This window comes from Ambystoma mexicanum, chromosome 1p, assembly GCF_040938575.1.
Source record: "Ambystoma mexicanum isolate Mex_15411 chromosome 1p, UKY_AmexF1_1, whole genome shotgun sequence".
Taxonomy (NCBI): domain Eukaryota; kingdom Metazoa; phylum Chordata; class Amphibia; order Caudata; family Ambystomatidae; genus Ambystoma; species Ambystoma mexicanum.
The window spans coordinates 172,150,143-172,222,231 of NC_090921.1; positions in this window are offsets into that span (position 1 = coordinate 172,150,143).

The following is a 72,089-nucleotide window of genomic DNA, read 5'->3' on the forward strand; positions in this document are numbered from 1 at the left end:
CCGGCCATATCGCGTGTGCAACTTCCCGCGCACTCCTGCAATCCACGTACCCGGCCATTTCGCGTGTGCAACTTCCCGCGCACCCCTCGAATCCACGTTCCCTGCCATATCGCGTGTGGGACTTCCCGCGCGCCCCTGAAAGCCACGTACCCGGCCATTTCGCGTGTGCAACTTCCCGCGCGCCCCTGAAAACCACGTACCCGGCCATTTCGCGTGTGCAACTTCCAGCGCACTCCTGCAATCCACGTACCCGGCCATATCGCGTGTGCAACTTCCCGCGCACTCCTGCAATCCACGTACCCGGCCATTTCGCGTGTGCAACTTCCCGCGCACCCCTCGAATCCACGTTCCCTGCCATATCGCGTGTGGGACTTCCCGCGCGCCCCTGAAAGCCACGTACCCGGCCATTTCGCGTGTGCAACTTCCCGCGCACCCCTCGAATCCACGTTCCCTGCCATTTCGCGTGTGCAACTTCCCGCGCACCCCTCGAATCCACGTTCCCTGCCATATCGCGTGTGGAACTTCCCGCGCGCCCCTGATAACCACGTACCCGGCCATTTCGCGTGTGCAACTTCCCGCGCACCCCTCAAATCCACGTTCCCTGCCATATCGCGTGTGGAACTTCCCGCGCGCCCCAGTAATCCACGTACCCGGCCATTTCGCGTGTGCAACTTCCAGCGCACTCCTGCAATCCACGTTCCCTGCCATATCGCGTGTGCAACTTCCCGCGCACCCCTCGAATCCACGTTCCCTGCCATATCGCGTGTGGGACTTCCCGCGCGCCCCTGAAATCCACGTACCCGCCCATTTCGCGTGTGCAACTTCCCGCGCACCCCTCGAATCCACGTTCCCTGCCATATCGCGTGTGGGACTTCCAGCGCGCCCCTGAAATCCACGTACCCGCCCATTTCGCGTGTGCAACTTCCCGCGCACCCCTCGAATCCACGTTCCCTGCCATATCGCGTGTGGAACTTCCCGCGCACCCCTGCAATCCACGTACCCGCCCAGCCCATATCGCGTGTGGAACTTACCGCGCACCCCGGTATGCACGCACACGTTTATTTTTTCTCTCTGCGCGTGTCTGTGTTTGTGGGTACCCCTTTGTACGTCATTTGTCCAGGAGGGCAACAGTATTGTACATTGGTCATGTCTGTATATAGGTGCTATTTGTTGGCGCGCCTTTTAGCGCACATTTCTTGCAGGCGCAGACACGCTACCGCCTGCTTTCTTGTGGCGGTCGTGTTTGTGCCTGTTTGTGCCTGTGCGCTGCTTTGAGCGTGCGCTTTTTTGCCCTATTCTATTCCATGAATACGTGTTGTATGCGAGCGTGTGGGCGTTCCGCGCACTTGCCTCCTGAACTTTCCCCGTGCCGCCCACATTCTTCCCCATTCCGAGTGTTGTGCCCCATTTTATTCCCCATTCCGAGTGTCCCGCCCTGTGTTCCGCCTACTTTAGAGCTGTGCGCTGCGCTCGGAGTGATGGCGCAGTGGCCGTGGCGCACGACGTTGGTTGACCTGTGCGCCGGCCTGCGCCGCGCGCTTTTTCGGCGCACGTCCTCTGCTTTTCTTGCGCACGGACTTCCATGAATCGACGTGCGCTGGTTTCCCTGCGCTTTGCGCTGATTTTCGGCGCAGCGCACGTATTGGCCCCTCTGCGCCGGGATTTTCGGCGCACATTTATTCCATGAATCGGCCTGTAAATCTTCATAAAACTGAAAAACATCTTCTCTCCATTGCTTAAGTGCAACGTCCCCGCTATCTTTCTGTAGTATATTTTTATAATTGGAATATATACGGTTCTGATCAACAATTCTGTTCATCATACGAATATAGGATATGCCCATCAGTATCTTATTCTGTGTATTTAATGATAACAATCCCAATTCGCAGTCTAGACCTTCTACAGGCGTATTAATCGGTGAACTAAAAGCTTTCTTCCATATTTTCCCTTCTACTTTTTTTAAGTAACGGGATTCTCCTACACTGAATACTTTGAGGCCATACCTCACACATGGAATTAAACAAGATTTTTGTAATTTAATTTATCCTTCAATGGAGTAACCACTTTTAGTTCTCATAAATCTTAGTACTGCCATAAATCGTTGTTCTATTTTCTGTCGTATATAGCTTGCCAAAGATCTCACATTCAAAGTATCTGACATAAATATTCCATGATATATATATACAAATGTACAGTATCCATTTTATGGGAATCTAATAAACACGTGAAGTTGTCATACTTTTTCTTTCTGTGTCCAAACGCCATAATTTTATTTTTATGGAAGTTAACTTGAAGGTTATTCTTTTTAGAATATTCCAATAGCCCATCCATACTTTGCTGTAGTCCAGTTGGGGTTTTCTCCATTAATATGGTATGATCCGTGTGTATGCAAGCCATGCAAGATGTTCAGTCCCAATTTTCGGCTGGAACTTCCTACAACTATCTATTTTTTACCCATATCTGACACATGTAGATTATAGAGAGTGGGGGCCAGAGAACAGCCTTGTTTTAGACCCACATTAGTCTTAATTCCCTTACTCAGCACTCCCTCCTGGTTCAAACATATGTGGGCCCCATTATCAGTGTAGAATTCCCGTATGAAATAAAGTACAATGGGATTTAAGTTCAATTTTTGCAGATTAGTCCATAAACATTCTCGATCCACCGTACTGAAAGCTCCATTGAAATCAATATAACAAATAAAAAGTGATCCATCTTTCCCCAAGTTTTTTCTTATTAGATACAATAATGTCCACCCATTATGCATGGATGACATTCCCTGATGGAAGCCCGACTGTTGCTTGGATAATATATTATATTTTTGTATCCATTTGTTTGTCTCTTTTAGAAGTATTTGTGCAAACATTTTCGAGCAGGCATCTGTTAGGGCCAGCTGTCTGCAATTCAATGGATCATCATGTACACCATTCTTATATATCGGAATTAAAATAGTAACCTTCCAGCTCAAGTGTAAATTGTTTGGAACACTTGTGAGAAAATATGTGCCCAATATCCTGGATTATTTTTAAATATGAGATTTGGGATACCATCAGGTCCGGGAGCCCTAGATGATTTTGTTTTATTAGGTATACATTCTGGACCAGATTTACAGAGCATTTTCCTATGGGATTGCTGCATTATAAAAGACTTCTGTGAATCAGACTCCAAATATCTTCTGTATTGAAAATGATATCTTTAGTTCTATCTATATCACCAAATTGATTTCCTGATTGTATTTTTTGCATGCCGTTGTAATACACCTCTTTAATGTGTTTCACCCAGTCAGCTTCACTTATACCATTAATTTCTTGCTTAATAATACCATTTGTGTGTTATAGGAATTATACATGTACCAAAAATTCAGACCATCAGTTTTTCTTAGCATATTCCTGATTAACACCCAATTCTTTGAATATTCAGAAACCTTGTGTCAACGGACACAATCTATTTTGCAGGTTTTTAATTAGTTATTTTATTCCTCTTCGCAAAGTCAATTATATAGGATTTGACACTTTTTATCTCTTTGTAGAGTTTACGTTTCTCAGTTCTAAATCCAATATCGTAATACTTATGCAAAATTTTTATTATTACTGTTTTTGTATCTCCCCTGTATAAATTGCATAGAGAACGCCTTAAGTACTTCATAATCTCTGACATCTATTTTACCGCCGAGACAAGAACTCTGTAACATTCCCTCAAAATATTCCACGTATCTTTGCATATGGTTCTGGGACCAATATATTCTGTTACCCTTGTGAATTTAGGTTGCACTGTCCCACTATGTTCTCTTTCATTGGATTATGTAGAGGCATAAATGAGTTTCCAAACTTGATAAGCAGAGTTTGCTAATGAACATTTTCTTGATTAGCAAACAAACCCATTTGATTAGCAATGTTATACTAATATTTTTAGTGTCAGCTGAAGGTATTTGTACTCATCATTCAAAATGCGTATCAATACAGCATTTTATGTTAACCGCTGAAGTAAAACATTAGTGAGAACAGTCAGGCCTTGCACATTCTTTAAAATTCCCCAAGATTAGTAGGTTGAGTTACTTAGTTTACCTACTCGGCCTAATAGAAATGCACATGACACACAGCGACAGATGACAAAAATGTAAATGCGCTTTCTGTAAAATAGTGCATGCCACCACAAACCCACTTTATATTTGGCACACTGTTGCCGCCCAGAGGCCAACTATGCGCGGGGAATCTTTTATTTGACATATACTGCAAAAGTAAATGTTACAAAAAAGTTTCAAACATCTCCTGCAAATGGTACTCGCCCATCATAAAATCTACTCGACTATGCGAGTGGGCAGGTAGTCTCTGCGAGTCCTCTAATACCGTCTGTAAAATGTAAAAGTTTAGCTGCATGAATTAACACAAATATGATAAAAAAGCTCTGAAAACAATTTGGCTCTCTCTCTCTCTCTCTCTCTCTCGCACAGGCTAATATATAATACAAGCATAATCCTTTAGCAAAGCAAGCTCTGGAGGCTAACTACAGTGTATGGTATTGCAGTGTATCTGTAGATGTACGGACTGGATGGAACTATTGATTACTACTTTGCGTAAACACCTACTTAGCTTTGTGTATTCATTATGTAAGAGGAAAGAGCGTAAGAGACTAAGAGCCTCATCACGAGTTGGGCGCTAATACCACCGGGGCTATTAGTCCTAACGCCAAACCCCCGGCGCTATTAGTGCCGGATCACGGTTTTGGCGGAAAGGTAAGTCCCCATTCCCCATTAGGCCCATTCAGGAATTTCCCATTCCCCATTGGGCACAATGGGAAATGTTCGGCGCTATTACAGCTGGTGGTAATATCGCCGAAAATCTGCAAAATCGCAGCATTTTTGCCCCAGCTCAGAGCTGGGGGTAAATCCGCCAAGCCCGTGATTTGGCGGACCCTTAAATGCGGCAGTAATAGTGTTACCGCCGCATTTAAGGGTTACCGCCAAACTCGTGATGAGGCTGTAAGAGTGGATGGCGTAGCATGCAGAGAACTGGGCAAACTAGATAGAATATTGTCATATGCTGCCATCTCACTTTCAGGGTAGCTGGTATAAAGCAATATGCTGATAAGATAGAATGTCGAAGAGTATGGAACCAGTTTATGGGTTGAGCACCAGTTGCACAGATGTATTCAACCAGCAGGTCACATACTTAGGTTTGCCATCAAAAGCATTTGGCTGTTTTATCATGTACATTTTGAAAGGTGTTCACTGATCAATTTGCAGCTTCACCAGCAAAATGAAATATAGTTTACACTATGAGATTTAAATACACTAACCTGAACTTTACTGTAAAGTATTGAGACAATGCAGTGTTTTACAATAATGTAATTATGTATTATGTAACAACTTACATGTTTACAAATGGAATTGCATAACTGTCTTTAAAAAAAAAACTTAACACATACTGGTCTTTGCCAGATAAAATAAAATTATCTTAACAAAAGTATAATCCAGATTACCTCTGGTTTTCAATTATTTGAAAATTAAAAATAAAATCTGGCTTTGCACTCAAGCCAAGGCATTTGGCACTTATGAGTGGAGGAGATGATTACTGCTTCACTCTCGCTCTCTCTCTCTCTCTCTCTCTCTCTCTCTCTCTCTCTCTCTCTCTCTCTCTCCATTAGCCCCTAAAAAGAGGGAGGAGGGAGCACTGAGAGCAAGAGAGGAATGCAGGGTGACCTGTGCTTTCATTGAACTAGGTAACTTAAATATCTATTTTTGCTGCCCAAATATCATTTTAATTAGCAAACCTACAGAATTGCACAGCAAGTTGATATGCAACACTGCTTATTGTATGCCTTGATATATTTTAACTCCAACTTTTTGGTCACTAATATCTGTCGCTATAAAGCTCATTTGACCCGTGTTTTCTGTCATTCCCTCCGAGAACAATATATAATCTATCCAGGTACGTTTCTTCCTGAATGACCATGTACAAGGAAGTCGACCTTCAGTGGAAGTTTTACAAAAAGTTGGGACAGACTATTGGTATTGATGAATGTTAACCAGGGGTCACATATACAGGAATGTTCCTCACCAGTTTGTACAATCACTGCAACCAATTTGTTCATACCCAGTTTAGCATCTAGCCATTCATTCTTCTTCTTAGACTTACAACGTTGATAGTTTAGATCCCCAACAATCAGATAAAGTGGTGAGATATATCAAGTGCCACACTTCCACTATCTTCTTTATTTCTTCAATCGTTGCAATTGTAAGCTCGTTGTTTGGAGGATTATAGACGTTAGTAATAAGAATACTCGAATTTAGTTGATCACCACGCCACCCATAATGTCAACAATTAAATTGCTGACTCTCATTATGGTGCGGCGCAGTGATCACATCGATCACTGAGCCCTGATTCCCATAAACGCCTCTCCCTACCCACTTACTTTTTCGACAGCACACCGTGAAGTGTGCCACCGTCTCTGATCTGATCCTGCAGCATCAGTTCCCGCCCACTAACATGGGTCTGAATTGTCGTTGCAGGGTCCTTTTTTCTAAAAAAATGATTTTTTCCCTTTATTGTCTGCCGCTACCCGCAACCCCTGACCCCCACTGCACCGACAAAGGTGAACGGGGGACTCCCTCACAACCCACGCTCCCATTAGTCGGTGTAGTGGGGGTTCTGCATTTTATTACTGAGCAAAGGCGCAGTAATGAAGAGGGTGCAATTTCCGGGGCATCATTTTAGTATTATTCTGGAATATTCTTAGCTTCCAAACCCTGACCAACAAGCAATTTTACAGCCAGTACATAGGAACATTAACTATTTGGGCAGAATTTACTTATATCAAAATGGTTTCGAGCTCCATCCAGTAAACCACCATAGGGTCTCCCACATTTCTTTCTCTTTGCATTGCTGTGCACTACCATAAATCCATCCATCAGCGAGCATACAAGTTTCCTGACCCTCAAAAACATCGGCACTTAATGATATATTTCTACCTGTGTGATTCAAAATAAATTAGTGTAAACCTCTTGAGTTCCATGCTATGATATTCAAATTAGCGATTCCATGCTGACTGTGTCAATCTACATCTTCACAGTTGGGGTGCATGTTCATTTTTATTTCTGAGACAATTTTCCTTACCAGGTTGTCAACATCAAGGGGCATTTTTTATATCATTATTCTTGTCATCATAGGCTTTTTTCTTTAGCACTGATTCTCATGTCATGTATTCCACTCTTGTAGACTCATATCCCATTTCTTTAAATGCATTCACATATATTATATGAAGATGAGCTCAGAGATTATGGGAGACACAAGGTGAATTGCCGCCCAATTTGCCTCTGTGGATGTAAAATGAATCTCCACCAATTTAATATCATTAGTCGTAATTGCTTTTAGTTCTGGTGCTTGATATATCAATTCTAACACATTATTCCTATTGAGGAAGCGGCTGTTGACAGTAGGAAATATATCTTTTTTTTTTAAATTAGTAAAATTGATTTAGTTGACATGTCAACTTTTTCAGTTAGCACAGTACACAACCTGCTCAATATACACTAACCTATCATATCATAAACAATCATCTTAAAACAGTACTTGTGTTTATCATATGGTACACTAGCACCAAATGTGTCACAATATTTCTGAATAGTTTAAAATCAGTAATAAGAGAAACATGGAGAATAAATGCTTTTAGCATACATAATCATACATACAATTATTCTTTGCAATGTTCAAATTAAATCCATAAATACAATATTTACAAGTAACAATTTTTTAAAAAAAGAATAAAAGAGTTGAATTAAAAATAACTATGTTAAATGACGTCTTATTGAGGCAACTCATTTATCTATTTTGTTGGTGGAAATATATTCAATTCTGTTAAAAATTGTATTATATCGATAATGATGGAGGTTTTAGTAGCATTAAATAGTTCTGCCCAGAGTTGATCTTGAGTTAGTAGAATTAGATGCTGAAAGTGTTTGTCCAGATATCGAGTCCTCATATCAGTTAATGAGGGGCATTCAATCATGAGATGTCTTGTAGTCTCGACACGACACTGCATGTATTATTTAATTTATTAGCCTTATTATACATTGCAATCTTATCGTTTGTTTAAAGTATATTCAGCCGGTAGCGTGAGAAGGAATCAGCATAGCGACAGTCTGGGAATTTAGCAAGGTACTGAGGAACTTCATTTAGGGCTCTAATTTGAAAAGCCCCCTCCTAGCAAATATATCACTAATTTGAATTTGAGTGGTCTTGGACATAGAAGAGCAAAGTATATTTTGTATATCAATCACGTTGGTCTGGGTATTTCCACAATCCCTCAAAACAACTTCCCTGTTCTCAATATAAGATATTTCTATATCATCTTCCATCGATACATTATCACTAGCAAATATCACCTCCTCTAACTCTGGAGATATCGTACTCTTATGAATGATTCTATCTTCTTTGCTCTTGGTCAACCATTTTTTAAAATTCCCTTGTTTATTAATTTTGTTTTTATTTTTTCTCTTTATTACATCAACCTTTCTTTTTTTCTTAATTTGTTCAACAATAGAATGCCGCTCTTCAGACTCCACACAGGACACACTTTCAGATGTTGTTTCTGCTGAAGATAAAGATCTTCTAGATACTCACTTTTTCAATCTACTTTTTTTTAGCCCTCGTAAGGGCTTTACCGTGATTGTCTTTAACCTTAGCTAACTCATTCCCTTTGTACCTCTCTTTCTGCAGGCCGTTCAACCTCTGTATCAACCGCCCTTTCCCCATCTTCATGGAGCGTCAATATAGAGTCCACTGCATTCACCATTGCTGCTTCTTGATTCATCTCATAAGATAATACTTTGACACCCCGTTAACTTCCACATTTCCATTTAATACCTTTCCCGATGTCATTTGTGAAATGGCTTCTTCTAATTTACCAACATACACTTTTAAAGCTTTCTGTTCCCCATATATGGAGCTACATAGTGTAAAAAGAGCTTTTAATATTTTCATTTGCTCTGTTTCTGATGTAATTTCAATTGCGGAATAATCCGTCGATGTAAATGAATCCTCATCTATTGGGGACGAGGCATAAGTGTTTTCAGTAATATTCCCAAGATCAGGAGATCTTCCCAAAAGAAGGAAGCTGAGACCCTATGATTTTATTAACTTGTTCAGTTCTTTCCGTCAGATTATTTACAGAGGTAACTTGTTTCAAATTTAAAACCATATTAAGTAGCAAATTGTTAGCTATGAGATTGGATTCAGGCAATTCCGTTATTTCGTCTGACACCTCTATTAAATGTAATCCATCACTTAATATGGCTTGCGATGAGGCTGAAGGTACTGCATTCATTGGTTTAAGATCATTTGTGATTGTTTGTATCTTAGCGTTGGTATCACAATTGGCGGGTTTCTGGAATTAGTAATTTAAATGTGGTACAATATATTTTGCCCATATGACAACTTACTCTTTAGTACGGCCAGCCACAAACTGCTAACCTAGTGTCCACCACAGAACCGCTGAACAGCCAAACAGCACTCAGCAGTGCACTCTGTTGGTGCGCGCACTCTGGTGCACATGCCCGGCAGGTTTTAAAGGTTTTCTAGAGGTTAGGGGAGTGGCCAACAAATGATACAGCCATTTAACAGCAAAAACAATCCAAACACAGTCCAGGTTATCTAAAAAGGGGTACAAAGAATATATCTTTAATGCCCCCCTGTAGATGAGCTTATAAATCCACCCGATATAGCAATGCCTTCATGTACTTTATTTTCATCAGCTGATCTACAATTCTCCAGGAAGACCCCACAGCCAAACAGCATTCAGCTGTGCACTCCATTGGTGCGCGTGCCCGGCAGGTTTTAAAGGTTTTCTGGTGGTTAGGGGCATGGCCAACTAATTATACAGCTGTTTAATGGCAAAAACTGTCAAGGGTATTTTGTTGTCATCAGCCGATCCACAATTCTTCAGCAAGACCCCACTGCCAAACCACATTAAGCGGTGCAAATTACCATGGACATCTTTGAGGAGTAACGAAGACATGGCTGCCAAGAGCAATGGTGAATAGGTTTGGAGATGTGGTTGACAGGTCGACCAGAGGGGGGACTGAAGAGAAGGTCCCTGGAATGCCCCTCATGACCCCTATACGCATTACAGCACGAAGACTAAGAAACGAGAGATGTCAGTCACTGTTTGGCAAGCCCCCAGGAGGTACAGTAACTTCCACATATGTGAGCAGATATTCTTAGACAACCGTTCTAAACTTATCCAGCTGACGTCTTCGCGGATACAGGTGTCTCAACACTGGACCTAGTTGACTATTGATAAATATCCAGCTATACTGACATCATTAGAGACACCATGACATAGTAACGCTAGCCACAATGCAAACTCGCATCCATGCACAAAGTTACACAGACACACGTGTACACACAAAGAACATGCATACACAGTTCTATAGATCGAGGACAGATGCATATTTCTTATTTTCTTTCATTAGCCGAAATACAAGAAAGCAAGAGATGCAGAGCAAGATTGCAGCCGCTTATTGCAACTAACCATATGGAACTACAGGATCATATAAGGAACCTGAAAGAGCCAAGTACCACTAACCCATAAGGGAAATAGTACAATATAGACATATAGAAGTCATAGCATAACTATAGTAGAGTTATATGGAGCCACAGGCCTCATACTAAAGGATGAAGGAAAACAGATTTTACAGCACGATGATCAGAACTGGCGCTTGCAGCCAAGGATGGAGGCGAACAGAACATTCCTGGCTCCAGGGAAAGGGAGCACCTGCAAAATAGCAGAATAAATCCTCACTAATTGCAGACCAAAAAGCTTGGTGTTGCGGTCCTCACCTATGTGGTGCGGCCGAGCTGAACAAGAGGAGCAGTTCCCAGCGAAGAAAACAAGAACTGATACATGTGTTGTATAACAAAATTGCAACCTGCAAGCACTCTCTCAGGCTAGGTGGATATACTGATGGCAACAATGGAGACACATAGGGCCTCATTCCGAGATTGGTGGTAGTCAATGCACTATTTGCGCCATGACTGCCACCAATAACGGATCCGGCACCGGTGTAGTTCAATGGAGACTTACCGGTGTAGTCCGACCCAGGCAGGACCGGTAAGTCCCCATTGAACATGTCATTCCCCATTCCCATTTGAGCCCCCATAGGGCTCAATGGGAATGGGGAGGGCGCTAAAAACAGCCTCGCGACTTGCAAGCCCGTTATTAGCGCCCTGGTCCCTTAACAGGGCCCAAAAGGGACACGTTCCTTACGGTCCCCGCCAAGGGACCTTGGAATAGGTCGGTAATGGATTACCGGCACCGGTCTCCTTACCGGTGCTAGTAATCCCTTACCGCCCAGGTCGTAATGACCCCCATGGTCTTTCCCATCATTTTAAGAAGGTACACATAGCGCTGAGAACAGAGCTGGGCCCCAGGCCTGAGGAGACCTGCTCCAGCCAATCAGGAAACACACATTCAGGGGTGGATGGCAAAGGATAAGGGCCAATGGTAGTCCTGAGACCCTGCAACAATGTAATAGATCGTTTTTGGGGAAGTCTCAGGCGAGACCACCTGACATGCAAGGACCAGTCAGCTAACCTCTATAGGTGACATCTATAGGCACTACCACCCCAGCCACCCAATAGTGTGAGCTCTTAGGTTTTTGGGGAAGAGTTCTCAGTCATGACATTTGCTAACAAAAACCCCTGACACGGGTTTGTTTCCTGTATGATCCCTGTCTGTTATTGAAAATAAAAGACAGTACTAACTTGCCCTTGGCTGAGTCTTCCATCATTTACTGGAAGAGGGTTTGTTGGGCCCTGGGTTCTCTGCTGAATGGTGATTGTGTAGCACGAACCTCGGTCCGCTGGCATACCATAGTTTGCAATTTTTAGGATGGAGGGAAGTTATTTTTCCAGTCATGTTGCAGCATTAAAGCCTTAAATGCCCTTGGGGATTCCAAACAGTCTGATATGACTTCTCCTGTTGCTGTCTTGCAGTTCCTTTGCATTCTATTTGAGCTCAAAGACTCTACCCTGCTGGTGTTAAGGGCCCTCCATCCTGTTTCCAAGCACAGAGATCATTTCTTCTGCCTCAGTCAGCTGTTGGGTGAAATTGTACATCTCTGCTCACATTGATTTCATCACAGCCTGCATCTCCTGAGTGGAGTGCATGTATCAACAGAGGTCATGGTCAGCTGAATGGCTGACAATTCAGACAGAATCACTGCTAAGTCGCTGTGCCGTGGGGTTGCCGCTATGCCCCTGACAGCTGATGTTTGTAGAGGCTTCTCGCCGTTTAAGTGTAGGGATTTCTTTGATGCCATGTTTCCCTATCGGCCGAGCTTCAGTTATAGTATCTGTAGTTTCTGCAGAACGTCGCGGCGTCACCTCCCTGTGTGAATACGCATGGAGGCACTTGCCTATGGCACGATCACAGCAAGGAGAGCACACAGCTGTTCTGTCCCTGCCCTTGAGGTCGGGCCGCTGTTCTTCAGTTTTTTGTGGGTACTGCGCTCAGAAGCCCCTCAGCACAGGGCCTTTCTGTCCACACTGCGCTACAAGAAGCCGTCCACATAAACCGTCAACCGCTTGCGTCCCAGTGTTCTATGGCAGTTCTGCTGCATTTACCTGCAGGCTCTAGGATCTACAAAAGGGAAATATCGCAATCTAAATCAAGAAAGCTGTGCAGGTCTGCACGGTATTAATGACCTGCAGCCATTTTTTGGACTGTTGGCCACACCCCCCCCCCAACACATGGCTTTTAACAACACCTGTCTAAGGACATATCCCTGTGGGCGCACAGACTGCAGCTTATAGTACTGCACTAGACATCAGCCCAAACGCTGGATACCCGCACCCTGTATAGCGCTGTGCTGCTCTGGACCTCGGTCCATACTTTAAACAATAAAATAAACCATAAATATGCCGCAGGTGTTGGTTTCTGAAAATAAGTATATACTTCCTGGGTGTCCTTCTGCAAAAGTGTGGCATTTCCATCATCAGTGGTAAATGTAAAAGAATGTTGGAGGTAAGGTACCTGCAGTTAGATTACCCTGATGCTAAATGTATTTGTGCCAAGGATGGCCACCCCAATCATACAAAATTACAATGGGCCTCATTACGAGGTTGGAGGTAGCCATGCCGTCATTACTGGCATGGCTACCTCCAAACTCAGGTCCGGGTGCGGGTCCTGCAATAGGGGATTTACCGGGCCATTCCGACCTTGGAGGGCCCGGTAATTCCCTTTCACAGGACCCGGACCCGGTACATCCCCATTCCCATTTGAGCCCCCATAGGGCTCAATGGGAATGGGGAGGATGCTAACAACGGGCCCGTTGATGACGGGCCCCATAGGGCTCAATGGGAATGGGGAGGATGCTAACAACGGGCCCGTTGATGACGGGCCCCATAGGGCTCAATGGGAATGGGGAGGATGCTAACAACGGGCCCGTTGATGACGGGCCCCATAGGGCTCAATGGGAATGGGGAGGATGCTAACAACGGGGCCGTTGTTAGCATCCTGGTCTGCTAGCGGGTCCCGCTCTGCACGTCTGGTCTGGCCAGGCGTCCAGAGCGGAACACGTTGCAGAACTCGTAATGTGGCGGTCCGGAATGAACGGTGCCAGTCCTTTACCGGCACTGTTCATTCCGTGGCCGCCACAGTCGGAATGAGGCCCAATGTTACAAGGTGGTAGTATTTACATCGAAAAGAATCAGTGTTAAGCCAGTCTTGGAAAATGTTTTAACCATATGCGGCTGCCTCCATGTGAGGTATGTGATACATGTCGCCACATAACATGCAAGTAATATGTGGTTTTCGCTTAGACTTCGGTTTTTTGACACAGACGCACACACACACACACATATGTTTATATAGTGTTTGTAAAAGAAGGGATTACATTGCAGAGGCAGAAAAGGTGTGCAAGTGTCCATACCTAATTTTGGGTCATGTTGGAAAGCACCTTTTAGAGAGGATTCATAGCTTTGGTTTATAGGTGGCGCATTACTGACGCCATTCGTGTTGGCTCCTAGGTTGATACAGCCAGTGAGACGTCCTAGCTTGTTTGGGCTCTTTACCCCACCTATCATGGATACATAGTTTTGGCTCAGAGGTGATGTTTATGCTCCCCGATTCATTTTGTTTCCTTGTGGATGGTTTATCACGCATACTGTTATGTCACGGATTTAAAAAGTAACCCTGTTGCGGAAGAGTGAGTGTCTGGCTGGCCTGCTATGCTGATGCCATATGTTGCATGTAACAGGTAGCACACACGCGTCGTCTATAACTGTGCTTATTTATACACTTGATTGTGTGAATCATGTAATGCCGTGGGCTAGTACAGTCAGCATTCAATTATCAAATGTCCATTTTACGAGTATTCCATAAATACACTTGCAAAGTATATTTCATCAAAGGCTTTGTCCTATTTAGTTCTATAAATAACATTAAGATAGTAAGTGAACAGTTGACTCCAATCGATCGTTTAATTATGAAGGTCTTTGAAACAAAACCATGAATGGTGTACCATTCATCATGTTAATGAAGGTTTGCTGCCAAAAACACTTACTGAAACTAAAGGCTGTGCCTTTACTGTGGTGTGGGATCCTCCCAAGTGTGTTGCCCCTTTAAGGGGATGTGGCCCTCCCCCGTGTATTGCCCTTTGAACATGAGCCATGACAGTGTCATGGCCCCAGTCAATAAAAGGAGCCTCTGTATTTCATTTGTTTGCATTTTTAAAGCGCTCACGCAGCCCTGGGGTCATCGAGGCGCTGTTACAGGAATATGTCTTAGTTGCGTATATATAATGCGCTTAATACCCAGAGGTTTCCAAGTGTGGAGTCGAGGATCAAACCTGTCTTGCTTCCAAGTGTGGAGTCTTGTTTCCAAGACGATCACTTTGCCACTGAGCTATCCTTCCGGACACGTGGACCAGAATGGCTGCAGACTCCCAAGAGGAACGACTGAGTCTCTGTGTCATTTATGTAGGCCTGGAGGCCTACACGTGGGAGCACAAACCTGCATGCCGTGATGCCGTGGGACCCTCGTGCCAGTACGGTGGCAGAGGTCTGCATGATCATAGCATGGCCGGCTGTGCCCCCCACTCCAGATGGTGCTGGTGTCCCATAGCACCATGGGGCCTGCTGGATGTTCACAGCAGGCCCCAACCCCCAGAGGCACTGGGCCTCCAGAGTGCTGATGTCATAGCAGACCCCCTGTAACATTTACTGGTGCTTTTTAAAACTCCACATTGAAATGAATGGGACAATTAAAGCCTATTGGTTGCAATGGTTTCATGCTGCTGTTTAATCCCACACCCCTCACTGAAATGAATGGGGCCATAGAGATTAATGAAGGTGAATATTTTTCCTGGTGGGTGGATTTGATAAGAACTGTGACACTTGAGTGAGAAAGTAAGGACAGGCTGGTAGAAATAATCTGATTAGAGGAAAACTGCTCCAAGCCAATAAGGTAGAATAGTTTTGGGGAGGAGTAAAACAGATGACCCGGGGCGCTGAGTGAGCAGGAATGCACCCATGCCAGAGCTGCAATGGATGGGGTCAGAGGATCAGCTGGCCAGATGACTAGCAGCTAACCAGAAGACCCGATGGCCAATAGCTTTGTATTTGTGTGATTTTGTTATTTTTTTATTTATCTTCTGGATTCTAGTGTTTTGAAGCTTGGATTGGACTTTCAAAACCATAGTTTACGTGTTTACAGTTTTCCATGATGTTTTCTTCTGTTCATTGGGGTTTGAGGCATACTGTGCCACGTTGTGGTACCCGTTTGGGCCTAGTGGCTATCAATGTTTTTGTTCCACTTTCTACTTCTTCTAGCCAGGACAGTAGCCTCCAATATACATCTCGTAAGGTGGACAGGAGGGAGGGTCCAAGCAGGGGCATGGCTACCTTTTTATTTTCCGTGGCCTTTGATTGTTCTTTGTGTTTTACTTTTTAGTAGCCATGGGGTTTTCGCTACCTACACCATTTTGATAGGTTTGCAGTTGCTGCAGTGGCATCAAATAACGACTGGCTTATATTTTCAAACAGCTCTGGGGTGAAGCTCTGAGGTGAGCATGGTTTTAGTTTTACAGTGGCATCATATTTGAGATGGCTATGCACTTTGATGACTGCCTGAGAGGCTTTTGAATTTTAGAAAAGAATAGGAAATTAGGATTGTATTCAAGTATACTTCTGTGTATATTGGGAATTTCTTATTGTTGCCTTATATTTAAGATGAAATGTATGAGCGATTGGATTTGCAAACATTCTGTGGCTAGTAACATCTGCATACAATAAAGAATTGTTTGGCAGGGGCTCCCCATAACAATAACATGTTGTGCAAATCAATCCAACGATTTAAATTGTGCAAAGTGTGAAAAAATAGGTTATCTTTTTTAATTGATTTTCCTGTAGCGAAAATTCAGTTATTAATTAGCCAGCCGCACAGCATGGACCACTGTATGGGTTTTTTCAAAGGTGGCAGGAAGCATACAAGCAGAGGAGTTGCTAGGGGGGGCTGAAGGGGCTATAGCCCCAGGTCTTTTGGTTGTAGCCCCAGATAGAAGCTCAGGGGTTACAACCAAAAAGGCTAACTAGTCCCCAGTCTTGACAGTCCCAAAATTAGCGTAGCCCCGGATCTTTTCCAGACCTAGCAACACCCCATGCACACAAGTGCATTTTATGGGTTGTATACGAATTGTTGATCGTTTTACAACTGCTCGAATGACAATTGACCTTTTCACAATTGACCGAATTGTGAAGGTCAATTGTACCATATATGTGGGGGGAAACCCCCCACAACCCCCTGCCCAACGCCAAACCCCCCAAAACCCATATATATATATATATTCGGTCAATTGTGAAAAGGTCAATTGTGACCCTTTAAATTCGGTCAATTGTTCATTCGAACAATTGTAAACGACCAATTTGGGTAATACCCATCTTATGTGGGTTTGATGACTGTCCACTTAGTCCAATTAGTTTTCTTATAATTCGGTGAAGAGTGGGATGACTCTGGTACCCAAACCATAGCTATATCTCCCATGATTCTGGAGGGAAAGCTTTTCAGTTTTGAAAACCCTGCCATTTCATATCGCAGGCAGGTTTTCAAAACTGAAAAGCTTTCCCTAGCTCAGTGTTTTGTGAGCGAAAAAAAGGCTTAAAATGGAGGGTTCCTGAGATGTGTTTGAAACCTGGATGGCTCCCAATTCTTGTTAATGTAGTCTTCCTCGTTATTAGGATTGCCCGAGAACGTTCTTGAGCCCCTCACTACCCAACACTCCTTCGCTTATTATCACATACAATCGAATATTTCCTCTTGGAAACCTAGCCCTTGGCATATCACAACTCTTATTTTTCTCTGGTCTCTCACTAGAACCTAATCCAAAATGCGTCCACACTAACACAAAACACTCTACGCCTCTGAGTCGCCCACCTTTGCCTATATCTCTACCCGTCTTTCGTCATCTCCTACCTTGATCCTTTTTCGCCTCTCCTACCAGCAGACTACGGTCTGGTTATAATCTGGTGGGGGTACAATACACCACTTACAGACAGGACAGGCGGTTAAATACTACTACGGTGGTGCGTTAGCGCAATACAAGAGCACACTAAAATAACATACATACACAAGACATCTGGGAACATTTTGTTATGGTTCCTATTTGAGGGGTATACGAGGCACTATAATGCAAGTGTAAATGCTTATGTTTTCTGGTGGGCGGTCAGTGACATAACTGCTGACTAGTAATAAGCCTGCAGGTGCTATATCTTAAGTGTAGGGACCCTCTCTCGGAAGCCCTGAATCAGCTGTAGCTCTAGTCTCTGATGCTAAGATGGCAAGCACGACCGGATCCGAATCATGCACTGTACAATGGATGTGGCATGTGACAACCAGTGCACATTGAAAGGGACCGAACACAGGAGGAGGGTAGGTATGTAAGAGTGCAGGGGCCTCTCTTCCATGGAAATGCACTTTCAAATATCCATCCTGCCTCCATGGTCTCTCTGCCAGTGCAGTGGATTACCAAAGCCAAAATGCTTGGCTTTGCCAGTGCTTGTTTTATGTTCGTCTCTCTGTGTCCTTGAAATTTCATGCATCATGGTTGGCAGTATTGCCGTTGAAGGAACTACAGAAATAGGTGTTCACTCAGTTCTTTCTACCTCATGCAATAATCACCAGCAAGACCTCTGGTAATAATGCCACACCACTCGCAGTAATATGGAAATGAATAAGATTGCCATTAACACTTGGCAGAGCTGTAATGCTGGTAATGCTGGTCGTAATGATTTGTTAAGGTAACACCGGCAAGACTCCTTCAATCTAAGACTATGCCAGCCTCTTCCTTAAATGTTGGCCTCCGTTGTTACTGGAGATAGAAGAGGCCCAATTGGTTGCCTGCATTATTGTCAGTAGTTCTGGCAGCAGGCCAATGAGAAGGAGGGTGTCATGCTTCACATTTGCCACTTCTAAAGTGCTTAACAATTTCTCATCACTGTTTTGAGTCAAATCATAGAAACCTGGATGGCTCCCAATTCTTGCTAATCTTCCGACAGGACAAATAAGTCACAGGCAGTGTGTAGTCCACCGTCAAGGCACACCTGCCCTTTCCAGGAGGGCTTGTATTGCAATCTATCCTTGGAATTATGGTTATTGCTGCAATTTCAACCTATTTTATTTTTTCCTCAAGGTTGTAGAGCAAAGGGAAGAGAGCTGTGCCTGTTCATTGGTAATCACTCCCTTTCTATCTATTTAGCCATGGCAAATATTGCAGCAAGTACAGTACGCCAGGCCTATTAGTGGCCAGAGTGCTCAGACGAACATGGCAAACATTGATGTTTTTTCTCTTGATTAGCAGCAAATTCCTACCCTTCCCCCCCACCCCCAATGTGCAAGAATAAGGTAGCAGATGACGCGGGGATTATTGCCGTTTGCTGATGGCCCGATTAGTACTTTCCCAGAGTTTGGGACAAGAGGACCAATTCTACACTTTTCACTAAGGCGAGGTTGGATAATTTGCTTATTATAGTGCCTCAGTGGTGTTCGTCGTCTCAGAGGCAAAGGCCCATTTTGACATTTTAGCACACAAGGACAACCACCCTAGCTGTCTTGGAAACCAGACGTTGGTGGCCAACGGTGAGATTAAGAGGATACTTACTCATCTTTACCCTCTGCCTCGGTTCCACTCCTCCACACCCGCTCTGTTATGCGCACCCAGTGTTGTGACGCAAAAAGCCAGCGTAGCAGCCATCGCGTGTCTCTACCAGTGTCAATGTCAGGTAATAAATGACTGCCCAGTTTGGGCGCGGTCAGTAAGATACTATGCAAAGCTATGTGTGGTTATTCAGACCTTCATGTCCGCTACACTGGATGTTACGGGTGGACGGCTAACCCCTTACAGTCCCAATAACTGGTGAAAGGGGCGGATAAGCCGCAAGCAATAGACAAATTCTCCCATAAGCCCTTATTCTGCCCTTACCATCATGTTTTCGATGGCCCCTGATACAGCCCAGGGCTAGCGGCATACCTGTTCCTCAGCATCCTTCTCACAGTAGGGTGGTGTTTGCCACCCTCTCATCCTCATGCTTGTGTGGGCCACACCCGATGATGTAGACAGCCTGGTCTCCCGTCCAGAGAGAACATCTATGGTGGCCAATATCGTAGAGGGTGCACAGTGCCACGCTTTGCTCCACACGTTTTTGCAGGTGTTGCTCTCCCCTCTACACTCTACTACAACACAATACACTTGCACCTCCACCCGCAGTCGCACCCTCCTTTTACTCTCCCAGTCACCTTCTCATTCACTCTCTTTCACCCATACTCTGCTAGTCTCACTGTCACTCCTTGCACGCACACTCACAACTAAGTACCACTTTCTCTTGCCAACCAATACCTCATATTCACCAATGCTTCTCCACTCTCCTCTGCATTGCCCTTCCTCCACTTCGTCTCTTGGTTCTTCTTTTCATCCCCTGACCTCATCTGGGCAATCCACACCTTCTTGTTCCCCGTGCCTCTCTTATCCACCTTTTTATCCCTCCATTGGCTCACTCCCTCAGCTGGTTCCTCGGGCCAACCATTGCCTTTCTTCTCCTCGGGGGTTGGATTGCAGATATGGAAAGACATATAATGGTCTTCAAGCCCCACCCGCTTTTCAGAATAGTGTCCCTGGACGCTGTTAAAGCATTTGACTCCGTGAATTGGGAGTGGCTGCTGGAGGTCCTCGCCCACTTCGGCATTGGAGAAGGGTTCCTTAGATGGATTAGGTTGTTGTATAGAGACCCCAGAGCTAGGGTGAAAACAGGATGACACACCTCGAGAGATTGGAGAATACACAGGGGAGCCAAACAGGGATGCCCACTGTCACCAATGTTATATATCTTGGCTCTCGAACCACGGGCAGTTTTTCTAAGAGCAGAATACGGAGACACAGGGATAGATATAGATGGAGTGCTCCACCAAATCTCGTTATACGCAGATGACATGCTGCTTTTTGTGGGGAACCCGCACACTAATCTGCCCTGCCTCCTGGAAGCAATTGGGGCATACACCAGACTTTCCGGCATAGCAATCAACAAAGAGAAATCCTTGATCTTTACCCTGGCGGGTCTAAAGCGGGTCCCCCCGGCAGGCCTCCCAGACCTGGGCCTAACGTGGGCGCCACACTCCTTCCAATATCTGGGAATAGAGATACACCATGACATCGCAGACTCTCACCAATTCAATACACAGGCAGCCCTCGAAAAAGCACAAAAGGCTATGGCTTTCTGGGGAACACTTCCACTGGGGATGATGGGTAGGGTGGCCCTCCTGAAAATGGTGGTACTCCCACACCTGCTATACTATTTTACAAACATCCCACACAGTATTCCCAGGGCCTTCTTTACCAAACTAAGCACAATAGCAAGGAATTTTCTATGGGGATGGGGGAGAAGCAAGATCGCAATGAAGACTCTACAGAGAGAGTATGAAGAAGGAGGCATTAGGCTACCGGATTTTGAAAAGTACTACTTAGCGGGGCAGCTGTAATTTGTAGTCAAGTGGCTGGGAGAGGAAGAGACAATCGACACAACCATTTTTCAGCCAGCACTAAAAACATACTGCCTAAGAGAAATGCCATGGCTGGACAAACCCCTGCTCAGGACCCTACCGTACTTGCTTGACCTCGCAATGGGGCTATGGAACAGGGTGTGGAAATTACAAGGGACACAAGACCCCTGTTCGGCACAAATCCCCCTTGTGGGCCTTGTAGGCATGGACACAAACACGCTAGCAATATATCGAGCCCAGTGGGAAGCCAAAGGCGTAGCACAAATTGGGGACTTGAGGAGAGAGGAGAGGGCAGACTTCCAAGAGATGGTGGAGGAACATGACATACACAAAGGCCAATTCATCCTCTATAACAGCATAATATTGAAAATCAAGAAGAGATGGTCGGAATGGGAAAACCAAGAGGACGCAACAGGAACACTAGATGCATGGTACGATATATCAGAGGGAACACTCACAACCTCCAGGTTATACGAACAGTTTCTAAGAGCCAACAATTTGCAAGGGCTACACATAAGACAGCGCTCGGAAGAAGAACTTGATAGGCAGTTTACCAACCAAGAATGGAGCAGGGTGCTAAGATATCCAAAAAAGTGTCCAGGAATGCAAGGTTCAGACAAGCACAGATGTACGTAACACATAGGGCATACCTCACACCCAAGAGGATGAACATGATGTACGAGGGAGACATTAATAAGTGCCCCCGCTGCTCAGCTGACGAAGCAGACATGGTGCACATGTTTTGGGCCTGCCCAGTTATGTAGATCTTCTGGGAGAAAATCAGAGTCAAAATAACAGAGAGCGGACTCCAGATACAGGCTGAGCACCCAGAGAGGTACTTGCTGGGCCTCTTCCCGAGAGGAGGTAGACATAAGGCGCACCTAGCGAAGATGAAGGACGTAATATCTATATTAGCAAAAAGGAGGATAGCCATGACATGGAAATCAAGGGAAGGCCCGACCATAGAATCATGGTGGTCAGATCTCCAGAATTGGGCACTGGCAGAAACCGCAGTGTGGATAAGAGCAGTGCAAAGGGGGGAAGGGGAAACAGCACAGAAAATAACTGCGTGGAACTCCCTGTTACAGAACTTATTCGGACATGAGGGGGAAGAAAAAGGAGAAGTCCCCGGGGAGGCACAGGAATAATGACGGAATGAAGACGACTACGCGCAAGCCCCTAAAAAAAAGACAGTATAAGCGGGAATGCCAAAACTGCCCATATAAGCAGTAACAGACAGCGACGGCACGGTCGTTAGAGAGCTACAGGATAATGGACCCATAGCAGACATCTGTGGAAAATGCCAATATGCCGGTTATGTTATGTATATTTGTATGTTATATTTGTTGTTTATTAAAAAAAAATAATAAAGAAATAAAAAGAAATACTCTGTGCCAAACGTACACACCCTTTCACAGATGTAAAGAGAAAGGTCTAGGTGTCCTGTCAAGATATCCGTTCTACATCTTTACATCTTTACAGAAGCTGCCTAGTGCTAAGCAGGCAAATGGCATCCCTGATTTGATGGCATCCAGCTGCACACTGCGTACCGCCCTACCCAAAAATTAAAATAAATACATAAATAATAAATCAGCTGCACACTGCGTGCTACCAAGAGAAAACATGCAAAATATGCCACACAATGCATAACAGTTACGTTTATAAGTAACCTTTACATGAATGAGATTTTAAATATAGGGCTGGACTTTTGCTGTGAACCAGTACTTCAAAGGACAGCAGGAAATCTACATCTATAACCCAGAAATGTCAATATGTTCCTATGTATTGTGCAGTCCAACCAATTCTAAGGAGTCTGCAAATATTAAGGCAATTTATAAAGGCAAGCTGGCATGAACCATAGCCTAAACGACACCCACATAGGTAATGTCGTGCTGGAACACCCAACCTATTACACAGTTTTACTCTTGGAGTGTTCAGTATTTTGGACAATGGCACAAACAGCAATGATGCAAACAGACTCGGTATGGGCCACTTAAAATGTTGTAAAAGCTGCCTGCACTGTGCGGCTATGAGGAATGATGTTGCTTCCCGCCCATGAATGTTTAGAGTCGCCCTTATCCATTGCTCCACCCTGAGCGTGCACAGCCAAAGGTTCCAAGAATCGTCTCCAATTGCTTTTATCCTACCAAGGTGTTTATGCCCAGGCAGAGTTTACAAATTTCATTTGTGATTTTAACATCTTATATTGGCTATCCAGCCCAAGCGATTGGAGGTATATGGGCTGCAGCAGGTGGTAACTTGCCTTATTTGCATTGTGCCCCTGCTAACACCAGAGATGTAACCATGAGCAGGGGGTTGTGTTCTTTTGATTCAACATTTCTGGAAGGTGCACCTGTATCACTTGCTTATATGCCATTTCACACGACTGCATGTACAAATGTAGTTATATTGCTTGTATCATTCCTCATTCCTAATACATACCAATATAGGTGCTTCTCATGGGGTGACAGTAGGCATCCCGCTAGAAACCAGATATTAGCATTGAAACCAAAATTCCTTGTTCAAACCCTCCCTCGCTTGCGCCCTTGCAGACTGCTTATTTTCTGTATCATAATTACAGTTATAAATAGACATTTCTGTAGGGCAAATTTCTCAAAAACTAATTAATTTAAGCTTCTCGACTGTGCATTGGTGTAAGGCAGGAAAAAAGTGCTACTTTATTTAACCCATCAGACCATATATCTTGGGAGTTACACGTTACGTTGTATATTGTGGACACTTTGATATAAATATATTCTATACTTAAGTGTCACAGAGTTCTGCAATTTGCGAAATGTATGCGAAAAAAGGTGGAGCATGCATATTGGCTGTGGGACTATTGATTGTATCTATTGCCCGCCCATAAAGTGTTAAATGGGATCGGGAGCCGCTTGCTAAATGACAGATGATTAAATTAGACATGGGTGACTAACAGATGTAAAATGGTCAGGGTCTTTTTCTTTGTTATTTAAAGAAAGGCACTCCATTCGACAGCTATGTTTAGCCCATTTTGGACTGTTCTCAAGTTGTAGATCCATTTTTGTTCCGCTTGAGTTAAGATTTTATCTTTGTCCCCATTGCGACGGGAGATTTGGATCACCTGTATGACACACCATAGAAAGTCTGTACATTTATGTTGTTTTTTGGAGAAATGAGCCACTAATGGTTTATTTTCTACTGCATTACGAATACAAGATTTGTGCTCGTTTATCCGTTGACGGACAGGCCGTTTTGTTTTGCCTATATATACCAAGTCGCATGGGCATATGATGGCATATAGTATCCACGATGTTAAGCAGTTAGTGAACTCTTTCAGTTCGATGGTTTGGTGACACAAAGTGATTTTTTTGAAAGTGGTTGTTTGTGCACACACTGAACAATGTCCACAACGATGGTGACCAATTACAGGCGGTAGGCCCCAAAGAGATGTTTGTGCGAATTTCTTGGATTTAGAAGGATGATAGGAATGTACCAGATTGTCTTTTATATTTGATTGTCTTTTGAACGCAAACCTTGGAACCGGGGGATTGAAGTCTTCCGTATAAATCATCTTCCAGTGTTTTCATATAATCTTTCTATAGATATTGCTAATCGGACTATATGTGCTTACACAGGTTATCTTGTCCTCTTGGTGTTGTTGTGCTGGTTCTAACGTACTAGTGCAATTCGTATGCAACACTCGTTTGTATGCTCTGTGTATCGTTCTTTGGGGGTATCCTCTCTCTTTGAGTCTTAGCTTCAGGTTTTTGGCGTGTACTTTGTGCTGTTCTAAATCTGTACAGTTTCTGCGGATACGTAGGAACTGGCCATATGGTAAACCCTCTTTGAGGCAAAGGGGATGAAAACTTGTGTAGTTCAGCAGAGCGTTTCTGTCAGTGGGTTTTCTGTAAAGGACTGTTTTGATAGAGCCTTCTGTGGTTTTTTGGATTTCCAAATCTAGAAACAGTATTTTATTAAGGTCAATGTGAATCGTGAATTGGATGTGAGAATTCTGAAGATTCAACCACTGATGAAATGAGGCTAGTTGCTCTGAGGTGCCGCTCCATATCAGACAAATATTGTCGATATATCGTAGCCAATTTTTAATATAAATTTGAAAAGGGTTGTTAGGACTGTATATGGATTGTTGTTCTAAATTATCCATATACAGGTTTGCCAGGTCTGGGGCAAAAGTAGCTCCCATACTTGTCCCTTTAAGTTGATTGTAAAAACGATCTTTATATAGAAAAAAATTCTCTGTCAGAGCTAGCCTGATGCATTCTAAAATGAATGCTGTTGGAACCTGATTAAGGGTCTCGGTGCATCTCTGTATGTATTCAGCCATCACCTTGAGACAGTCATCTTGTGGGATGCGGGTGTATAAGATCACCACATCTAAGGTCACTAGAATATCTGTTGAGTCTAGATGGATGTTTTCTAGCATTTTAATCATACTGGTCGTATCTTTCACATATGATTTCATTTTGGGGACAAATGGTCTCAAGAACCAATCGGAGTACATTGACAAAGGTTCTAGGATGGAGTTTATGGCTGCTACAATTGGTCTGCCAGGGGGTTGTTTCTCATCCTTATGAATTTTTGAGATTAAATAGAAGGCCGGAATGGTGGGATGTTGATTCACCAAAAATTCTTGTTCTTCAGGATCTATCCAGTTTTCTTCAAGAGCATACTTCATGAGACTGTTGATTTCTTCTTGTAACCGAGGGGTTGGGTCAGCTGGAAGTTCCCTATATGAAGATGTATCATTTAGATGTTTCATTATTTCAGTCTCATAGAGTTCTTTAGTCCACAGCACTATGCCTCCACCTTTGTCCGCTGGTTTCATTATTAGGTTATCGTTGGTTTGTAGGGCTCTTAATGCTTCTCTTTCTGCCTTTGATAGATTGTTTTTTGAGTTATTTTTATTTTTTATCACTTTTTGAATTTCCCAAGAGATCTTTTGCTCGAAGGCTACTATTGCTGGGCTGACCATAGCATTAGTGGGTACAAATTTCGAAGGTGTTCGGAGTCCCGTGGTGGTAGGTTCTTTAGGGGTCAAATTTTTGTTTCTGAAGAAGTATTTCAGACGTATAAGTCTGTAAAATTTCTGCAATTCGACTTCTATTTCAAAAGGTTTGGGTTGTGTTGTTGGAACAAACGACAATCCTTTTGATAAGACACTTATTTCGGTAGAGGAGAAGACATGTGAAGATAAGTTATAGATAGGGATTACCAAGTTGGTGCTGGTCCCGGCCAGTTCCTGTTGTTCATCCGGGGTTGCCCTTGTTGTATTTTTGCAGGCGCGTTGCCCTTTTCCCGAAAAAATTGTTGTGGGGGAGGTCCTAAGGAGCCTTGTTGGCCGGAATCTGATCCACTACTTGTGGATGCGTTTGACGAGTTCGAAAAATTCACAAATGGTCTTCTTCTATTGCCCCTATTATAGGGTCTTGCTTGGCTAGCTTTCTGAATGTCGTCATAATAGGACTCTATAAGATATGGATAAGTTTTGGTCTCTTTATATTGTTCCACATCTTTTCTTAGTTTCCAGATCTTTTTGTCAAGGGTTGTTTTCTTGAAATTAACCATCTCTTCTTCGATTTTTGCTAAAGTTTCTTTCAGATCTTTCATGGTGTTCTCTTGTTTGATTTTAGCCTCTAGAGTGTCTATTTCTGTTTTCTGTATTGCTGCTTCTTCTTCTGAAGTTTCTATAATCAGAATTAATAGATCTCTTGAACATTTATTACTGACACCACTAAATCTGCCCTTGAATTTAGTGTTGTTGGTAAACACACGGGGGACATTTTTGATTTGTAGACCCTCTGGAATTGTTCCAGCTTTTAGGTATGCCAGCATGAGTTTGCCATGGGATTCGGTTCGAATCAATTTTTTCTTTTATTGAGTTAAAAGTTCTGCGTCGTTTGACTGCAGAGCGGTTACTACTTCATTAGGGGTATCTCCTAACAATGTAGGTTGATTGATGAGTTTTTTATAATACTCATCAGAGAACGACACTAAATTTTCAATGTCCATTCTCTCACTTCTTGACACAAAACGATTATTTGTGATAACAGAAATGGAACCCAACAACCAGAGTCCAGAGGTAGGTATAACAATGGGTTCTCCCAAATTTTTTGTTTTCGAGGGGTCAGGTCTGTGAACAGGGAGAATTAAAGGAGAAGAAGAGTCAAGACAGACTGACTACCCCTCTCTCTAAGGTCTTTCGACACTACAGATACAGATGCTAAGGTGCTGTTACATGAATCTACAGCGACTACCTTTTAGGAGAACAGATTATTGAACAGAAACCGTTGAGTTATAAAGATATAAATCACTTTAATAGTTGGTTTAAAACCACATTTAAAAAAAAATATATACATTAATAGGCTTTTTCATACACCACTCATACCTTTCATACCAATTCATTCATTCTGTAACATAAGGGTTCGGCAATTTACATTTTCTTGAAGCATATTGGTTGTTGGTAGTATGCATGACATTAGAAAAAACACAATTGGTTTTTCTGTAGGTCGACATATGTTTCGGCCCCTTTCAATAGTCCCATCGTTGTCTACGGTGGTCTAAATAGTTATTATTGGGCCATCTTCAGGACAGTGATGATTTTGTGAAAGCTTACAGTCTTCACCCTTTTTCCATATGAAAAGCCAAATCTAAAAACATGAATTAAACATATATTACATTGTGGAACGGTCTGATTTCTACTAGTTATTATCAAGGTGATGGCTTGATTACTATGCCAAAAAGTCTGCACCAACCTGTGGTCGAAAAATTATTGTAGACCACGGAGATAAGGTTATAGGGTATCTTCTATATTACCCTTTTCTAGGACCCTGTAGAGAAGGGACACAAAGAGGGAAAGTACTACCTTGCGTGTTTGTTGTATCAGCACACAAGTGAAAAACTTAGTTTTGACATCTCAAAGGTAACTTACAATTGACACCTGGATATGGATGAATCTTCAGGTTTCTGTACTCCAATGTCACGTTGTTAGTTATCTACAAGTTGGAGCTGTTTGCGTCGGCAACTTAAAAAGTTGTGCCTGCAAAAGAAAAGCACGTTCGATGAACTAACCTTCTATGATCATGTCATTTTTCTTACCAGAAGCACTAATTTAAATGCTTTTGCACCAGTTGTGACTTTAAGACTGTCTTGAAAGCATGTGTATGTTATGTTCTTTTTAGCTACTCTTACTCCCGTGAGTTTGTTTATGCTACGCATAGAAAATCGAAAATCTTTCCATTAGATTTCGTGTGCTTGATGTAAAACTCCTATTCTAAAAATGGAGATACCGCTTATTTGCGTGTATTGTATTTTTTGAGTTATTTTTATTTTTTATCACTTTTTGAATTTCCCAAGAGATCTTTTGCTCGAAGGCTACTATTGCTGGGCTGACCATAGCATTAGTGGGTACAAATTTCGAAGGTGTTCGGAGTCCCGTGTGGTAGGTTCTTTAGGGGTCACATTTCTGTTTCTGAAGAAGTATTTCAGACGTATAAGTCTGTAAAATTTCTGCAATTCGACTTCTGTTAACAAGACATGCTCGTTCACAGTGTTTCGGTGTGCCAGAGTGTTCTGTGCTTGCGCACGGGCCGTTTGGGCACACTGAGGCATGCTGTAGGAAGGTCGTAATATAAATACCTCATTCATGCATTAGATTTAACAACTCTGCATCCCCATCAAAAGTAATTAAAACCTTGACTCACCTTTAGTGGGGGCCTCTGGTTACAATACACGCAAATAGGCGGTATCTCCATTTTTAGAATAGGAGTTTTACATCAAGCACAGAGTACAGAAACCTGAAGATTCATCCATATCCAGGTGTCAATTGTAAGTTACCTTTGAGATGTCAAAACTAAGTTTTTCACTTGTGTGCTGATACAACAAACACGCAAGGTAGTAATTTCCCTCTTTGTGTCCCTTCTCTACAGGGTCCTAGAAAAGGGTAATATAGAAGATACCCTATAACCTTATCTCCGTGGTTTACAATAATTTTTCGACCACAGGTTGGTGCAGTCTTTTTGGCATAGTAATCAAGCCATCACCTTGATAATAACTAGTAGAAATCAGACCGTTCCACAATGTAATATATGTTTAATTCATGTTTTTAGATTTGGCTTTTCATTTGCACCTTAGCACCTGTATCTGTAGTGTCGAAAGACCTTAGAGAGAGGGGTAGTCAGTCTGTCTTGACTCTTCTTCTCCTTTAATTCTCCCTGTTCACAGACCTGACCCCCCGAAAACAAAAAATTTGGGAGAACCCATTGTTATACCTTCTTCAAATCCTGGCCAGCAGAGATCTGAAAACACCCTTTCAACTAACATAACAGAGAAGAGGACAGGCTTGAATTAATAGAGAGGAAGCAATAACTTACAAATCCCTCTAGCCTTAAAAACGTCCTCATGTTATGGAGCCAAAATGGGGGGGCAAAATGGGGGTGAAGGGGTGTAGTTTAGCCAAGGTGGATAGAGTCTGTTGAAAAGGTGGATTCTGGTAAAGGTGCAGAGGTGAAGGAACATTGGGGGAAGGGGCACATGCACTTAGTTGGGCCAAGTGCAGCAGAAAGCCTAAATACGCCATTTGTCGAAGGGGCAGGGATTGGGGATCTCCTAGCTATCCCACCTGCCACTGGGGCAAGTCTAGCTCTGTTGAAAACCCTGGTGAACCTCCCACCCAATCTGAGAGAGGTCTCCAGACCCTCTGGACATGGTGTGATCCCTGACCCCATCACAGTATGCTTGCTTGCAAGGAGGACTAAATCAGGGCACAGCTGATCCGACGATGCTCCTCCAGCTGGTGGTATCATCAGATCTTGAGGGTGGTCAACATATCTCTCCACTGCATCCTGGCACTCGGCCTCTCCCACAAACTGGCCACTGGAAGAACCTCACACGTGGAGAAGCCCTTCAAGTCGGTGCCAGTGGAAGTGGTGCCCACCATCAGAAAAAACCCACTCCATGTAATAGACGACCCGCTCTGTTTGGGCACCATGAATAAGATACTATGCCAGGCTTTGGGTATTTATTCAGAGCTGTGTGTCCTGCTACACAGGATGTTATGGGGCCGAGGGCTAACCTGTCATGTGTAGGCACCCATTCTACCCCTTGGGGTAGAAAAGCAACATATGAGATACCATGACATGCTAGAATAGGTAACTAGTATAAGCCAGACAAGGCCTGTCAATAGCATTATAGTGCCTTCAGCAGCAATGAGCACTCACTGCACTAGAGGACTGTATTGACCTATGTAAGCCTCATTTTGTAGAATCAGTACTTTCATTCATTGCTACATTTTGGAGTACATTCTTGGTGCGCATTTCTATACCATTCATTTTAGCCTATTATCTTTATATATATACATAATGAACCAGCAAGCCATGCAAGCACATTCCTTTTTATTCTCTGCATTTCCTTTTATTCTCTGCATGAACAAAACAGCAATTTTCAGATGCACCCACGGCAACGTGTACAGGGCCTTGACTTACTACCTAGTAAAATCTTGCTGTGCCATGATATCGGCACTAGACGCTGAAAGCTCCAGCCTGTAGCTGATAAAGTGATGAGATAATTGCTTTAGACTGTTTTGTCCCTGAAGCATCATACTAGGGACAGATAATGTGAACAAACCATTTGGGCAACTTGTTGAAGATTGAAAACAAGAAGATATGCTTTCAGAGTACCTGGTGGACCGCTGATATGTCTCCAAAGACTAAAATGTGTTATTGAAGCCATGTGCTGATGAGGAGTGTCTTTGTAGAATGTGTACATACATCACACACATAAGGCAGGGTTTAAAGTCCCATCCTACATTTGTATTAGAATCTGAGGAGCTGCCCATCAAGTGACATGTATGTTTCATAATTAGTGGGTTTCCATTAAGAACATATATAAACACCATGAAAATCTAGGTTGGGGGCTGGCAGATTGGACGGGATAAGCTGAGACGAGGAGTTGCTGGCGGACAGTTCGCAGGGGATGCAATTCTATGACAAGACTGGAGGCGAGCATTATGCTTCAACTTCTTTATTTTACTACTCCTCAGCAGTTTCAACAAACTAACAAAATTCCACAACAACACTGAAAATGTGTCCCAAAAGACTTTTCTTTGATTGAAACTACAATCCCCATAGTCTCTGTAGTCCATATCACTTCCAGCTCAGCTATGACTACATCCCGTCCCTGAGCTCCTCCTCTTCTTTTACTGCTCTTCAAGCAGATAAGTACTATTTGGTTCATCTCGCTATTGTAATGTGGCCCTTAGCACAGCATTGCGTAGGAATAGATTGTGCATTTAGACTGTGAAGTGTGCCGCAGATGCGAGCAGTGTAAGCGTTATAGTTTTAAGATTAGCGTTATTTCAGAACGCAATATTTAAGGTTGCAGAAGCAGCGTTAGGAGACCGCGTATGAGCTCTATTGCAGTTTCGTTTTCGTTTCCTTTAATATCACCATCTCGGCGAGTGCTCCTCATGGCACGGCCACCCCGTGCCATATGACCGGCACTCCAGGGGTGGCGGGCTGGCACTGTGGGAGCCTGCAGCGACTCAAGGAGTCGCATTCCCAAGGAGCCTCTGGCCCCTCCTTCGGGGAAGCGGAGGCTCCAGCATAGTAGAGCGGCCAGCGCCGTTGCGGAGACAGTCGCAGCCCCCTCCTTCGTGGAGGCGGAGTCTGCCACTCATGGGGACAGCAGAGTTCCCCGGCCCCCTCCTTTGTGAAGGAGGGGCCTCACCACCACTCGCTTCCGCGTCGCATGTTTTCCCAGCGACGCAGAGTGGTTAATAAAAGCCGGGCCCGGCGGTGAATGTAAAGAGCTACCTTCGTAGTAAATTCGAACGTTTCTGCTCTAAATAATACAGCGAAGCGCTCGATACCACGAGCCCGCCTCAAGAAGCAGGCTGCAGCAAAAGAAGTGCAGTGGGCAGCCAGAAGCAGAAGCAGGCTCTCTGCTTGCTCAATACATGGTGCCCAGCACAGAGGGGCCCACCAAAGAAGACACGCCTATCCCAGGCACCCATGAGAAGTGAAATAGTCTGGTGCAGCCACAAAGGATAAAAAAAAACTAAATAAAAAAAAGAAATAAGTATTAATTAAATAAAAGGAAGAAGAGAGAGGTAATACTATCTGTCCCGTCATTAGCATCTATAGTGAAAGGGCGTTCTGCGACACCTTTGCAGGTATTAGAGGCACACAGCATCCTCTCAAGATGTCGGAGTTTCAGTGGAGTGAAGAGGAGCAGCCTTCGGATCTAGCTGCCAGCTTCAAAGACGTGCTGGGTAACTCACTGATAGATGCAGTGGCTCAAGGGGTTAAACCTCTGCAAGACAGGCTGGAGTCCTTAGAGACGATGTTACATCAGCCAGTAGACAGCACCAAACGGACTGATCGCACACCCGCAGAACCCTCAGAGACAGGGTCATTGGGGAGTACCAAGGCCCGAAAGAGGAAAGCTCCTCTCGACCCCCAAGGCCCTTTGGAAGGGGCAAAGGAGAAGGCCCCGGAGGTCGTCGATGCCTTCGCAAAGCTCCGCAAAGCATATTTGCGGCGTCAGACGGTGCCAGACCTCACGACCCTCACTCCAGGGGAAGATTATGATGGAGAAGAATGCCCCAGACCGGACCTTCCAGGCAAGGTGGCCGAAACTCTGGAGCTAGACCCCAAGATGTTGACATTCGTGTCAAAAACGACCAAGGATCCCCGTAAAGGTATCGATAGATCCTGGAGAAGTTGTCAAGAGAAAGTGCTTGACCTAGCCGGTCCACTAGCAAAAATCATGGACCTGGCAGAAAGGGCCAGAGATACAGGGGAGGAAGTAGACCCCGACGCCCTAGCATGCTGGACACAGAGAGCGGTATGCCTATTAGGAAATGCTAACTGCGCCATCGCCTCCGAACGCCGGAGAGGATTGCTATTGAAGATCGACGTAAAAATCAGTGATCTCGCCTCCTACGAGGCCAGAGAAGCGGCCCAGGGGCTCTTATTTGGAGAGACCTTCGTCAGCACCTACACGTCACTGGAAAAGGTGTAGGCCTCAATCCGCAAGATCTTCCCAAACCGAGTTTTTGGCGGGACCAGTCGTCACCGGGCTCGCTCGACTGGTCGTAACCATGGAGGAAGAAGACCCCCGAATCCCAGAGCTCAGTACTGGGAGAACAGACAGCAGGACTGCTTCTTCCCGACCAGAGGGCACTTCCACAGAGGGCGCAGAGGAAGAGCTTCCAGCTGTGGACAAGGGTTCACCCAAGGTGAGAGTTGTACATTACCCACCAGTAGGGGGGAGAACATATATATTTTGGAGAAACTGGCGCAAGCTTTCCAGTGATGCCTGGGTACTGCAGTCAGTTTGAGGTTTGTATCTAGAGTTCATGGGGACCCCCTCACAAGAGCACAGACCCCACCAACAGCGTTTAGCGTGTGCAGAGCAGAGACTCCTAGATCAGGAGCTATCCCTCCTAGCAAAGAAGAATGCCATAGAGAGGTGCCCGAGGGACCCCTCGTTCATAAGCAATATGTTCCTGGTGCAACGGAAGGAGAAGGTGCGGCCAGTTATAAACTTGAAGGAGCTGACCGGTTGGGTAGTCTACCATCACTTCAAGATGGAGGGCATTCATCAGCTGCGAGACTCCCTCAGAGAAGAAGATTGGTTGACGAGGTTAGACTTGAAGGATGCCTACCTAACAATACAAATAGCGAAAGAATTCAGGACCTTCCTAGCTTTTCTCTGGAAGGGACAGCTATGGCAATTCAAGACCATCCCCTTCGGGCTTGCTTCCACTCCCTGGGCCTTTACCAAGTTGATGAAGCCCATAGCAGCAGCTATAAGGGAGAAAGGAATAAGGTTGATCATCTACCTAGATGATCTACTTCTATTGGCCGAGGACCGAGAGACCCTTATATACCAGACAAGATGGGTGCAAGACCGGCTAACATCGCTAGGTTTCCTAGTGAATGTGGAGAAGTCAGATACAGTACCAGCACAAAGGCTGGACTTCCTGGGTTTCGTTCTAGATACAAGGAAAGCGACCCTCGAATTGCCAGCGTGGAAATGGGTGGGCCATTTTCAGAGACAGGCCGAATTTGATCACAGAATCCGATGCCAGTCGGCTCGGCTGGGGAGCAAGGTGCTGAGACCTACAAACAGGAGGGAAATGGAGTGAAGAGGAACTTAGCCTCCACATAAACTGTCTAGAGCTCCTGGCAGGGTCCTTTGCGATCAGAACATTCACGAAGGGGAGAATGAGATTGTGCGTCCTACTGAAGATGGACAACCTATCAGCGGTGCGGTATATAAACCATCTGGGCGGCACCAAATCCAGAATGCTAGCCGAGCTAGCGAAAGATTTTTGGCATTTTTGCCTGCAATCGGAGACATCAGTCACAGCGGAGTACCTTCCCGTGACACTGAACGTGATAGCGGACTGGAACTCACGCTACCTCACGGACTCCAGTGACTGGAAACTGGAACCGACAGTGTTCCAGAGGATGAACGAGAGATGGGGTCTGCTACACATAGATCTCTTTCCATCCCGGTTGAACGCCCAAACAGCAGTGTACTTCAGCTGGAGGTTGGACCCGGGTGCTCAAGGGACAGATGCGTTCCTACAAGAATGGAACGGCGGTCCGCCCTACGCTTTTCCCCCATTCATGATGCTGAGCAGAGTTCAGGCGAAGTATCGGAGGGAGAAAACAGAGCTGCTGTTAGTAGCGCCGCTCTGGAAATCTCAGATGTGGTTTCCAACCCTGATGGAACTGACAGTGGATCTTCCAAGGATGCTCCCAGAAGGAGAGCACCTGCTCACGGACCCAGTTGGGTCGTTTCATCTTCTGAGAGTGAGAGGGACACTCCCGCTCATCGCATGCAGGATATCAGGAGATGGTGGGCGCTGCCAGGCATTTCGACACAGGCTGCCCAGCTCATCGCAGACTCCTGGGCTCCGTATACGAGAAGGAGCTACGACGCGGCGTGGGCCAAATGGACTAGCTGGTGCAAGAGGAGAGGTGTTCATCCCATTTCTGCACCTGTAGTGATGATTTTAAACTTTTTGGCTCAGTTATTACAAGATGGAAGAGCGTTCCGCACTATAGGAGTATACACGTCCGCTATTTCCGCAGGTCACCTGCCTATTGAGGGAGTACCAGCGGGTGAGCACCCAGCAGTAGTTAGACTCATTCGAGGAGTTAGATTTAAAGTGCCTCCTAAAGTGATCCTCGATATACGACAGTTTGGGACGTCGTAGTTGTCCTTAAGTTGGCCTCGGAAAAGATATTTGTCTCTCAAACAGTTGTCGGGGAAATTAGCTATGCTTTTGTGCCTAGTATCTTGTAAATGCGTGTCAGACGTGAGGGTGCTGGAAATAAATAGAAGGTCTTTCGGACCAGAAGGGGTGACGTTTACAATAGTTAAGAGAACGAAGACAGGTACCCCTGCAGTACATTACCCGTATTTCCCGGATAGGCCTTAAGGGTGCGTTGCAAGTTGCATCAGAGAGTATGAATGCAGGACAGCGGAGCACAGAGCCGCGAGCACCACGCAATTGCTCATAGCGCGTAGAAAGCCTTTTCAGGGAGTATCCACAGCCACTCTTTCCAGATGGGTGAAAGAGATTATGCAAGTAGTTGGGATAGATGTGGGGAAGTACGGAGCTCATTCTGTACGTGGAGCCATGGCATCCAAAGCATTTAGGACAGGGGTATCCCTTAAAGATATTATGCTAACGGCAGACTGGTCGAATGATCAAACTTCTAATAGATTTTATTTCAAGCCGACCGAGAGTTTAGCGGTCACTGTGTTGGGAAGCTTTGAACAAGCATAATGCTTGCCTCCAGTCTTGTCATAGAATGAAGATTACCCCTGCTAACTGCGCAGGGAGTATTCATTCTATTAAAGACTAGGAGGCGAGCATTACATTCCCACCCAAGTTATGTATTGCAAAGAATATTTGATTATTGCTTGTAATAAAGAATAGTATGGTATCAGCAATACATGGACACCGCCCTGATTATTCTGCTTTCTGTTATCTCTAGGGGAGGAGCAGAAGAACAATTGAAGGAGAAAGTTGGCGAGCGTAACCGCCTGGAATTGAGGAAGTTCGACATTCAGTTCGAAGGAGTTCAAGTCTTCGCCAGTTGCAGGACTTTGTGTGGAGTTAAAGAGTTTAGTTTCAGAGCGAGTAAAAGAGAGGAGGAGCTCAGGGACAGGATGTGGTCATAGCTGAGCTGGGAGTGATATGGACTACAGAGACTATGGGGATTGTAGTTTCAATCAAAGAAAAGTCTGTTGGGACACATTTTCAATGTTGTTGTGGAATTTTGTTAGTTTGTTGAAACTGCTTAGGAGTAGTAAAATAAAGAAGTTGAAGCATAATGCCCGCCTCCTAGTCTTTAATAGAATTAATACTCCCTGCGCAGTTAGCAGGGGTAATCTTCATTCTTCTCAGAGAAGTGTGCATCATATAAGATTGCATTGGGATTTGCTTGAATTAATATGATGCTAAAATCCTGGTCTTTTTTCTGATAGATGATTGATGCATCAGATAATGTGTTTTCATTTTTGCATTTCATTTTAATTATGTTTTTCTGATACATGCTTATGATTCAGTTCAGTTTGTGAATTTGAGTTGAACAAGCTTCTTTGAACTTGCCGGGTGTTGGGACATGGACATGGTTTTGGGCCTTTCTTAAAGAGAATTGAGAGTTATGTGCGGATGAACATTGCTTTTTGGTTTTTGAAGAGATTATAAATGTTGATTCTTTGTAACATTGTAGTGTATTGAGGTAGGGATATAATGCTAACTGAGAAAGTGTTATGCTAAAGCAATATGCTTCATCCAATGATGTCATTCTGTTTTGTTCTCCTATCTCTTTATAAATAGGTGCTATCATGAACGTGTTGCAAATCCAGTGAGTATATTGTGCGGTAACAACTTACCTGGTGAGGTGTGAAAAGGTTGCATTTGTATGTGCTTGTGTACATGGGCTTGGGAGGAACACATGCTTTAAAACCACACAAGGTGTACAAACTAACCCAATCATTCCGTTTTAGCGGAGTAAAACTCAGAGTTGTAATCAGATGAGAAGAGACGTCTTATGGGCTCTGAGCCAGCTGCCGATGTTACCCTGTCATGTGAAAAGTCTGCTAGGTCCTACTACCAGTTAATCTGGGAGCAGTGGGGGCTTCCTCCTCCACATTAGGGTCAGTGCCCTTAGTCTAGCCTGGGTGATTCTATTAGAACCGCAACAAACCCCTCACGCACCTAACACCCAGATCTCACAAAAAGCCTCAAAGCTGCCCGCAGCCAAAGACCCTTTTACAATTGCTCTAAAATACAACCCAATCATGGCCAAGAGAAACTAGAAAACCTGTCACTTGTAGTGTGCCTCCTTTGTGGCTGTTTGTGTGATATTATATAACATTACATATAGTAACCAATATTTGTGTTCATCAATTCAAGATATAGACTGCACGTCCTCTCCCCACCTTCCAGGCACGGCACATGTGCCAGTTCTTGCTTAGTGTGTGCTGACAAGCACATTGGATTCACCCTCTGCACGGCACAAGCACCATACTAGTACCTTTAAGAGTGCATGCCACAGATGGCCTCAAGAATATAGTAACTACCCTCAAAGAAGTTTCAGGATTTCAGGCTTTCCTCCACCATAGCCCTAACTTCCCTAATTCCCAACATGGTCACTAGAGATCGGTAACACCTACTATTTAAAATCCTGATGGATAGCGGTGAAGTACTAAAGGCGACAGCCTTCTCTATCTGACTCCCTCTGGGGTCTACTGGACGGATCCTATCCAGGTGTCCTCCAGGAAATATAATGATCTTTGAAACCGGAATTGGTGCCTTCCAATTACCCAGGTCTCACTGTTACCCGAACAACCCACACTCTCCTGTTCTGCTCGTCCCTTCAATTGGCTCTCATGCTCACCTAGTTCCCCTGGCCAATCTCTGCCTTTCTCTCCCTCAAGGGCTGGGTTACACAGGTGTGAAGAAATAAAGTGCCCTTTAAACCCCACCCTCTTTCCAAAGGCGGGCTGCCTGGTGTTTCAAAATGGCGGACAGGTAGCATTGATATAAATAAAATATTATTTAAGCACATGAAATGTCAGCAAAATATCTATATCAACTAAACCTGGGAAGCTGTGTTCAGTTGCTTAAATTGTCCACATCCCGGTTTCACCATTTTACCAAAGTGTGTGATCCTGGGCAAATCATATAATCGTACTGTGTCTTATCTGTGGCTCTGTAAGTGATTCCCTTCATAGTTTATGTTAACATATCATGCAGTTATAAAAAAAGCCTAATGACTATAGAGTTGCTCTATATATAATAATAGTGCAATTTTGGTATTTTGCACCACAAAGGTATTTACCACTTCATTTGCTTATGGCAACTTATTCTAAAGTCACTTGCATGGTGCTTTCAAGTGTCAAATACTGATGCTGCTCCTTGCAATGTCCTTTTCTGGGAAGTCACTTCTGTTGGTGCAAAGCATATGCAAATTTTGAGGTGTGCATGTAATTTGTCCCACAGAGCCTGGACAGAACTCTAATAGGCGAGTTTCCTGCTTCTGTAATGGTCCTGCGTTAAAAGAATGTTACTTTTGCAATGCTGGATACTCCCTTGCTACTGCCCCAGGTTGCAAAGATTCCCCACACCCCTCCCGTGACAGGGCCAGGATACTGACCCTGTTACATTTGCACCTGCTGCATGATGGAAATGCAGGAACACAGACATGGCTGCTGCCTGGTTTAATTATAATGATTTACTTGTATAGCGCTTTTGCCAAAGTGCTATACATGGAAACTTTTCAACCATCTAAAGTTGTTGCTTAATTAGAAACCGTGGAAGGCTGAAAAGCTAAGGCCTTGCCAGGATTTGAACCTGCAACCTGTGGATTGCAGCAGATCGTATTACAGCAGCAAGCACACAACCCACTGAGCTATTTTGCTGGCTGTTTACTTTGTCTTCGAGTGGGCAGGTAAGCATTTCAACTAGTCCAAGGGCAGCATCCTAGAACGGGAGTTGAGGCTTTGCCACTTGTTGATCACCTGTGTAAGGGGAATGTGAACTTCCCTGTCAACCTTTACGCACCTTTGGTATTCACAACTTACGTATTAATGTCTGACTACATGTATACTAACTCATCATCTGCAACCATTGCCATGTTTTCACTACGTATGCTCATCACACGTCTACTATTGATTAGCATAATTTCTTCTCACTTGCTCTAATATACTATTTACCTCAATATGCACCTCAGCTAACATTTCACGCATAGCTTCTCAGTTGCCAAACGTAGCAGCTACACTGCCTATACCAGCCGCATACAGTCTAAAGGACATAATGCCGAGCTGACCTATCCAGTCTCAGAACTAGAGTACCCCAATACCTAATCCCCCACACTAGCGTGAGATGGGGGTTTAGATTCTATTAAAGACACGGAGGCGAATATTATGCATTAGCTTTCTTTACTCTGACACAGCAGCAAAGAAAATAACATTTTTATAAAGCTTTCCTGAAAATAACATTTTATAAAACTTTTCTAAAAATGTATAACAACATTTCAACCAATCACATTTAAAATGTCCCATTCCAAGATGGCGGACAGGTCATGCCCCCCTGGGAGCCAATGGGCATACAGCCAAGTCCATAAATGTCCCTGTGTCCAATAGCAAATCCTCTTTCTGACGCTGTCCTTAAGATATGTTACTGTAGCCATCCTTCACACAATTCCACGAACGATGAATCCATGTAACAGAAGAACTTGAAACTCCTCAACAGAACCAGAACTGATCTCCTTAAAGCAGGACCTCTCACCCGAAATCTGAAACAACCAGAACACAATTAGGGTGGGTGGGAGGGATAATATTCGCCTACGTGTCTTTAATAGAATCTAAACCCCCATCTCACGCTAGTGTGGGGGATTAGGTATTCTATGGCAAGACAGGAGGCTCCTATTATCCAAGTTCAAAGCCCTTGCAGAACATTAACCGCTACATGAGCAATGCGTTTATGATAAAACGTTTTGAAAGTTGACTCTCTTGACCAATCAGCTGCTTTAAGGATCTGTTCTAGGCTGCCCCCCAAAAAGGCGGCTTTAGAGGCCATAGCACCCCTGACAGAATGGTGACCAAAAAAGGAAGTGTCAACTCCCGCCTCCCGCATGACCCATTTAACCCATCTGGCCAAAGTGGAAGGGGATACCGGTTTATAGGGCTTCCTATAGGAAATCAGCAGCTGAGAGGTATTAGGAGGTCGCAGACTCTCAGTTTTTAACTCAAAACATTTTAAACATGCTACAACACACAATTTATTGTTTTCAGGGAAGGCTGGATAAGATATGGAGGAAGTCATGCACTTTGTTCTTCGTGAAACAAAAAAGGTAACTCCCTGAGGGGTAAACATTTTATTATCCACATCTAAAGCTCTGATATCGGACACTCTCTTAATAGACACTAGGCATAACAACATTGCTAGCTTGGAAAAAAGTTGTTGCAAAGACAGATCTTCATTAGGAGGCCAGGCTCCAAAGAGGTCCAATACTAAGTTAACATCCCAAAGAACTGAATACTTAGGCTTTGGAGGGATTTTAATACGAATAGACTTGAGAGCTCTACGCACCAGGAACGGTCTACCCACTGGTTCCCCTTTTACCAACAGGTGACCTGCTGAGATAGCCGACCTGAAACCATTAATGGTTCTGTAAGCTTTTCCCTCTTTAAACAAACCCACTAGGAAATTAACCACCTCTACAGGAGGGGCAGAAATGGGATTGAGGTGCCCAACCACACACCAGCTAGACCAGCGGTTCCACGCAGAAGAGTATCCCAATTTAGTAGAGGGGGCCCAGGAGTCTGTGATGACTGACATAGTGTCCTGCGAAAGTCCTCGGAAGCACCAGGAAGCGCTGAAATCTTCCACGCCATAAGGGAGAGGTGTCCCTGAAGGACCAACTCGTGAGGAAAACCTCCCGGGTTCGTTAGTAACTGAGGATGAAAGGGAAGAAGACGAGGAATGTCTACTGATAGCTCTAGGAGAGCCGGAAACCAAATCTGGGAAGGCCAAAAGGGGGTTAGAATCACTAACGTGACCTCTTGCCTGCGTACTTGAAGTAATACTCTGGCTATCATCGCAAAGGGAGGGAAGGCGTAAAGCCTCTGACCTGACCAATCCTGAAGAAAGGCATAGGTAGCTAGAGCGCCAGGATCTGGTCTCCAACTGAAGAACCTGTGCACCTGACAGTTTAGCCTCGAGGCAAACAGATCTACTGAAAATGGACCCCAAAGGCATTGTATCTTGGCAAAGAGGTCCCTGTGTAACATCCAATCGCTCCTGTCTTGGAGGTGTCTGGAGTTCCAATCTGCTACTTTGTTGCTGACGCCCGGAAGGTACTCCGCTTTTAATACAATATTGCGGTCCAGACAGAAATGCCAAAACTGCCTCGCCAGATCCGCTAGGACCTTGGACCTGGTTCCCCCCAGACGATTGACATATCTCACTGCTGAGACATTGTCCATGCGTAGGAGCACACAACAATTCCCCTGATCTTTGAGGAAACTGCGGACTGCAAAGGACCCCGCCAACAATTCCAGACAATTGATATGGAGATCCCTCTCTACCTCTGACCATTTTCCTCCCGTGGAGACCTGGCCTTACCTGGCTCCCCAACCTGCTCTGCTGGCATCTGATTCCAGAACTACATCCGGGGAGGGACCAAAAATTGCTTTCCCATTCCATGCCTCCATGTGTTTGAGCCACCAAAGGAGTTCCAACCTGGCCTCCGGGGAGAGCTCCACCATTTGAGAGTAAGAGAGACATCTGCGTAGATGTCGGGCTTTCAGACGCTGCAGTGCTCTGTAATGAAGAGGGGCCGGGAAAATTGCTTGGATAGACGCAGACAACATCCCCACTATCCTGGCTAATAACCTGAGAGAGATATTTTCCCTCTTGAGGATACTTCGGATCTCCTTCTTTATCTTGGACAGTCTGCTGTCTGGGAGGACAAGGATGCAACCTTTTGAATCTATATCGAAGCCTAGAAACAGGATACATTGCGTAGGCTGCAATATGGATTTTTTGGCATTTATCACAAACCCCTGGCTCTGAAGAAGAGTTACTGTGAACTTCAGATGAGAGAGCAAAACCTGAGCGTCCTCGGCTAACAGGAGCATGTCGTCTAGATAAATAATTATCCTTATCCCCTTGGACCTGAGAAGAGCCATCACAGGCCTCATCAACTTGGTGAAGCACCATGGGGCCGAGGACAGACCGAACGGGAGGGATGCAAATTGCCAAACCCGACCCCCCCACTGAAACTGGAGGAACTCCTGGTGTGGAGGGAACACGGGAACCACTAAGTAAGCATCATTGAGGTCCAACTTGACCATCCAATCCGCTGGAAGGAGGGTGTCCCTGAGGAGGTGAATTCCCTCCATCTTGAAGTGGTGGTAAACTACAAAGGAATTGAGAGCTTTTAAATTTATCACTGGGCGGAACCCCTGCTCCGGTTTTGGGACTAGAAATATGGTACTCAGAAACTGGGATGCCCTGTAAGAGGCTGGTACCACCGCTCCCTTGGAGATGAGGTCCTTGACCTCCACATCTATCAGCGACTGCTTTATTCTGTCCAGAACCAAAGGGGCGGGAACTGACAACTGGCAAGGAGGGGAGTAAAACTCTATGCGATAACCTTGGACTGTCTGCAACACCCAGGGGTCCGATGTGAGGGATTCCCACTGTGGGAGAAACCTGGCCAACCTGCCTCCCATACCTTTGAGGGAAAAAACATTTAACACTCAGGAAAATACCTGATGCTCCTCTGGACCTCCTGGTACCTCTGCCGCCACGTCCTCTCCAACCCGAATTCTGTTGCGGGAAGAATTGGGTGTATGCACCTCGAGCAGAGGATGGATTCTGGGCGCCTCGTGAGGCAAACTGACGGGGGCGGGAATGGCCCTGGGAAAAGCGGCCGGAAAAGCGGGCTCTACCTCGTCCGGCCCTGGGGAAAACCTTTTGCGTGAAGACCTTCTTTATATTGGTCTGGGCCTTATCCAAGGCCGTGAATGTATGGACATACGCAGACAGATCCTTAAGAAAACTCTCACCAAACAAATTCCCCTGAGCGGAAGGGCCCGCTTCCCTCTCTGACATATCCGCCAGCTTTGAGTCCAGTCTCATTAGAAGAGACTTGCGCCTTTCCTTTGATATAGCCCCTAACCCAATACTCTAAGAACGAGGCAATCTCTTGAGAGGATTGCCACTCTGCTGACCTGGGATGCAAAATGAGGGCCGGGTCAAAAAAGGGGACCCCATTAATGTCTAATACAGGACCCTCCTGTGTGGGAACGGGAGCCACCTTCCTCTTACGCCTCTTAGGGGGCGAATCAGAGTCCTCAGAAGAGTCTGAGGAAGAAACAGGTATAGGGGATATTTGCGCAGGGAGGTGGGCATAAGAAGGCCAAGGGGTTGAGGAAAGTGGTTGAGACTCATCCCTCTTGCGCTTTTGGGCTCTACCAGGGGAAGAGTCAGGGGAAGAGACTGGGCGAGGACTGAGTTGTCCCGAAATATGCTTTGTTTTTCCCGTACACTTTTTTGGGGCTTGGGGCTGTACAGAGGGGCCAGCACTCTGGGAAGGGTGAAAATCCGCTATGCGGTTTATTAGCCTGTCAAATGCCGAAGCCAATGTATTATTAAGGCCAGACAAGGCTGAATCAATGGATGACTGGATAGCCTGCTCCACTGTAGGCTGTCTATTCGCCTGGCCCCCCCCATTATCTGTTTTCTTGGAAGGGCGCACCTGAGTACAGGCCTCAGCTGAACCAGGGACAACATTATTATTTCCCATTCCAGACTTATCCATCATTGGTCACCACAGAAGTGTAAAAACTTCCAATCAATGCAGCCGAGCAGGCTGTGTGCTAAAAGCACCAAATTAGCCGAGCATGCTTAAACAAAGGAAAGAAACACCACAACTGGGTGAAAACTGGTGACAGCCGAGCAGGCTAATACACACCCGAGCAGGGTGAAAAACGGAGTGGGAGCAGCCGAGCAGGCTGAGCACAAAAGGATCACAGAATAAAATAAGGGAAACAGAAAAAATAAATATGAAATCTAAACCACTCCTTTTACGGTGCAATGAATTAATGAAATGCTTCCACCGTGACACAACCCAGGCACAAACAGGCAGGCCTAGCCTGAGAGCCTTCTATGATATGCGAGCAGCTATATAAACAAACAGGCACTGAGTGTGAAACAAAAAGCCAGAATGCAGTGAACCATGTCAGGAAGAGGCCAAGCTTCTGCAAACAAACAGTATGAGTCACGGGCCCGGCTGCCAGAAAGAGCGCGAACTCTGTGAAAGGCCCGGCTAGTGAATGAAACACTCTCACATGAGGGAGAGTTTCACAAATGCACGAAATTGCAACAAAATGAAAGGGGCGCGAACACCCTTGTAAAGCAATTAGGAACAAAGAACAGTTTAAATAGCAGGCGCCGCTCCACACGGAGCGGCGTTACAAAGTAACAACTTCACAAGGAAATTCCTCCTGACTGGAGGAAAAACGTTCGAACAAACACGCAACCTTTAAAGCAAATGAAATGACAATTTCTTATGCTAATGGTTTACAAAAACACTCATATGAATTGAAATAACACCATAAACTCGATATAAATGCACAATAAGGCACGAGCTAGGGAGAGTAACTTAGCTGTGTCAATGAGCAGCAAAGAAAGAGGATTTGCTATTGGATACAGGGACATTTATGGACTTGGCTGTATGCCCATTGGCTCCCAGGGGGGCATGACCTGTCCGCCATCTTGGAATGGGACATTTTAAATGTGATTGGTTGAAATGTTGTTATACATTTTTAGAAAAGTTCTATAAAATGTTATTTTCAGGAAAGCTTTATAAAAATGTTATTTTCTTTGCTGCTGTGTCAGAGTAAAGAAAGCTAATGCATAATAGGAGCCTCCTGTCTTGCCATAGAATCTACCTGGTAATCGACTGATATACAGGGACGTCATTTCATGAAAATGCCTGGGGTAGCGGAAGTGACATAACACAATACCCTTGACCTCTGATGTCATTTGACCCCACCCAGAAGTGACATCAAGCGAAGCAATGGAACACGACCTTTCACCCCTCGACAAAACAGGAAGTGGCATCACGTAGCATTGTTTCTAAGTACACTACGAAAAATATGGTTACGCTATCACTGTAAAGTGATATACATTTCATACAAGAGTGGATCACCAAATGTATCGTTAATATCAGTGCGTATAGGCTCATATTACCAAATCACTGTGAATGCAAGCAGACGTCTAATGCCAAACGATAATGATGTGTTATTATATAGCACTTACGCTTAAGCCTTCATATAGAACAAATACACATATAATATCACCCAACCTGTGTTGGTACTCATTTATCAACCTACGCAAGATGAAAGGCTGAGTTGACCTTGCTGGGAGTCAAACCTGCAACCTGCAGATCTCACACACACATTGCAGCAGCCAGCGCTCAATCCACTGAGCTATCGTACCATCTATAGCTATCAGGAAACCAGCCACTCCAGAAACAAAGAGTAACAGGCTGCTGGACCCAGCCCATGAGCCTCAATTAAAAATTAAAAAAAAGACCCAAACTTTTTTTTCTGATTTTTTTAGGGGTTGCAAGGGAGACCTCAGGGGTTGCAGTTGCGACCCCTTGCAACCCCTAAATGACATCCATGCTGATATGCCTTTATATGTTTGTGTTGACTTCGTTACGGCTTGTTATCCATATAACACAGGGGAAAATATGCTTGTGTAATTATCACCTGCATTTCCGTAATTCTTGCATTTCGCCATGTCCATAGTCTTGACATATATACACCATGTAATCCGATTGTAACTTGACTGTGCCTGACTGCTTTACTGCTTTACATTGACTACAAGTACCTATATGCTCCTTTTACATGCATACTCATTATTCGCCTTTGTAGCATAATTTGACCATACTCGTAGTCTGCGTTGCAAATTGCATCACACTTCACCGCATTCGGTCCATATGTACAAATTAAAGGTAAATTGCACATCCTCCTACTAGCCATGTTACCCCCACAATTAACGTTGCTTCTACTCCTATTTATTGAACATACTTCCGGTACGACATCCAATTATACGTGTAGAATTAAGGTCCTGCATTTAAATCAAATGGAATCCCATCTATGCCTCAATATGCCTGTCCTACACTTCAGTATAACAACTAACTTGCCTCTATCGAATTATATTGCCCCTTCAGAATTCCTCCGACCATGTATGAATGTACTCCCATACTCTCCTCCGAGGCTCCCTCCACTTACCTACTCCACTAACTTGGCTCATACTGTCTTCCACCACAAAATAGTTGTGCCACACAATCTAAAAACTGAACTAGAGACCATGCCTTTGGCTGACTCTACAACTGTGTACCCAGTATGTGGGTGCTCATTTAGAAAGACTATTGCAGCCCCGTGCCCCATACTGTTGCGAAATCTCAGAATTGGCACAAGATTTGTACAACAACAGTCTCAGACGCCTAAAGTCTACAACATAGGTACCATTCCTATGCACCTAGGCGATAGAGGGGCCTCCCGAACGACCACTGCAGTCCGGTGCCTCACACCATTGCGAAACTTCAGACTTTGTTCTAGATCCTCACAACAGTCACAAACAATAAAAGATCATAATACAGGTACCTCTCGCAAAGACCATTCCTCAGTAAGGCCCATTAAACTTACCAATAATGGTAAAACACAAATACCTGAACCAAGTAATATCACTGATACTGTCAAGGTAGGCCTCATCAATGCGAGATCTCTTCAAGCACATGCTCTAGACATAGGGCCTCATTACGAGGAAGGCGGTAGAGGGATAACGGTGCCGGTAGAGCTGCCGGCCCCGTTATCCCTCTACCGCCTCATTACGAAGTCTGCTCGCGGGTCCCGCAGTGGAAGTCTGGTAAAAGCAGGCATCCTTAGCGGGACCCGCTAGCAGACCAGGATGCTAACAATGGGCCCGTCATTAACGGGCCTGTTGTTAGTATCCTCCCCATTCCCATTGAGCCCTATGGTGGCTGAAATGGGAATGGGGATGCACCGGGTCTGGGTTCCAGGAAAGGGAATTACCGGGCCCTCCAAGGTCGGAATGGCCCAGTATTTCCCCATTCCAGCAACACGGATCCGGTACCCGGTATGGGGGTAGCCATGCCGCTAAAAGTGGCATGGCTACTTCCATACTCGTAATGTGGCCCACATTAGATATATTGACTATCCATGACCTTGATATAATTGCCATTACAGAAACATGGCTCAACCCAACATCAGGACCCTCACTAGCATTAGCCCTACCAGACAACTACACCATTCTACGTGCGGATAGAGAGGTTAGGTGGAGTTGCGTTTATCTTCAAATCAGTGTTAGAGCTAAGAATGGTTAATAAACAACACCTACCATCCGCGGACCTTCCCTCTATTAAAATATCCACGTCTGCCTCATCCACTATTACTATGCATCTAATTTACTGTCCTCCTGGCTTTACTTCCACTTTTGAAAATGATATATCTCAGCTATTGTCCACTAACACCAAAAGTAAATCACAAGTTATCATCCTAGGAGATTTTAATCTATGTCTCAATGATCCTAATGACTCCAAAGCGTCTGCCCTTAAGGACACCATCTCCGAACTAGGGTTCACACAATGCATAACAAGCCCGACCCATAACAAAGGTTGAATGCTTGACTGGCTAGCGGACCTTAATTGCAGCATAAATGTATTGGCCAATACTCCCTGTGCTTGGACCGACCACCACCTTATCACATTTACCATTGATAGGCATTACCCTCTTCGACACAAACTCCTGCTCCAACCATGCTAACAAGAAGTAAACGGAACCTTACATTAGAAAATTTGATACCCTTACTACATCCTATCACCCACCCCCATACTTTGCATTCGGACCCATCCAATTTAGTTAATTTATATAACGAAACTATCCTCAAGGCCATCAATATGATAGCTCCCCTTAAAATGTAAAAATCCAAACCTTGTGCCCATATCAACAAATGGTACACGCCTTACCTAAAGTCTCACAGGAAAGAAAAACGTACAGCTAAAACAGCATGGAAAAACTAAAAAAGAGCTATTATACAGGCAAAAAAAGACAAATTCAATGACCGCATTTCCAAAGCCAATTCCAGTACCAAGGAATTATTCAACATATTGAAAGAACTTGAATCTCCTGCGCTCCTATACTTGACCCATGTACGAAGGATACCCTATGGTGCAATAACATACAGAATGCGCTCCAAGATAAAATTACTATGCTTCTAAACAAAATAAAAATAAAAAAAAACATTATTGACAATGCCATACCTCTGGCCCTACCCTCACTCCCGACTCCAAATCTGCCTCAATTTAACTTCAAGCCTCTCTCAACAAAAGAAGTAGAACAGATCATACTCAAACTTAAACCCTCCAACTGTAAGGGCGTCGTCTGCCCGGCTACGCTGATTAAGGAGGCAGCTAATGTGCTCGCCCCTTCAAACCTTGTTAATTAATGCATCTTTTAACTCTAGTACCGTACCTACCAATTTAAAAGGTGCCTGGGTACTTCCATTACTAACAAAAACATCTTTGGATCCTACTAACCCATTGAGCTACAGACCTATTACGACTGTACCATTTCTGCTAAAAATTCTCGACCGTGCAGCATACCTCTAGATACAGTATTACCTGGAAACAAACAACCTACTAGGCGTAAAACAGTCAGGCTTCAGACCCAGGCATGGGACTGAAACAGCGCTTATCAACTTAAAGACACAAATTCAGACCCTAAAAGATAAAAGTAAATCTGCCCTATTGTTACTACTTGACTTATCAGCGGCATTTGATCTAGTGAACCATGAAATATTATGTAAACATTTGTCAACTGCCGCACAATTCTCAGACCAAGCCAACGCATGGATCATATCCTTCCTCTGCAATAGATCCATGAGGGTCTTCGCAACCTCGGCTTCATCATCACCCACGCCAGTGACTTGTGGAGTCCCCCAGGGATCATGTGTGTCCCCTACCCTCTACAGCGTATTCACCAAACCTCTATTTGATTATCTGGGTGTCACATACACCAATTATGCAGACAGCACCCAGATACTCATCCCTATCACTGGTGACTACGCTGCAGACAGTAAAACTCTCAACGATATTTACAGAACTATTCAAATTTGGATGGCTCAGCACGGTTTATGCTTGAATGACGGTAAAATCTCTCCTTCTCGGCTCCTCAACAAAATTTAACAAACTAGGATCCCTCTTCAAATCCTTCAATATTGACAATAACATCATTAAAGTAGCAAATTACGTCAACACATTAGGAATGTACATCGATTCAGCACTATCACTTACAAGACAAACTAATGCCTTGGCATCATCCACTGCATATACTTGCAAGTTTATCACAGCTTGCCGACCTTACTTGACTTCTCCTAACTGTATCTCAGTAGCAAGAGCACTAGTCCTATCTAAGCTCGACTATTGCAATGCACTCTACTTAGGAACCTCCCAACAAAATATCAACAAAATGCAAGTCATGCAAAATAATGCTGTCCGATCTGCATGCAATATACCAAGAAAACAGCACATCACGGCAACTGGACAGAATATCAAATGGCTTAATATCAAACAAAGAATAGACCTTAAATCACTCTCACTCACCACAAATGCCTTAATAACCAGGCACCCATATACCTCTGTGACACCTTCTCACCCATGCGACCCAGCAGATTAGCGTAAACACATTGTGTTGTCATCCCACGATTCAACCAACTACTAGCTGGCAGAGCCAGCTTCCCAGTCCTTGCTGCAAAAAAATGGAACGCACTTCATATTTCCATAAGAGAAGAACCTTCCTTCTCTCTCTTCCGAAATAAGGTCAAGGTTTGGCTCATCGAGCAAGAACTCAACCCCATAAAACTTGCCATTTCACTCTCAGGATGCTTCCTAACTGTCATTGTTGTGTACTTATCTTCTGCAAATTGTATAATATCTGATCTGATCCACTTATAGTGTCTGTATATATACGATCATGTAACTCACCTGTCTGTGTTTTTTCCTTCACCTATTATCATGCCTTATAATGCCTTATAATATGTATTACCTTTTCTATACAGCATTGATTGTGAAACATGTAAGTTTACAGCGCCCAGTTGCCCCAGGACTTGGCCGCGCTCTACAAATAAATAAATGTCCACTCTTTTCACCTGGTTTTTTTGTGGCATTTTAGTGCTTTTAGGATATTGTGTGCGCTGTTTTACACCTGTTTTAGACACCATCTTACTAGTGTGGGAAGACAAGCATGTCTGCTGTTCTTTGCCTGGTACATGGTGCCTTCTTACTGGCCCATTCTGATTAACCCGGTTTAGTTTCTGGAAAGAATACGACCAGTTGTGCGTCTGCTTAATCCCCTTAATTCTGTTCCCTCTTCACACACACTCAGGAAGAGCACAGAGAAAGCATGGACACCTGTGATCTAACCTGGTACCTGGTAGATGTGTACCGAAAAAAGTAGTGGAACTGTGGTTTTGGAAGGGGAGAGGGTAGGTGGAAGCATAGTGCAACATGTGATAAGGTGTTATGGCCGGGGCAATGTAGTAGTCTAAGTGGCTAGTAACTAAGGCTCCTATTACAACTTTACACTTGCACAGGGACATGAATGGACAAATTTTGTATTTAAAATGGTGAAATGGTCGTAAAAAGTAGAGGAATGCTAAACAGAAATAAAATAGAAAAAGTAGTGGAATGGGTGGCGCTGTGGAGCAGCCCAAGATGGCTGCCTAGCCTTTCAGCTCTGTGCGGCCTCGGCGTTCATCTGCTCCCAACTGCAGTTCCCAACATTGTGAAGGACTATCGGCTGGCCGAGCTGTTTCTGCCACTGCACTGGACATTCTGTGCGATTTTGGTCTCGATCGGCCCACCTGGGACCTGGCTGACGGCCCTGTCGGATTTGGGCCTAGTATTCCACCCGGCCCCGGCAGTTGCCCAACATCCGGCCCTCCCACCTGGCCTGCCAGACTTCTGGGTCCCCTCCCTGCTCCTGCTTCCCGCCGCTCTGTGTAATCGCGGCGGGTGCCTGGGGGTCCTGCTGCGGACGCCGCCACACTGTGGATGTCACCTGCTGCCTCAGTGATCATTGCGACCTCCCCGGTGCCGACAACACGGAGGATCTTATCGCCCCGCTGCCACGGCGGACCAGGTGAGCGGGGGCTGGAGCGGTGGGCGTTGAGACCTCTGCCCGCTGTGTGCGACCTTACGGGCCAGTACTGTCATAAGGAAGCGGCCCTCACCATACTGTCTGCCCACTTTCCCACTGACAGTGTCGCCGCCTCTGCCCGCGCCCTCCTAAGAAAGATCCCGCTGGCACCCCACGCATCCTGTACACATAAGGAGGCCTCGATCGCTCGCCATCACAGCCTTGCCGCTCCACCGCTGACTTTCTGCTATCTGCGGTGGCCCCCCAACTGCCCTCAACCGCCTACCGTCACCGAAGGACACTGCGTTTGAGCCTGCCGGCCCCGGCCATTCTCAGTTCTCCATCCTACTCATAAGTGGGCCCTGCAACCGGGCCCACCACAATGACAATGCCTAGCAGAAATAAGGCGGGGGCCCAAGGAGGTACAATGGACAAGTACGTTAAAGCGGTCCCTCGAGATGAGCCAGCCAGCACATCATCACCCCAGGACGAGCCAGACTTGACCCTGCACCGAGCGGTCGGGGGCCCTGACCTCACCCTACTAATGGAATCTATGGCTAAAAACTTTGCCTCCTTCCATGAAAAATTAGACGACATCAATGATAATGTTGCCTTACTTAAGGCTCGAGTGGACCAGGCGGGATCGAGGATCACCGAGGCTGAAAATAGGATCTCGGTGAACGAAGATGGCATCACGCACTCCAGGACACTGTGGCCTCCCTAACGCGCGACATGAAAGATGTCAAGGCGAAGTGTGACGATCTGGAGTCGCACTCCCGTAGGAACAACTTGCGCATCATCGGGGTCCCTGAGAATGCCCTCAAGGGGCGGACGGAGGACGCAGTGGAGAAACTCCTCAAGGACCTACTGGACGACCCTGCCCTCTCTCTGTATTTCACGGCGAGCGGGCTCATCGGGCCCTGTCTCCGCGCCCCAGACCCGGCGACATCCCCAGACCCATTATCGCCAAGATTCTCAACTACCGCGACAGAGATCTCATCCTCCGCCTGTCGCGGGAAAAGGGAGACCTGTGATTTGAAGCCCATACTGTTAGAATCTTCCCGGACGTCTCGCTGGCGGTGCAGCAGGAAAGGCGCCAGTTCTTAGGTGTCAAAAAGCTGCTCAGGGAGCGCCACTTCCCCTACGCCATCCTGTTCACGGCACGACTAAAGATTACCCATGATGGCAAGATCTTCTTCTTCACTGTCCCTGATGAAGCAGTGAAGTTCATTGAATTACATATACCTCTTCCCGGGCCGCGAGGCGCCCACACGCCATAGCCTACACAGCCCATGATTTTATAAAAATGTCCACGGATCCATGACTTTCGATGTGTTGATGGCAACCCCACCGTGTCCCCTCAGTAACTGCGGCCTCTTGCCATGTGTATGCGGGCCACAGGCTAGCTCCTAAACTCCTTCTTTGTCTTCTCCCCCACTTGGCTCCTGGAGCTATCCTTGTGCCCTGCTCTCTCTTGCGATGTCAACTTGCCAGAGGGTACTCTCTGGGCTCAAAGGCTGCCTGTGATACCTGTTTTACCGCAGCAACGCATTCGGGACAGCATCTGCTGCCCCACATCAAGCCACAAAGGCCGGCTGCACGGCACCAGCGCCCCCTGTTGCAGTTGCAATGTTTGCTTTCGATTTTATTTTGTTCTTTCTATTGACTGGCCCCTGTTGGGCTAGGATGTGGCCCTATCCACGTTGGATCTGGTCCTCTGACCTTTGGTTTCCGGTCGGAGCAGGCCCAAGGGGCTTCGGGTGTGTTCTGGGGTGGGAGGTCTGCACTGCATGTTGGGGTTGGGCAGTGAGGGTGGGAGGGTGGCGTAATTGGGGTTGTGTTGACAGTTAAAAACATGGCTGAGAGACGCATGACTTCAACTCAACACTACTGTGCACACGGCAAGTGCATAAGGAAAAATCCTAACGAATACTACCACTGGGATGTTCCATAATATGTCGCTATGGCTCTGAACATTGTCACATGAAATATTCGTGGCCTAAGCAATTTCACTAAGGCCCGCAGGATAACTGCCTATGCCCAGCGACATGGTGCCAAAATCCTCTTTCTCCAAGAAACCCATGCTCTTGTGCGCCTAGCAGCATGTCTCGCCCCCACGTGGGGCAACAACAGATTCCATACGAAGTACTCCACCCAATCCAGGGGGGTCCTAACTCTAATCCATAAGTCAGTCCAATTTTCCCTGCGCTCCAGCCATATTGACCCTGAGGGTAGATACGTGATCCTCCATTGCTCACTCGCTAATATGGAATGCCTCCTAGTGAACACATATGCCCCTAACTTTGATGCCCCTGAGTTCTTTGATGCCATCGCTACCACGCTTCTGAAATATATTGGGATTCCCATCATATGGGGCGGTGACATGAATTTGATCCTAGACAAAGACCTGGATAGGTCCGGGACGGCCGCAGAGCCCCATCACACGCAGCCCATAGGTTACACGCCCATATTGACACACTAGATCTCAGGGATTCATGGAGAGCTCTCAACCCACAGGTTAGAGAGTACACTTTTTACTCGTACACAATAGCCTCTCCAGGATCGACCTTTTCCTCATATCGAGTTGCATGATGGGCAGGGTCACAGAGACCAAGATATTACCGCGCACACTATCAGACCATTCACCGGTAACACTCCAGATAACACTGGGACACGACCAGCCCCCCCGCTCCTCTTGGAGATTTAAGTCGGAGGCCCTGCTAGACATAGTCTTTAAAGCCGATATCCTAGCTGACATCAACACCTTATTTGAGTGCAACAACAGGCACGACACCTCCGATGGAGTGCGCTGGGAGGCATTCAAGGTCTTCATCAGAGGGATGTGCATATCTAGAGAGGCTGGGGTCCTCAAAGCCATAAAAAATAGCTTGCAACAGTCAGAAGCGAAATTAGAAGAGCTTGAGAGGGCATATGCCACCTCCCCTTCCCCGACCACACTGGCACAAATTAGAGCGGAATTAGAAACGTTCGAGTCTCACGCCCTAAGAGAAGTTCGGTACTTCGCACATCCTGTGGCAGCCAGGAAGTATGGTGAGGGGGATAGGCTGGGTAGGACACTGTCCAGACTGGTCCCAACTGAGGGGGGCAGGAACCGCATTGATTGCGTCAAGGACACAGGAGGCACCATGTGCTGGTCTGACCAGGATATCCTTGGGACATTCACCACATTCTACACGACCCTGTATGGCCCCAAGCAAGAACACAGCCTGCAAGACACTGACGCCCTGTTAGATCAAATCCCCATGACCCTCCTCTCCCGCGCGACCAGCGACCTACTTGAGGCCCCTATCACCCTCGATGAGATAACCACAGTCATCTCGAACTGCCCTAGGGGCAAAGCGCCAGGCCCGGACGGCCTCACCTCGGAGTTTTATCGGGAGCATGTAGCCATTCTGGCACCCAGACTCCTGGAGGTGTGGAACGAATCCCTAGAGTTAAACATCCTACCCCAATCCATGCGTGAGGCGCTTATAACTGTATTACCCAAGCCAGGTAAACCGTTAGACGAATGTGGGTCCTACAGGCCCCTTTCTCTGATTAACACTGACACAAAAATATTTGCCAAGATCATTGCCAATAGGTTTCTCCCCATTATGCCCCACTTAGTCCACCCCGACCAGAGTGGCTTCGTGCCCGGCAGATCCACCGCCCTTAATATCCGTCGCCTGTTCAATGTTCTGGCTAGAATTGACCCCAACGCACAGGCCGTGGCGGTCACCCTCGATACCCAGAAGGCATTTGATATGGTGTCCTGGCAATACATGTGGGCGGTGCTCCATAAAATGGGAAATGGCCCACACATGAGGTCGTACATCAAACTCCTCTACACAAGCCCCGCAGCCAGAGTCCTGGTCAACTCCAGGGTCTCGGCACACTTTGCTCTCCACAGAGGTACACGCCAGGGCTGCCCGTTTGCTCCGATACTCTTTGCGCTCGCTATAGAGCCCATGGCTGATAATGTTAGGGACAAACATACGCATGAAGGTATACGTCTCCGTGATACTCCCGAGATCATTTCTCTATATGCCGACGACGTGCTCCTATATATTAGAGACCCGGCTGCCCACCTAGACCCGATATTGTGAGACATAACCAAAATTGGCACTTTCTCGGGCTTCACCATAAATTATTCCAAATCTGAAATCTTCCCGCTCACCCCGTCCACTACACAACCGTCCTGCGAATTCCCCCTCCGATGGTCACCAAGGGGCATCAGGTACCTTGGAGTGCAGGTGTCCCTCACTAAAGATTCACTGTTGGCTGACAACTATGCGGCTGTGGCGCAGCTTGCTGAGGCTTAAATGTTGAAATGGCGTAGTCTCCCACTCTCTTTGTTGGGTAGACTATCTCTAATCAAAATGATTATGGTCCCTAAATTTCTCTACGTCTTCACAAATGTGGCGATCTGGCCCGGAAAGCGATATTTCAGGAACTTACACGCTGCGTGTGCCCAATTTCTGTGGCACTCGGGCGCGGTTCGTAAGAAATGGCAACACATGACTCTTCCCTATGGTAATGGGGATTTCACTGCCCCCGATTTTGCCAAATTTTGGACAGCTGCGCAGGCCCAACACGCCACGTACTGGTACACGTTCTCGGACCCTCCCCCGCATGTGAAGCTCGAGAAACTAGCGAGCGAGAGCGTTAACACCCTCTCCCTCATTCTCCATCACACATATCACGCTGACGCCCCGGCAGACCCTGTAGCGGCCACTGTCAGGGCCTGGAAATATATCTTGCAGATACAACCCGACCACCACCCGTACTACAAATGGCTGCCCATATGGCAGTTCCCGGGCCTCAGCTCTACACACGATAAGCTTTTAATGAAACACAGGCCCTGACTGACTTTTACCCAGACGGGAAGTTTATCACTCCGCAGCCGTGGCGCCCCGGACACCTGGGTACTGCATTGGAACTACTACAATACTACAGGCTGAGGGCGGTGTTCCGCACCTGGTGGCCCTCATACCCAGATGAGCCCCCAGACTCACCTGAGATCCAGTATATATCCAACTCGGCTGGTGCTAGGGGGATAGTGTCCACGCTCTACAAATTGTTGATGGCCGACCCCGCAGACGTGCCAGTCAAGGCGCGAGATACGTGGAGTGAGGAGCTGGGCCTCCCCATCAAAGACGCAATGTGGGGGAAAATGTGCACACACACTCAAACCACCTCTCTGAATGCCAGGCATAGGTGCATGCAATTCAAGCTCCTTAACAGACTATATTACACACCTCAAAGACTGGACAGGTTTGCACACACCCAGGCCCGCACCTGCCCTAAGTGCGGTTCTCCTGCTGCAGATCACACTCATATGTTCTGGTCCTGTGACGCGCTGGGCCCATACTGGAAGGCCATAATTGAAGCTCTCTCAGACATCACACCGTCCCGTATCCCTTTAGAACCCCTAGCTGTACTGGTCGGCCTGTGAGATAGCCCAGAGTTGAGGAAAATGTCTAGGTTTCTCAATGTTGCCACAATAATAGCCAAAAAATGCATATTACAATGTTGGAAGCGCCAATCCCCCCCCTCGTTTGAGATGTGGATGAGGGCCCTCACCTGGACTCAAGCGTGCGAGGAGGACTACATCAATACCCTCCCACTGGCCTCCCGTCCCAGGAATGTGTGGACAGAATTTTGCACATATTTAAATAACAAAGATGACTTCGAACTATTGTCCTCCCCTCCTCCTGGTGATGTAAACTAATCCACTGCTGTGCCGCTTGAATCCGAGAAATGGCCCCATCGGTACCTGCCTAGCATTCCCATGTATTGCACTACCATGTGTGCATCTGTTACTCTTGCTATGCTGTACAATGTGTTGATTGTCTGTTCTCTCACCATGCCAATAAAGAAAAGTTAAAAAAAAAAAAGTAGTGGAACACCGCCCCTGGACCGTTCCCGTTCAATTCCATCACTGATACCTTTCCATTTCACAACTCACAAGCATTCAACATGTGAAGGGTCACCACTGATGAATTGATTTTCATGGATTGTGCCAGATTCTGGTGCAGGAAACCCGGTCCACGTCCTTGGAAATCAAAACATTACGCTGGCATCCCAATGATGCGAGTGCTGGTGGCATATAAAATCCATACAGGAACTCCAGTGTCATAGTGCAGACTTTACACACCACTATCAGACTGTGTGAATGCATGGAAAAGCCTGGAATTTCCGTATCCGCACAAATTAGAATGTCAACACATCTGCCCTTGTTCTTAGTCATGTGTGGCATCTCAGTGCAGTTAAGGCGCTCTATCTAAATGCTGAGAGGTGAGCAGGTCTTCCGTTCTTAAAGTGGTCATAGTTATGTTATGTTATGTTACTTGGCATTTATTTAGTGCCTTATGTATCATTGGTATGACCTCCAAGCGCTGGTAGGTTGAACACCCTCGGGAACCGTAGTTCAGGTCAGTAGAGAGAGAGAGTGTGTGGTATGGTGCGTGGGTGCACCGGATATGTGTGCAGCTGGTGTAGTTGTTGGAAGATGGCTGCTTCTTAGCGATAGGTGGGGTGCTGAAGAGGTCAGTCGGATGTGTTCAGTCTTTATGGGTGGACGTCCAGACTGGGTTCTGGCTGCGTTAGGCCTGAGGCACGCCTATGCTAGCCGGAATGTGCTTCAGCCAGCTGTGTTTTATTAGGGTGATGAGGTGTTCGTGGGTCGTGTGTGGCGAAAGCATGTCTGATGTTGATTGCGTAGTTCTGCTAGTGTGGTTAGACTTGCATGTCTGCTTTGCCTGACCTAGTGGGGTTGGGATAGCATATCGTCTGTCTTTCACCTATTTCAGGACAGCATCATAGTGCAGGGAGGCTATAATGTTTCCTGTTTAAGGTCTCCTCAAAGGCATCTGGTAAGTGACGGTATGTGAGAATATCTGCTGCTCTTCTCTTGATGCCTGGGCCCATCTCATTGCTGGTAGTAAGGCATGTCTCCTGTGATAACCATGTTATTTTGTGCCACCTTAGTGTTGGAAAGCGAGCACCGCAAATCGTACAACAACAGGAGACCCCGTGGACACAGCCAAGATGGCCATCCGCAAGGACCACACCAATCATAGGACAGCAGGCAACACTGATAGCAATGAAGAAGACTCTGCTTATGCTTCAAAAATGCCCCTCTGCATGTTGGAGAGCAACAGCTGCAGGAGGGTGGGCCTTTGGCCACAAGTAGACACCCTGTGGTGTTCCAAGACAAAACTCGGTATGTGGACCGATGCACCATAGATGCCCTGGAGGAAACTGACCAACCCACAAGAAGCTTCCGGGACGTGCTCAAAGGCTTCTGAGGTCAGGATCTTCATGCAGGGTTCCGGACTCGTTGGTCACAGCAGCTCAAGGGTTGAAGAACCGTAGGGTCTTCTAGAGATCGGTGTAGGCAGGCAGGGCTTCTCCAGGATAATGCTGGTTTGTTTCAAGAACAGTCTTAGGGTCTTCAGAGGGCTGCTCCTCTTCGTAGTGGTCTTGGCTACAAACGATGAGCTGAGGAATGGCTGCAGGCCCCCTCCTTTTATCTCAAATTAGGACTGAGGGCTGCCCCAGACCACCATTGATATGGATGTGCGCTATTCAAACTGGTAAGGGCTGTCCAATCCTGGACAGACCCTTATTTGCCCAGTGCCAGACACCCCCCCCCCCCGGCTGGAGTGTGGATTGCTACTAGGCAGTTCAAGAACCCCACAACAAGCCAGGATGCAACATTGCGGTTTGCCCAGGAACGGCATTTCCAGAACTGGAAAGGAAGCAAGAAGACCAAAGGACAAGATGGCTAAAGGGCAGGGAGGAAAACGTGTGGCATGGCAATTTTATGTGTATGGTATTCTAAATGTCATTATGTTGTAAAATGCAAAGGTTTATGCAGCAAAAACAAAAAAAAACGCAGTAGAAAAATATCAGCTGCAACCGACTGGTCTTGGACACATCGAAAAACTATGATAAATGTTACAAAAGGCACAAGGAAAGTGAGTACAATATATCCCTACAGGACTTTACTGTAAAGTGATGTGTGCGACTGTAAACAACAAAAGAATCTTGGAAGGGGGACAGGGTCCCTCTGCACTGGTAACCATAGAGGCTGGCCAGTGCCCCCAAAAGAGATGTGCTGAGTAAGGAAAGTAAATCACAAATGCTTTTCTTACTTCCAAAAGTCAGGACAGGGTCCAAGTCATAGCAGAAAGGTGGCTGGTTCCATTGATGTCAATGGAAGGAATGCTGCAAAAAGAAATCTTTCCTGCCACTGAGTATGTTTGCTTCCGTTCCCCGGCTCCCTTTGGAATCATATACAATACCCAGATACTCTGATCTCTTTAAAGAAGGGCTTAGATCTTCCAGGAAGAGATTCGTCGTAATAATTGTGTCTTGGTCAGTGGCCGGGTCTTAACCCATCAGTTCATTCACTGGGCCTGAACTCCCATGTATCCCTTCATCCTACTCTATACGTAAATTAAGAAGGGAGTCGTAGGGTGTCCTATTAAGCATAGTCACTAGTTGACTTTGCTTGCGTGGTTATATTGGGTACAGATTTAGGTTGCTTGTCCCCAAAGTCCCCAAAGTCCAGCCTCTACATATGTTGTGTATTGAACATTTGTTCTATATTGCTTGATTTACTATGTGTTTCTTCGTAGGCCAATCCCTGCGCTGCTAACGATATTTCCAAAAGGGATTCTCCTTTTTTTATGTACCATCTGTGATGAATCCTATAGACTCCTCACTAATTCCCTACCTAAAGTCTCCTCCCAGGTGGCCAGGGAAAGGGACGTTTTCTGTTCTGCAGGAGGATCAACTGGGAGGAGAAAAGGCCCTGGGGAATGAGGGCACTCCATGTGATGAGACACAGTATTTGTCTTCCTCTAGGGCGGATGGCTCAACACTGCCAAAATATTAAATGGCTTGGTGTAATAACCACCTTGCTGGTACACTAGGGGTGAAAACAATCATAAACTCCTAGGCTTTGGGAGAAATCAAAATCCCTCTATAGTGCGGGAAACCTGTAAAACTAAAGACCTCCCCAACACCCAAAGGTACAGTGAGAGAAATATGTGAACAACAATGAAAATAATTGCCTTACCCTTATCAATCAGGGCTGATGAATAATCCTTATGATCTTCCTTTAGAGAATATCATAAAGAGAAAAATAGGTTTCAAAAGTAAAACAAGAGAAACTCAAAAGCCTAATTTTTCGATTCGAGACTTCTGGGACGAGAAGGATGGCCAAAAAGGTACAATGCTGCTGGTGTTGTGAGATAATTAATGTAAAAGACCCACATTTGAGGGCGACTGAGATGCCTAAAAGGCCCCCTCAGGCAAAGGCCATTGGATAAATTGGAGAAGAGGAGAGCGGCAGGAAGCTGAAGCAGTGTGGGTCGTGCAGGCAACCCAGGCAGAAGCTGGAGACGAAAGAAGACACCGGGACCATTGCGTGGCAGAGAGCAGTTGCCGGTCCTGAGAGTGTCTGTGCCTCTTGAGTCCTGAAGTGAAGACGGCGTGCAGCAGGAAGCATTCAGAAGGGAAGCTTACTCTCTTGCTACCTAATCTGCAGAGGTTGCGCAGTGGAAACAAAGGCGAGGGAAGATTTTTGTTACCTGAGGCCGTCTCAGGTGACGGGCATGCACCTGAGAACCTCAAGGTTGTCTCTTGTGGCTGGTGTGCATCAGAGAGCCCCAGGAGCTACGAGAGCTCCATGTGCAGGTGGCGCGAGTGGTGGCGGCCTAAAAGAAGAGGCTTGCCAAGTCGTGAAGAGCCCAAGAAGAGAAGTCCTGCAAGCGGCCAGAGGAATGGAAGTGCACATCTTACCCGGTGAGTTCACAGCTTGTTAGTGACCCTGGAGTGCTTGTTTCCCGCTTGCGTATGCAAAGCAGGTGTTTGGCGAGCGAGGAAAACTCGCGTGTGGATGAAAGTAGTGCAGAAAACATTTTTTTATCTTGCGCAACTAAAAAGCAGCAGAAGCAGCACTCGCGTGCGAGTGAAAGCAACTCCCAAGTTTCAATATGAATAACGTAGCAATAAAAAGCAGTGCAACCCCATTATAAGAAAGCCTAAAGACTGTAATTATATAAGTGTGAGTCTATGGAAACGCCAACAACATTGTTGAAAGTGAACAACAACAAGCATTGCCCAAGCCAAGAGAGAGTGAAGCCAAGACAGTCACAATATAATAAACATTGCCCAGAACGAAAAGGGACTACTGGAACATTCATGAGCAATGAAACTTGTTGTCCCTATTTTATACAACATAGGGTGAATGCTAGTACAAACTCACATTGCCCTAACCAAGGGAGGAAAAGTAACAGACCCTTTAACTATCAGTATTTGGTTGCTTGTGTAGTGTGGAAACAAGAGTAGCAAAAAGGCTGCCTTTCTGAGAAAAGAGATCAAGAAGGCGAGACACATTATTTGCAGAAGAGTATCAAAGAGCACCTATGTAAATCTTGTTTTCCCGGAAGAGTTGTTAAAAGTTTTGAAACAGTAATTTGTTGAACATTGTGAAGTTGTTGTGAAACTGTTCTTCAAGTGACATTAACCCCAAAACCGTTTGTTGATGTGAAATGCTGTTTGGGCAGGGAAGTATACTTGGATGGCAAAGCTTTGGGGGGGGGTAGGACTGGCATGGGAGTAAACCAGGCAGAAGTTGAAGAAGTGCTGAGGTTTCCTGGCAGTGTCAATTTATGTTCTTTGTGGTGTTAAAGGTAACTGGGGCAAATCATCCTAAGACAATTATTGTAAAGGCGCGTTATAAATGCTGCATCATATCATATCAGTAACATGCCATGGCTGTTTATGGTATTGAGTACAGTAAAGGTTAACCCAGATAAACCTCACTTCACAGTACCCCCAAGGCAAGGTAGTGTGGAGGGACATCTGAGTTTTCACAGGCCTTAAGAAGCTTTGGGTCAGTTAAGTGCAAGGGGAGGGGTGAAAATGATAAATTCTACAGAAAAAACAAAAAACAAAGGTCACATTATGAAAGGTGAATCCAGAAAATTCACTATGAGCGTAGCTGCAATTTAATGTAACTACAAGAGCATGGCAGTGCAGAGTAGCGAGAAAGTGCAACATAATTCCAGGACCCACATAGACTAGAAGCACATATTCCGTATGATCTGGAGCATGCGACACATTTTAAGTTGCAAGCTACTACCCAGCTATAAAAAGTCACTTGCCACTCCAATTATACACACACACACAGCATATCATTTCTTACTTGCCAAGAGTCCTTTTTCACTAGCCAATGGCTAGCGACAAGTGTACATTTTGAGCCCTGAACTAGATGGACCAATTACCTAAAAATATTGGAGGTGGTTCTCTACGGAACTAAATGTGTCTGGGAGTTTATTCCAGAGGGAGACCCCCACTGAGCCCAAAGTCCTGCCTCCTAGTTTCTTCCTTTTGAAATGGGCCAACAATATTCTTTGATTTTGATGAGCTCAGAGTCCTGCGAGGGATGTATTTCTGTATCCTATGCTCGTTGTAGCATATGCCGGTGTTCAAATAAAAAATATGTGTATGAATCAGAGGGTTCCGAATTTGATGCATGCTTCAACAAGCAAATAGTGGAAAGGACCCTAAAGCAGGCATTATGTGATCACTGGGTTTCAGGCCTAGTTTTCTTTAATTTTGATTGACTTACAGGGAATGAATAGTGTTTTTATGAGGCCAAGGAAGAGACTGTTGCAATAGTTGAGGCGAGGGAGCGGAAGGGTGCACCGAAGGACATGACTTTGACAATTGGATTTGAAATATAGTTCTTGGATATGAGGAGATAACATTTGTAAGCTGTCAAGCATCACACTAAAGTTCTTCACAGGGGCTGACAGATTAGGACGAGTGCCTAAGGATAAGGGTAAGGTGAAAGGCACAGATGGTGGAGGAGAGGAGCCAAAATAGATAGTCTCTGCCTCATTACGTGGTAGGCGGTAGCCATGGCGCTAATAGCGCCATGGCTACCCCCTTACCGCATTCCGGGTCAGGGTTCCCAAAATAGGGACTTACCGAGTCATTCCAACCTTGGAGGACCCGGTAAGTCCCCATTCCGGGAACCATTCCCCATTCCCATTTGAGACCCCATAGGGCTCAATGGGAATGGGGATTGAGCTAATAACGGTACTGCAATTTGCGGTACCGTTGTTAGCTCTGCAGTCCCTTAACGGGTACCTTGCATAACGCCTGGTAAAACCAGGCGTTAAGGAAGGGACCCACTTAGGGACCTCTTAGTAGGGCAGTAAGGGATTACTGGCACCGGTGCCCTTACCGGTGCCGGTAATTCCTTACCGCCTACCATGTAATGAGGCCCTCTGTCTTCATGGCGCTAACACAGAGAACATTGTCAACCTTCGAATCCTGTATCTTGAATAGGCAGTCAGGGATATGTTGACAATCAGAAGAGGGTCCAAAGACCTTGAAAGTATTCTATATATTGTCGGTGTAGGTTTGTAAGGACAAAGTGTGTGATGACATAAGATCAGCTAAAGGTTTACGTTAGGTGTTGAAAAACCATAGACGGAGGATAGAGCAATTGGCAAATCCGCAATTATGGATGGTCTGTTTGGAGAGGAAAGGACCTGATCTGACTTGTAATTCTCTATCAGAGAAGTAGGGGGGTCATGGAAAAATGACCACTGACTATTTCGGTGGATTGTTGAACAGTTTTTTAGTAGAAAACGAACAGCAGGACAAAAAAACAATGATAGTACGAGACTTCGGTGCAAGTGAGAACCCCCCTCCCTCAGTGTACCATTCCCTTATGTTCAAAAGAACACATGCATTTCAGTGGAAGAGGCGCTCTAGGCAGGGGAAGGAACCATATTGAAACATGGTTGCAAGCAGGGAACAAAGCCCCACTATACAAGTCTTTCATACGAGCTGCGTTCTTACAGGGTGTTAGCAGGGAGGACAGCATAACGTTATACATTTAGTGAACTTGAATACACTCCTAAAATATTCAATCATGCTCTGAGGCAAGCAAGAACACTTACAGTATGATGACTACCATCTGCTAAAGCCGCTTTTCCCAAGAAAGCGGGCGCCTAAAACACATCGGCACATGTTAAAAGTGAAACATGTCAGGAGTGAGAGACGTGGAGGCGAGCATAGCTAAACACTAGACGAAGAGACTTTATTGCAAAGTCATGCCAGTAAAGCCTAAAGCCTCACCTCGCACAAGCAAGAAACAGTTTAAACATGGCAATTTACAGTTTCTCCTCAATATTATAATGCAGTAGTGTGCAAGAGGAGTACATAAAATGTTACATTCCTAACTTTCGGGGAAATCAACCTCCCGGTAGTACGAGACATGCCAAAGTATGCCTTAAGGCTGGAAAGAAGAGTGGTGTGATTGACAGCACAGAAGGATGCTTTGAGGACAATAAGAATAGGAAAAGAGGGTTTGTGGGAATCCAAGGGTCTTGGGATTTCATCGCTGGTGAAGAGCAGGGCAGGTTTTCTCCTCGTGGCTGGCCTAAATCCAGGATGGTGATCATGAAGATGGCTCTGAAACTCACTATATATAAGGAGCTGCTGAGTCGTGACTTTTTAAAACAATTTTGTCAATGAAGTGGACATTGGCGATTGGGCGGTAGTTGTGCAGATCATTGATATCACAATTGAGCTTTTTGAGGAGAGAGGAGAATCTAGTTTTCTTGATGGCTTGTGCCAATGAGTGTATAGCAAGACTATTTGTTATCCGATATGCAAGGGTCAAACTCAGTATGAAGATGTTGTCCTTGATAGTTATGGCTAGGCATGCATCAACCTGTTCAGAAGATGTTCACATTTGTTCACCCTGACTATCAAATCTGTTAGGGAAGGACAAGATGGAGGTTGAGAGAAAGACGAGAGGGAGGGTTTGGTTTTGCCATCAGGCACTGGAAGAGGAGACATTCAGGTCCGGCCCAAGATGTGGTGATTCATTTCAGTGATTTCTTTCCACAAAGATGGACAAGAGGGCATCAGTCACGTGTTGAGGAGTTGTTACAGATTGACTACCTCATCATGAGTTTGGCAGTAACCCTTAAATGCAGCGGTAATGCTATTACTGCCACATTTAAGGGTCTGTCAAATCATGGGCTTGACGGATTTACCCCCAGCTCTGAGCTCCGTGCAAATCCACTGCGATTCTGACAATTTTTGGCGCTATTACCGCCGGCGGTATTACCAGACAGGGCTGCGTAAGGATGTGATCAGTCCAAGGGAGAGGTAAAGCCATGAACTTTCCCAGGAGCATATACTAAGATCACAGAAAGGCATCCAATGTGTGGCCACCAGAGTAGGTGGAACTGGATGGCCAGATTTTCCCAGCCATGGAATTACAAATGTTGGGGAAGGCATGGGAATGCAAATGTATTTCATTGTTTGATGTTTTTTCTTACTCCATTTCTAGCTTTAATACTTTACTCAAGATGTATTGAACAGCTTTATGAGATCACAACCATTAGAGTTGCTGGTGCACTTTACAGGAGTGTGCAGTCCTTAGGGCTGATTGTACAATATCATAAGTCTACATTTGGGCCTTGCTGCTGAGGACACACGGGCCATAGACTCAGGACCGTGTGTGAGGTGTTGACTATCGAAAGCCACACTGATTGGCCAGGATCTGAGTTAGGCGGCAGGTAGCCCCAAGGTTGCTGCTGCGTCTGAACATTTCGAGAAGGGTCTTGACACGTGACCTTGACAAGTGATCAGGTGCAGCTAGTGCACAGGAAGGAGATGACAGACTTTAGGAGGAAAGCAAAAGCAGACTGAGTTATGCTCGTTCCTGAAGTGGGTGAGAACATCTTTCCAAGTACAGGAAGGCTGGTTAAAGCCATATGACGTTATATTTTCTGATAAGAGATGTGTTCGTCATCTTCTGTTTTTGAGGAAGGTTAGGTTGCTGCTGGAGGTTTTGATAGGGTCCTTCTGTTGGTTGTCTTGTTTTTTAAATGTACTAACCATGTCTATGTTCTTTGCTACTCTCTGAAATTGGTCCATGTGAGCTCTGTTCCTTCTACAAAGGAAAGGGTATGATTATTAAGAAGGTGATATAGTTGTTTGGGTCAATCTGATATTTAAAGCCCTGGTTTCAAAAGTGGATGTGGTGTAGAAGTATCAGTGGTGGGGATGTTTGAGGGGAAGGCCGGTTTTGTACACCCTAGAATTTTAAATCCATCATGCAGTCTGGTGCCAACCAGGGTAGTGTAGTTGTCAGATATACAGATCTCTTTTATGACCAGAGAGTGGCCCCCATTGGTCCTCTGTTGGATTGTGAATGTTCCTAGTATTTCTGCTAGAAGAGTGGGCATTGTAGGTAACTATGTTGCAAAAAGGTCTAGTCTTTTAAAGTTTATTTAGGAAGGCCCAGAGGAGGGCTCAGTTGCAACAGACACGGTGGGCAAGGGGGGAGTTGTGAATGATTGCGACCCCAGAACAATCAAGAAGTCCAGAGCTAAAGTAGGGAGAGTAGTGTTTGTGTTGTTAAACAGGAGTACGGTTAGAAGGGGCAAGAACGGAGAGAAGGATAGGTAGCATGAGAGATTCTCGTGGCTACATTAGTTACATTTTTACAGATAATGACAAGGTTATAGGGACCGAGGGAAGTTGTAGACGGTCCATCTTTTCACTCCATCCATTTTGTGCACCCGGTCAGGGAGAGAGTGCCATGCATGAGGGTTTCACCGGTTCTATCACCAGGTTTTTTTTTTTGCCGATGTTTTTGCCACTGATTTTGTTAATTGGGGGGCGGTTATCTCCCCAATCCCCCCTTCCCATTTATTTACTACATATTCCATACACTCCTCACCACTTGTATACCTTTACCCACTACCCCCACCCCACATAATTTTCAATGAGTTTTTTCAGCCAAAAATCGGCAGCATAAAACTCCACGAAAAAAAAACTGGCGATGAATGAACGTCGTGCCAGGTTTCCCAGACTGTTGGGTCATAGACATTAATGAGGAGGTAGAAAGAAGATCCATGGTTGTACGTCCAGCTGGGGAGGTGATGCTTTGCTGCATCAATGAGGTTTTCTAAGGTGTCGTCCTGGATCTGGACTTGTTGTACACTCTGTGCTATATAGCCATTGGCAAGGGAACCAGTAAAGCCTACAAATAACTAGTCAACAAGGTGCAGAAAATACACTAGAGGACTGGTCACCCAAGGTGTTGCCCCAGAGGCTTTTCTATTTTCTAAATTACGTTTGTCTTAATCCTTTTTCCCTGTAAAAATCTGGAATGTCAACCTCTTTTCCAGAATCCAGTTCTTTTGAGCGTCAAGCCAGGCCTCTTTGACAGTGTCAGAAATGGGGTGTACAAAGACATTGATAGATGTATGCCCTGTACATAAGCCAAAGGTACACCATAATGCACCAATGGTCTGCATCACCATGAGCGCCACCTCTGGGTTGGCAAGGTTGGTACCTCTGCAGCACTGACACTGTGGGCATTTCTGTGACAGGCCAGGCTCTGATTTCTTCTGAACTAAGGATGGCATTCCCGGAAGGGACAAATGGACCTTTTGCCCCTAAATCTGGCCTAGTGCTCAGATATGGGATAAACGTAGCCCTTGAATCATGTCTCAGAGAAACTTCTGCTGAAAGAAAGGTACCATGTTGCCCAAATATTTTGTGACCCATACACCACAGTTGATGCTGAAGAGACCCTGGAGCTGGGCGAATCCCATAAGAGGGCAGTCAGGCAGCTGACAAAGCACTAGTAAAGGTACAGGGCCCTATGTCCTCTCACTCACACTCCATCGCTCCCAGGGAACCAGAAAGGACTATGGGCCTCATTACGACCCAGGCGGTAAGTTACCGCCTGGGCCGTGACTTTACCACCATGGCGTAAACTACGTTTACGCCATGGTGGTTGGCGGACTTACCGCCCCATTCCGAGTTTGGCGGGGCGGTAAGTCCCCAATCCCCATTTACCCTTCCCCATTCCCATTTTTGCCCCATAGGGCATAATGGGAGTGGGGAAGGCGTTAATTACGCCACCGTAAATTACGGTGGCGTAATTAACTCCATGGTCCCTTAGCGCCATGGATTTTAACACCTGCTAAAAGCAGGTGTTAAATCCGCCATGGCGCTAAGGGACCTCGTACTCAGGCGGTAAGGGTCGGCGCTGTTTACGGCGCCGTAAACCCCTTACCGCCTGAGTTGTAATGAGGCCCTATGTCTAGGGATACGATTTCTTTGGTCCAACACAATGACCCCTGTTTAGTTTTGGCTTTTGACACTGCTCCCCGTCTAAGGAGGAAAGCTGTAAACGATTTGAACTGAATAATCTCAGCCCTTTAAGGTGAGTAGCAATTACCCTGGAGATGGATGGGGATGCAGATTTTATTCATACATCAATATTCAAAATGACACAGTTAGTTGGCAAAAAGGATAACTGTTTTATTGTCAATGGTCTAAAACAGGGAGCACAACGAACATCAATGCATTCGCTCGATGCTCTTACTCAACGAGATACATTAAAAACTGGCTTTATATATCAAAAACTTGTCATCATTGACAGTGACCTGCGTCACTACCAACGTCATCCTACGTGGCAATCCTGCCATCCATTGTGGAACCCAAGAGAAAAGTGATCCAAACCAGCTGTCATCAATAATGTCTTCCACTTCATCGATCATCTGGCCGTGGAGTTTTGTCAGCATACCTATGGCCGCCGTCAAGGTTCCATTCCCGTCATCATGAGAAGGAATGAATGTGCAACATGATTCTCAAATTTTTGCACAAACACCTCCATCCATAGCTGTGATCATATCCAGGACATATCTATTCTGAAGAGTCATCAGTCGTATGGCTCTCAACTCTTCTCTGATTCCGTTGAATCCCTTTATGGTAGTGTTGATTGTCTGTAGCAATTCCCATCTGGTAATCTGCAGCCATTTGGTATTTGCTCCAAACGGGACACTCGGCATGAAGATCAATGAAAATACTGAAGCTGTCTGGCTAAATAGTCTGTGCTCATAAGGAATAGTGTCAAAAGCCTCTATAGATTTTGCTGAGAAATAATTCTCTCTTCATTCTTCTTACCAGCTCCACAGATCTCTTCTTTCTCAGATGAGCATCTGCTTTTGGAAAACTGTCAAGGTTTAAGTCACTTTTTGGAATCACCAATGCTGGAACATGAACATTTACTAGTGAGCATTGTCCTCCCCAATCCTTGGGTAGCCTCATATATATACAAGCCCAATAGTGATCCATGATTACTGCTGTTCCAAGTATCATTCCTGGTACGTCATAAATTTGACCACAGTTCTGATTCTCTCCAACTTTTCTTCTGCCATTATTTCTAAAGCATAGCTTTGCACTCTCCAAGGGCACTATATGCAAGGGTCCTCCCCTGTCTTCAACCCAGGTCAGGAGTTCAGCAAGTCTTGGCCATAGTGGCTTACAACCATTCTGCACTATGTCAATGGTAGGTTTATAGAAACCAATGACCACCCAGTCTCTGCAGATGACCACTCCTTTTTCCCATCAATCTGGTGATAGCACTGATCCCCAGATCTGCATTTGGTCTCTGTTCTTCCATTTACAGATTTCTTTTGCAGATTGTCCTGGACTCTCCAGTCTTTTGTTTACTTCCCATCTGATTTCATCTCCTTTCACTCCAGATTTCTCATATCTGATCACATGATTCTTAGTGTGAACTCCATTTCTTGTCTTTGTGTCCTGGACATAGTCATCTTCATCTGGATCTGTCCATTCAGTTGCCCATTTGAGATAAGCATCTCGGCCCATAAACTGGCCTCTTGTTCGGGCAAAGTGCTATGTGAGAAAGACAATGTGCTGTCTGGACGTCTATTTCAATAGCTATGAAGATCTTAGACTTCTCCATACTATAGGGCAGGAGTGCACATACAAAGCATTCCTCTTTTGAGCCTCTTCTTCCCACTTCCCTCATATGTTGATACCATATGTTGTTTCCCAAATGTGCTCTACTATCCAGATAATCATTTAACTCAGTCATTTTCCTCAATATCTCTCTTAGGTCTTATTCTTCTTTGATGATCTGCCATGATTATCTCATAGAACATGTCAGCATTACTCATTCTAACTGGACCAATCATAGGCACATGTGTCAGTGGACTGGGTGTGGTTACATAAATGTTCTGTGTAGGGTCACCTTTCAACACCCATTTCTTTTGTCTCCCTTGTAAAGCCTATCTCTGGTTTCCAAAAATTATCTCTAAAACACTTTTAGCATTTCACTGACTAATAGTGACATTCACCTAAGACTTAGGTAACTCTTCATCATTCTTTGGAACATGGATAACTACATAGGGGGCCTCATTACAAGTACTCCGGTCCGGAATTAACACTGCCGGTAAAACCATACCGGCACCGTTTGCATGTCCGCGCAATCATGACCCGCGGCCCCGGTAATAGCACCACCCTAAACCGCCACCGCGGAAATAGGGTTCCCCTTAATTCCGCCTGCACGGAAACCCCTCCGTTACCGGCAACACGAAACACCGTGAGCATCACAACTAGCGCGGACACGGAAATACCGGGAAAAAAATGGCGGAAATACCGTGATCACGGTGGCAGAACCGCCGCCACCGCGAACATGGCGTTATACACTGCCGGCTGAACTGAATCAGGGCACAGGTGCACCAAATCAGCCCAGCTGGACCTAGCAGGCCACTGGGAGCCTACAAAAGGGCCACACCCAGCCCAACACAACACAGAACCATGCAGGCAGCAGGGCTAGTAGCACTGGGACTGGGCCTACTCAACCAACAGGCAGTACTGCACATGGTGGCAGCAATGGCGCAGAGGAGGAGGCGTAGGCGGAGGAGGCGCAGGCGGCAACCAGCCAACCCTGCAGCTATGGCAAACCCCATTGCCCAGCCAGCCCGACCCCGCCGCCAGCCACCAATACCACGCATCAGGGCCTCACCCTGGAACCTCACCCCAGGACAGATCCACACCCTATACCGGCTGGACCGTGCAACAATCATGCACATCACCGCCATGATTGAGGACAACATCAGCAGCCTAATTGACACCCCCACCGCCTTCCCCCCCCTCTTGAAGGTTGTCTCAGTTCTGCATTTCCTTGGCACTGGCACCTATCAACACACGGTTGGTGAGCTGCACGGCATATCACAACCGTGTTTCTCAAAAGTCCTGGTACAGGTACTGGATGCCCTGTTGCGCCATGTGTCGGAACACATAGCCCTACCCCGCACCCTCCCCGAGGTCATTGCCACCAAGTTGGCCTTCCATGCCATAGCAGGCATGCCAAATTGCATAGGCGCAGTTGACTGCACCCACGTCGAGCTGACAGTACCACATGCAATTGAGGCGGTGTTCCGCAATAGGAAACAGTATCACTCTTTGAATGTCCAGATGGTTTGTGATGCCATGCAACTGATTACGCACTGCTGCGCACGTTTCCCAGGCTCATCACATGACTCAATGGTACTGCGGAATTCCACGTTGCCACGGTACATGGAACGCTATGCCGGACAAAGCACATGGCTATTGGGTGAGCACAGCTGACGATGCTACAACCCTGTCGGAGTGGTGTGTGTGTGTCCAGGCAATGAGCATTGTGAGTGTGCCGCTGTGACCGCACATGCATCACCCCCCTTCCATCTACCAAATACACAGCGGATGCCAAACATCATGAAGGAAGACATGACAGGGCACCACAATGTGCCCGTGCACACGCTGCCACAGCCAATCCCGTCACTGTCCCATGAACCCTGTGCCACTGCAGACACCCACCCTCAATTGAAACACTGCCCCAAAAAGCACGAGAGGCGTGTAAA